We start from the raw sequence: 67,863 nt of genomic DNA on the forward strand, positions 1-67,863 counted from the left end.
TTCTGAAGACAGAGCAAAAAGGAATTCAACTCACCCCAGCAGGGAATGGCAGAAATTAAGAAAAACAAGGCAAAACAAAACAAAACACAAATGCAAAAAGCAGTGCAGAAAACTTAGCTTTTGAGGAGCAGGAATCAGACTGGTCTCCTAGAATCCCTCAGAGAGATCTCCAGCAAGGCAGAAGGGCGTCGGCTGCCTTATATCCAGTCAGCAATTCCCGTCACCCAGTCATCATCATCATACCCAGGTGCTTGGTAATCAGCCTCACTACCTTCCTTCACCAGAAGAGGGAGTTCATCAGACCTCAATGGTGAAGGGGAAAATGCACTCACAACAGAGATAACTCTAAAACTGGGAAATCTTTTCAACCTTAGGACCAAAAATTCATTCTAGCTGATTACATTGATAATTTAATAAAACACAAAATTTTACACAAAATCTAATGCAAAAGACTTGAGCAAAATAGACGTAAAGTTCATCCTGCTATAACTGCAAATTGATTCATTTGTGTCCCCAAACATTGGTATGTGAACTTTACCCCATGGCGCTGGTACAGCTGCAGAACAAATAAGATAAAAAATTGCAAATCATTTTCCTTTATCCCACTGTACACCATCACATTATAATAAACCTTGGCCGACGTTCAGCTGGATGAAATGTATAATGCTATGTATATAAAAACAAGATTGTGCAATCTAAGCCAAGATTGTCTGACGAAGCTAAATGGCAGTGAGCCAATCAGTTTATTATAGGTTATTTGTGCCCTAGTAAAGATTAACACATGTAGGAAAAATAAGGCCCAAGTGTATAAATATAAGGGCAGCAGCACAATCAGAACAGACTCCTACCAGTACTTCGCTATGGCTTTTATTGCCTACTTTTTGGCTAGAGCCGATGTGTTGGTATACTTTTCAATTTTCATTGCACTATTCATCTATTGGATAAATGGAATTAAGAAGAGCACAGCAAAGATGCCCCCTGGACCTATGCCTCTGCCGGTCATTGGAAATCTCAACCTGGTGGACCTGAATAGACCCCACGAATCTCTGATGAAGGTAGGATACTGTATGGTCAAGGAGAGTGCAACAGTTAGCTGCGAGCAAAGAAATTGGGGGTGATTTCTGAATAAAACAGGTATGAATGGATTCTTGGTGGGCATTACATGTTTGGAGGTCTTATTCTTTGCTGCATTATACACAAAGCATTGATGTAAATGGGCGCTGTGTAACTCTTCATTTCCTCTGTGGTGGCGAGGGAGAGAGATTGAATACTTACAGTCAGATTTCCCTGAAATAATAGCTGATCACTGGAGTTTCCTGCATCTGGACACTTTGTGATCAACCTATTGTCAAGGGACCATCTAATAAAATAGGAATGGTTCATTCAAATCAAGAACCTCTTGAAGAGCCTTAGACCTGTCATGTTGCTGGAGATCTATGCAACCATGTCCTGCTATCATGATTTTCACTGCGTTAATTTACTAAGTTAGTGCCTTGTTCCTTTATTTAAACAATAGAAGAAAAAATGGATTAATGAAAATACCATAGCATTTAATGTATGACAAAATGTAACTCCGATACCCTTGCCAAGAGCGTTGATCATTTCATTTGTAAACTTTGGCCAATATTTTATTATGGGGTTTATTGTCTCCCCTGCTGCTATAACAGTTTCCAATATCCTGGGGAGCATTTCTACCCAATATTACAATGGGTATAAAGATTTATGTCCATTGTATCAGATGAGCATTAGTAGAGTTGGGCATTGCTGTTGGACTTTCCTTGGGATTAACAGTTGATCACCATGGATAAGAAAAGCCAAATCTGATCTGTGCAATTGATCACTGCACCAGATTATTTTGGGCGATCATTCTCTTTAATAATATTCATTGAAGGGATCACAGTTTTGTTGGGTTCTTTTTCACGACACTTTGCAAAAAATCATTTTTATCAGTTCCTAGTAGCTTTGGGAAATATAATTTGTATCGATGGCGGAGGTCTTCATTGGTTGCAGAACCCTACCTTCTGCCCAGGTGTTATGTCTTCTGCTACTGGCAGGGCTTTAAAGTTCAGCTTTCTGAATGTTTATATGTCATTAGAGGCTACATCGGTGTAGGAATGTGTGCCAACCGGGGGTGGTCCCTTCCGCACACTCCACACCTTTGTGTTCCCAAAAGACTGGAGACTGGAGTCCGTAGATGTTCAAAGAGTTTTCCTTTATTAGGTTCCTTCTTCAACACCAGCAGTATCCGACAACTTCTGCACACCTGCCTGGGTACCCGTATACACGTCTCCTCCTTCCTCTTTCCCAGTGCGACGGCTCTTCAGTCTCTTTCATTGTGGCTGCCTTAGGCCCACGGCCACAGCGATCACCTTGGCAAGCCTGTCCACCCACTGCTACACCTACTTCCCCTTCGGTGGCAAGCCTTCTGGTACCCCAGGCTTCTCCTGTCTGCAGCTGTCCTTCTTCAAGGACCACCCCCATCTGCTGTCTCCCTCAATCTGGGGATCTCGTCCCTTTTATCCTTTCCTCCTGGAAATCCCCTTCTCTTGTTCCACTTACCCCGCCCACCATGACTTGGCTTTTCCTAGCCTTAGCTGTTGTTAAGGCCTTTCCTTTCCCTGCACTGTGTCTCCCCCTAGTGGCTAACTTCTGTACTCCACTGTCTCTAGCTAATCCCTTCTATGTCAAGCATATACACATATACTTGTAGTGGCTACCACAGAACGTGTCACACAGCACATATACATCTGTCCTATACACTCAGACAGGTCCACGTATTAGTCCACCCTCCTACATAGGTACATTTTAATGATTAATATATGAGAAAGTGCAAAATATGAAGACATGCAAAAATATTGAAGAACTAATGTTTTATGCACTTTTTATATATTGCACGCAATTTTCATGCCTGTAGATTGGTGGGTGGTTAAAGAAATGAAGCCCTCAAAAATCACTGAAAAGTTGGTGAAGAAGTGTGCAGAGAGGGAAGCAGGAATGCAAAGCCCCTGCCCAAGTGAGCACACGGAATGGAGTACAGTGCGCACTTCTCTGCCATATTTTGAACGATTGGTGAGGGTCTCAGGAGACAAGATCCAGGATCCCACCGTTAAGTGTCTACAAAATATAAAGAAATGCATAAAGATTATGATACTCTTTAAATAGTTGATTGCCAGGATTCATGCTTATAGTTATGACCCCAACTGAACTCCAACGAAATTGGTCTGAGTTCAACGAATGAGTTAATTAATCACAAGCTGTTAAACTGAGATTAATCAAATACACTCTTGAAGTCACCTCAATGAAGTGTGGTTTGTTCTGTATCAATGAATAAATATGTAAGTTGGCCAGTAGTTGTGATTGTCTTTGTCCTTAAACATGACTCCCAGGATGGTGCAATTAAGGACAAAGCAGGGTACCCTTACAAATTACTCAGTATGAGGCCGGCCAGTGTAACACTTACAGTCTCTGAGAGCACAAGCTGAACGGATACAACACAATAGGGCTATTGAGAGGGCATTGTTTGACCTATCCAGTCTTGTTACATACAGTTGTGTTCAAAAGTTTACATACCCTGGCAGAATTTTTGCTTTCATGTCCTTTTTTCAGAGGATATAAATGATAACACCAAAACTTTTTCTCCACTCATGGTTAGTAGTTGGGTGAAGCCATTTATTGTCAAACTACTGTGTTCAGAGGCAAATCTGGGGGGGGCAGCTGGGGCATGTGCCTCGGGCGCAGCCGGCAGGGGGGCGCAGTCGGGCCGCCTAATGCGGCAGTCCGCAGTGTCTGACCGCTGGGTCAGAGTGACACCAGCAGCATGATCAGGTCATGTGATCAGACTGCTGACATCACTCGCCGGCGCCCAGAAGGACTAACACTGGTTGTAAGTGTGCTCCACTCTGGAGCTGAAGAAACCACCAAAGATTGAGGGAGGGGGAAGGGGGGAACATAATGTGTGGGGGGATTTGGAGTGGGGATGGGGTTATTTAATGTGTGTGGGGGGGTTGGAGTAGGGATGGAGGTACTTAATGTGTGGGGGGATTTTGAGTTGGGATGGGGGATTATTTAATGTGTGTGAAGGATTTAGAGTGGGGATGGGGGGTCATTTAATTTGTGGGAGAATTTGGAGTGGGGATGAGGGTTTTTTTAATGTGTAGGGATATTTGGAGTGGGGATGGGGGTTATTTAATGTGTGGGGAGATTTGGAGTGGGAATGATGGGATGTGTGTTGAGCACCCCCAGGGCAGGTGTGAGGGGGTTACTCGGTACCGGGCCGGTGTCTTAAAGGGGAAGCGTCGCGGTGGCAGTGACCCGGTCCGTGTCCCTGGGTGTCCATGTAAAATAGGTGGAATGAGGCTGAATAAAGTTTATAGGCAGATAGTTTGTGACGCTATCTGTGGTATCTGGTCAGAAGGGGGACCAGCGCTGCAGTGCAGATCCTCTGGGACAGATGGTATGATGCAGCAGAGTTAGTAAAGCTCTCCACAGGCAGAGCTGTAGTCCCAGGGCAGTGGTAGTAGATGTTGAGGTAGATTATGTAGTGTTAGGCACAGAGAGGTAGCAGTGCTGAAGGGGGTTGCAGGAAGGATTCAAAGAACACGACAGAGTGCAGTTTCTTTTACCTTTTACTGTGTTTTGTAGGTCAAACGTGCATGAATACTCTGTTGTAAAATATGTAACAGTAAGCAGCAAGTGCTAGTAAAAGATGATAACAAAAAAAGGGTATTTAGTTGATACGTTTTTGCAAAAAATGTATACGAAGCCACTCCACCACGTCACGGTATACTCTTCTCGGAGCAGTCCTATCTAATGTATTTAAACCTGATCATGTGAACAGTACGCTGTGAAAAATGGCTCTTTATGTGCATGTCCCACCAGAGAGAGGCGAGGATCTCCCAAAGCTTCCATGAGCAAGAAATTAATAAATTAAAAACACTTGGGACATGCACAAAAAAGAACAGGTCAGTAAGACAATGTTCACACCACCCAAAGACTGAGACACAGAAAAAATACACAGTATGACAAACGTGCATGAATACTCTGTTGTAAAATATATGTAACAGTAAGCAGCAAGTGCTAGTAAAAGATGATAACAAAAACAGGGTATTTAGTTGATACGTTTTTTGCAAAAAATGTATACGAAGCCACTCCACCATGTCATGGTATACCCTTCTCGGAGCAGTCCTATCTAATGTATTTAATAAACATACTGAACCCATAGTTGTTAAACTGCAAGCACCTGTGGTGCGTAACACGCGTCGGGGTTTGGAGGAGCAGTTTGTCATTTGACATCACATTGTGCGGGGACTGCCATCTCAGGTATGAGGGTTGAATTGGGCCTCTCACTTTGCTCAGGTTAATGAGCTGCACTGACCGCCCCTGTTGGCTTCCATTCTGGGCAAGAGACTCATGGCACATTTTAGATAGTCCGTCATGGACATGTGTATGTGGACATGTGGATGTTATTTGTGCTTTTTGAATTATGCATTTGCATTTTATTACTTATCAATAATATAGAACTTTAATAACTCACCTCATGTTTTGAGGTCTTTTTAACCCAGTTAGCATATTTTTGTGCAATATTTTTGAGGTCAGTGTATTATGTGCATTAAGTGATAGCCTCTGCCTTCTGAGTATTTTGGCTGTCAGTATTTGTCCTCCTCTATATGACTCCTCCTTTTTGTCTGGTTTGAGGCACCAACGAATAATTATTTTTTCTTGTATGTATTTGTGTCATTTTGCAATAAAAATCTATTTATAGTATTCTCTTGTCTGACACTATTGATTGTGCTCATAGTTTAACAACTATGCATTCAGTATGTTTAGTGACTATGTGCAGTGTTACCCATCCTATGTTTTAGGAAATGGGTTGGGGTGGTATGTTCACTAATGTATTTAAACCTGATCATGTGATCTGTGTCTCAGTCTTTGGATGGTGTGAACATTGTCTTACTGACCTGTTCATTTTTGTGCATGTCCCATGTGTTTTTAATTTATTAATTTCTTGCTCATGCAAGCTTTGGGAGACCCCGCTTCTCTCTTCTGGGACATGCACATAAAGGGCCATTTTCCTAGCGTGCCCATACCGGGCAGTGGCTTTCTGAATCCTGCTCATGTAGGTATTGTTCACATGATCAGGTTTAAATACATTAGATAGGACTGCTCCGAGAAGGGTATACCGTGACGTGGTGGAGTGGCTTCGTATACATTTTTTGCAAAAAAAGTATCAACTAAATACCCTGTTGTTGTTATCATCTTTTACTAGCACTTGCTGCTTTCTGTTACTTATATTTTTCAGCAGAGTATTCATGCACGTTTGTCATACTGTGTGTTTTTTTTGTGTCTCAGTCTATTTGTGCTTTGTATGTGCAGTCCAGGATTCAGATCACAGATGGTACAGGAGTTGGTCGGCCTGGAAGCAACTTGGGAATCTCTCTATGCAGATGGGTTGTATAGTCTCCTTTCTAGCACTAATCTGAAGTACTTGCAGTTATGAATTACACTCAAGTTCCTCTGGCTTGCTCTTACTTAGAACTCCACCTGCATGGCAGGCAGCTGTAGCCCTCTCTCTCTCTCTGGCTCACACACATTGCTGCTGTGTCTTCGAGTGTTAGGTGGGAACAGAGCATTTACAGTCTCTTGTTCCTCCGGCTTCTGCTGTGGGACCTTTAGTATCCACACAGCCTCGGACACCGGGGTACAGTCAATGCGCTTCAGCTTAGGGGTGAGCTTGACTCCAGCTCTGTCCCCAGCTCATCTCCACACATCCACACTCTTCCCTCTCTCTGCACGAACTAACTAACTTTCTTCCTCCTGACCACAGAGCGCAGCTGCTCAGCAGTTTGGTTCAGAGCTCTGTTATGAATGAGTTACCGAGGAGGAAAAACAAAAACAAGCTAAGCCACAGAAAACCAGAGAGGTTGGTAACTAAGTGGATTGCAGACCCCTGATCCTATCCACACAACTAGCAGTAGCTGTGGAGCGTACCTACGATGATCCTAGATGCCTCGTCACAGCCGGAGAACTAAATAAACTTAAAGCAAGAAAAGGGGAAATCTAAACTGCCCCAGAGCAGACCCCAAAGCAAAAGACAGCCCCCAAACATGTATTGTCAGTGAGACAAGATGAAAACACAAACACAGGTAGAAAAATAGGCTGAGCAAATGATGGGGCCCACACTAACTAGAAAGGACAGGAAAGGAAAGATGCTGTCTGCAATCACGCACAAAACTCTGCCAAAAAATGTCCAACACTTTCTGATAACAAAAAACCCTGAAGTCACTAGACTTGAATTCCCTATATCAGCACTCTGGTATATTCTGAAGACAGAGCAAAAAGAGACCAATCTGATCAGGGACAAAAAGCAAACTGGCATAAACAGAGACATAAGAATGGAAATTCAGCACAGCCCCAGCAGGGGCTGGCTGACCACAAAAACTGAGAAAAAAAGACCAAATCTCATGTGAAAAAATAGCAGAGCACACTTAGCTTGTGAAGGCAGGAATAGAACTGGAAAACAGAACCTCAGGGCAGGAAAAAATCACCAGCACAAAATTAGGGAGTCGGCTGTCTTAAATCCAGTCAGAGACTCCTGATGTCCACTCACAGTCCTCCTCCTCAAGTGGCAGGTCTCTGCCATTTAGATCAGCTTCATTACCTACTGTTACCACTAGAGGGAACCCGGATGGAGAACTCACGATTCCTCTGTCAACACATCCAGCTCCACCACCCTCACCAGAAGCCAGAGGTAAACCAGAAAATGAGTTCACAACAGAGCTCCCTCTGCTGACCCGGAGTGGGAACTGTGCTGTGTGCTGGAACTACCTGATATTGCAAAAAAGGGGGGGAGACAAAAAGCGCAATAGGGTCTTATCCACGTTTCAAAAGACAGTATGTCATGAAATATGCTCACCTGGTTAGGATGAGATAAGAGCGTGTAGGTAGCGGCTTCTGCAGATCCACAGGTCTTCAGCGACCAGAAGAAATGATGAATCCAAAGGGAGTTTGTAGCTATATTCCGCGCTGCTGCTTTAGACAAAATCCAGGAGAATGCTGTATGATTGCAGTGGTTTTATTGGTGGTATTTCCTGATGAAGGGGGCATGAGACCCCTGAAACATGTAGAATAAAACCACTGCAATCATACAGCATTCTCCGGAACTACCTGATAGAGAGACCCTTTCATTGCTTCCAAGCATAACATCACACTTCCTAGGAGGGAGGTATTGCCACTGTGGCGACCGTACTCCTGGGGGCACCACATGTGCAGACACAGTATGGGGGAGTCAGGGGTGTGTGAGAGCAGACAGTATAGAGAGTGAGGGGGTAAATATATGAGGAGACAGTATGGTGAACAGGGGGGATGTTAGAGGAGACAGTATGAGTGAGGGGAATAGTGTGAGGCGGCAGTATGGGGGAAGAAAAGTGAATGGGCTCAGTGGGTTTTATCCTCTATAATCAGCTTATATCAACACCCACAAACAAAAAGGCTTATGCTAAGTATTATATTGCAGGCAAAAAGAACCATAAATATGGAACAATCTCACCCCATCCTTCACTGAAAGGGACAAGCGGATTCAAGAGGTAATGCATATGTTAGATCAGGTAACGCCACTCCTGACGCGTTTCTCCTCTTATCCAGGTTCTTCAGGAGAGTAAAAGGCAAAATCTTGGCGTTACCTGATCTAACATATGCATCATCTCTTGAATCCGTTTGTCCCTTTCAGTGAAGGATGGGGTGAGATTGTTCCATATTTATGGTTCTTTTTGCCTGCAATATAATACTTAGTATAGGCCTTTTTTTTGTGGGTGTTGATATAAGCTGATTATAGAGGATAAAACCAGCACTTTATTTGGCCTGTTATGCTAATGAGGTGTTTGAATGTGATATATAATCTCATACTAGATAAAACCAGGTTGATCTTTTATGCTAATTGAGTGCTGCAATAACCTATATAACCTTTTTATTACCTATGGCATAAAATCGCTCGCTGCAGTTGTGTGCATAGCACTATTTGATATTTTTTGCCCCTTTGGGGTACACTGTTGGTTTGATTTATTTGGTGATTTTTTCACGAAAATTTGAAAAAAGACTTTTTAAATTTTAAGATTAAGTCCTCCACTTATCCTTCCACAGTGACATACAGATAGCTTCACTGTGGCCGTGATAACAGCCGTTACACGGTACTGAGAGGAGCATGCACGTACACGGCTGTCCGGTGTACGTAGAATTGTCAAGCTCCGTGTTTTTTAAGTATATGGACTGACACACGCTGTCTCTCTATAGTTTTGAATGTGATCAAACAGCAAATATATTTAACTGTTTGAAAACTAGACAAAACTATAAGGTGCAGGTCTGTAAGAACGGAACATGTCCTCGACTTATTCTCACAGAGTGACACACAGATAGCTTCACTGTGGCCGTGATAACAGCCGTTACACGGTACTGAGAAGAGCGTGCACGTACACGGCTGTCCGGTGTACGTAGAATTGTCAAGCTCCGTGTTTTTTAAGTATACGGACTGACACACGCTGTCTCTCTATAGTTTTGAATGTGATCAAACAGCAAATATATTTAACTGTTTGAAAGCTAGACAAAACTAGAAGGTGCAGGTCTGTAAGAACGGAACATGTCCTCGACTTATTCTCACAGAGTGACACACAGATAGCTTCACTGTGGCCGTGATAACAGCCGTTACACGGTACTGAGAAGAGCGTGCACGTACACGGCTGTCCGGTGTACGTAGAATTGTCAAGCTCCGTGTTTTTTAAGTATACGGACTGACACACGCTGTCTCTCTATAGTTTTGAATGTGATCAAACAGCAAATATATTTAACTGTTTGAAAGCTAAACAAAACTAGTAGGTGCAGGTCTGTAAGAACGGAACATGTCCTCGACTTATTCTCACAGAGTGACACACAGATAGCTTCACTGTGGCTGTGATAACAGCCGTTACACGGTACTGTGTGAGGAGTGTGCACCGCTGTATGGTGTGAAAAAATGCACGCTCAGTACCTCAGCAGGACAAAAAAAAAAATTGGGATTGCTTTTAAAAAAGCAGTTTGCAGAGCAGTGGGTAAACAGCAATGCAGCCGTCAGGAAGCCTTAGAAGGCAGCCTAACAACCAACACCGCTGATCCAGCAAAATATAGCCTCCACTTGCACTGCACACACAGTGACTGGTGTGTTGTACAGGCAAAATCGCTAGCAGCAGAAGCAGTTTTTGGTGTCTTCTTCCCTGCCTAATGCTCTCCCTACAAAATCATCATCAGCAGCAGCTCTCCCTATTCTGAGATCAGCATGAGTAACATGGCGGTCGGCGTGCACGCCCTTTTATTCCCCCTGTGACGCCCACCAAAGCAAGCCAATCACTTGCATGCCCTTCTGAAAGATGGTGGTGACCCCTGCTTATGTCATCACGTTGCCCACAGTGTCCGTGGATCCTGATTGGCTGAAAAAGAGCACAAAACAAACTTTTGAAACGCGACTTTGGCGCGTAAGTCGCCGACCTCGTGGCCAACCTCATCCTAGGGTCGGGTTTCGTTTCATGAAACCCGACTTTGCCAAAAGTCGGCAACTTTTGAAATTTTTCGACCCGTTTCGCTCAACTCTAGTGGTAACCAAACAGTGTCTGATGACGCAGACAGGCTGTGACTGGAGAGCCAAAGAGCAGGGCCGATATTCTGACCGCTGGGGGCGGGGGAGGCCTAACATAGAGAGGAGGCCGTATGACAGATGGAGACGGTTCTCTCGACCTGTGGGACAAGGTGTAATGAGTGCCTGGTCTCGAGAGCCTGATGTAATGTTGTGTGCTCAACCCCACAAGTTTGAACAGAGGGGGGAGGTATGTGGTGTAGTGACCACGATGTCCACTAAGGGGCGCTGTATGGATGTCCCAGGAGAGTGGATGAATGGCAAGATACTGAATGACTGTTATGTATCTCAAGGTGGGTGGCCTTGAGATGGAGATTTATGTGTGTGTGTTAATCAGCAGTGATACTGCTGAGGTGCTGGTTCAATGTGTCAGGGACTAGTTACCTACAAACCCACCCAGGGGGTGTGTTTAATAACGCTATTGTAAAGTGTATATGTGTGTGTGTGAAGGACCTGTGATGAGGTCATAGACATGTGATCTGGTGGGCATGGCTACGGACCATATAAGGTGGCCAGGGTCGGTCACATGGGGTGAATGCTGGGACCTGGTTGGTCCAGTGTGGAAGGTCCCGTCTGAGTGAGATGGTTCGGCCTTCTGACAGCAAGTGAACGCTGTGTTAATGGCTGCACGTGCCTGGGAGTTCCCTGGAGGGAATGGACATCTGCAGTATGCTAAAGGAACCATGAGTGACCCTGACGTGGGTGAGATAACTGAGGCTAGATAGCCTGTGTATGTTTAACCTGTGTGACCACAGGGATTACAGAGCTGAACTCTGTCATGGATGCTATGCTGTTATGTTATGAACGAGTCACCGTAGGAGGCAGACACAAAAATAGAAGCTACGTCCAGAAAACCGGAGAAGTTGGCAACTATCAGATTGCAGACCCCTGAACCTATCAACACAACTAGCAGTAGCCGTGGGGGGTTCCTACGGTGCCCTAGACCCTTCGATCACAGCCAGAGAGCTAAATAGCCTAAAGACAGAAAAGGAAATCTAAACTGCCCCAGAGCAGACCCCAAAGTAAAAGGCAGCCTCCAACATATAATGACGGTGAAGCAAGATGAAAAAACACTCACACAGATAGAAAGATAGGCTGAGCAAACAATGGGGCCCAAACTAACTAAACAGGAAAGGAAAGGACGGTTGCTGTCTGCAATCTGCAAAAACCCTATGAAATACATAAGCCAACAGGCTGGTATGGAAAAAGGCCCTGAAGCAGCTAGGCTTCAAAAACTAAATCAGCACTCAGGTATTTTCTGAAGACACAGCTAAAGGAATTTAGCTCACCCCAGCAGGGAATGGCAGAAATCCAGCAAAACAAAAGTCAAAGCACAAATGCAAAAGGCAGAGCAGAAAACTTAGCTTTAGGAGAGCAGGAATTCAGACTGGTATCCAAGGATCCCACCGAGAAATCACCCGCAGGGCAGAAGGGCGTCGACAGCCTTATATCCAGTCAGTGACTCCACTCAGCCAGTCATCATCATTAGTCTCAGATGTTTGATAATCAGGCTCACTACCTTTCTTAACCAGCAGAGGGAGTTCATCTGGCCTGAGTGGTGAAGGGGAAAATGAACTCACAACACTGTTATATGAACTTTATGTTGCTTCTATGGGTTTATGCTGCTGAATAAACCACATGGACTGTTTTGGTTTTATGGAAAATCTGTGCCGGATCTCATTTTGTGGCTGCTGAGCGAGTATCCCCTACTTGAATGACAGCGCTACCTCACAGTACATTAAATCTCATTTGCCAAGCGGTTGCCCATTCGGTCATCTAATTCAGAACGTATTGCAATATTGTAATGTCAAGGTCAGATTTTAATATCCTACATAGTTGGGTGTCATCAGCAAAGACTGACACTTTACTCTCAACCCCATCCACATGGTCATTAATAAAGAGGTTAAAAAGAATCGGTCCTAGTACAAATATCTGTGGTACCCCACTGCTGACTACTGTATCTCTCATATAGAGTGTGTACTATTTATGAAGACACTTTGTTTCCTGTCATTTAGTCAATTTCTTACCCATCTGCACATAGTTTCCCCCAGTCTTTGCTTCTGTAGCTTCATTATAAGGCTGTTATGTGGAACTGTATCAAATGCCTTTGCAAAATCCAGATAAATCACATCAGCCTCATTACCTAAATCCAGATTTGCACTCATCTCCTCATAGAAACCTAACATGTTAGTTAGAGACAACTTGTTCTTCATTATTCCATGCTGCCTGTCAGTTATTATATTATTATCTACAATATATTTCTGCAGGCCATCTGCATAGTGCTTGACAAATGTGACCAACTTTTTACTATTGATGCTGCCTATGCAGCATCAATAGTGAAAGATAGAATGTTAAAAATAATTTAAAAAAATAAAAAATTGGTATATACTTACCCTCTAATTCTATTTTTTACAGGGATATGATACCCAGGGCATGGGGGAGAGTCTCCTCTCCTCCAGACCCTGGGTACCATCCGCACATGAAGCACTCACTTTACGCATGTTGGGCATAGCCACATGCGTAAAGTGAGCGTTTCAATGCAATCCTATGGCGGCGGAATCGCCACGATTCCGCAGAAATAATAGACATGCTGCGGATTTTACCGTTATGCAATTCCGCAGCGGAAAAATCTGCAACATGGGCACAGCAACTGTGGAATCCCATAGGATTGCATGGGGATGTGTTTTATTAGCATCTTTTAAGTGTTTCCGCTGCGGCAAAAACACGGCGGAAATGCATAAAAAACGCAACGAGGGCACACAGCCTAAAAGCTCCTCCCTCCGTCTTATCATTTTTCCCCGAGAACAGCTGCACCCTCCCCATTTACGTGCAGCTCGTTCCTACCGCAGAGCCTGTAGCCGACAGTCAAGTCAGCACAGTTCTCCATGAACCCAAACCCTTCCTTCCTGCACCAGTTTCTAAGCCACTTATTTATCTCCCTAAGCTCACGCTGCCTATCTAGTGACGATTGTGGCAGCAGCAGTAATTCCGAAAACTGGACATAACATTGGATATTCAAACCACTTGGGTCATTAAATATTTAGATAATTTGGGAACTTCAATGGTATTTTTTTACATTTAATTGTGAAAAATAAAGGTTTTCTTTTAATGGGGGGTGAGGAATTCTTTTGACTAGTCGGACCTTGCAAAGTAATGGGAATATATATTTTTTCAAGCATCTTCTTCCAGAGACACACGCTATCTGTTTGCTTAGTTCTCCTGGTGCAGGCCACAATTTCTCATCACTGTCTCTAGTCATACACTCCCTGTTCAGGTGACAACTCAACTCCTGCCATAGCTTCTCAAACTGTCTTAGACTATAGTACCATTTAGCATTCAGGACAGGAATTGAGGTGCTAAGCTTGGTGATTCAACTTTCAAATTGAGGCAGAGAGCATAGTGGTTGTAGAGTAACAGGAATATTCTTTTTCATTCTAACCTCAGAACACTTACAATCACAAGCAGTCTACTCTGGGGTTCCAGACAACTGTTACAGAATGCTTTGCACAATCTTACCCATGGACATACCCACCATGGGGCGGGGGGGGCAGCTGCCCCCCCTAGAAGCAGTGGCGCGCCACGCACCTATCCTGCTGCCGGCCCTTTAAATTTTCTGGCACTGCGCAGGCGGCTTTACAGGTGTGCGTAGTGGCCCGGGTTCCCTGTACATAGGGGGTTAATAAGAACGCCTGACGTTGAATGTCAGGACGTTCTTTGTGGCTGGAGAGAGAGCACTCTGCTCTCCCCATCTCCCGCCCCTGGCTGCAGAGCACCACTCGCTGAACCTGAACGTATCAGGTCAGTGACTCAGGCATCCAGAGGAGCATACCCGCGCGCTCCTGAGGCAATCTACAGTGTCAGACAGGACAGGTGCTGAGCTGGGGTTTGGGGCTGGGCTGATGCATACAGGGGCTGGCTGGGCCTGTTGTATACAGGGACTGGGGCTGATGTATACATGGGCTGGGGGCTGGCTGGGCTGATGTATACAGGGGCTGGGGGCTGGCTGGGCTGATTTATACAGGGGCTATCTGGATTGATGTATACAGGGGCTGGGGGCTGATGTATACAGGGGTTGGGGGCTGGCTGGGTTGATTTATACAGGGGCTGACTGGGCTGATGTATACAGGGGTTGGGGGCTGGCTGGGCTGATGTATACAGGGGCTGGGGGCTGATGTATACAAGGGCTGATGTATACAGGGGATGGGGGCTGGCTGGGCTGATGTATGCAGGGGCTGGGGGCTGATGTATACAGGGGCTGGGGGCTGATGTATACAGGGGCTGGCTGGGCTGGTGTATACAGGGGCTGGGGGCTGGCTGGGCTGATGTATACAGGGGCTGGGGGCTGGCTGGGCTGATGTATACAGGGTCTAGCTGTGGCTGGGCTGATGTATATACAGGTGCTGGGCTCAGTTGGCTGGGGCTGGTGATGATGTATATACAGGTGTATATACAGGAGGTGCTGGGCTCAGTGGGCTGGTGAAGATGTATATACAGGTGCTGGGCTCAGTTGGCTGGGGCTGGTGATGATGTATATACAGGTGTATATACAGGTGCTGGGCTCAGTGGGCTGGGGCTGGTGATGATGTATATACAGGTGCTGGGTTCAGTGGGCTGGACCTGGTGATGATGTATATACAGGTGGTGAGCTGGGCCTGGGGATGATGTATACAGGTGCTGGGCTCAGTGGACTGCACCTGGTGATGTATATACAGGTGGTGCTGGGCTCAGTGGGTTGGGGCTGGTGATGATGTATATACAGGTGCTTGGCTTAGTGGGCTGGGTCTGGTGATGATGTATATACTGGTATGGGGCTCATTATACTGTATGGAGCAGTTTCATTCAACTTCTTTGTTCTAAAATTTTACAACCTGAATGGCCATGGCTTGCCCCCCCCCCCAGTTTTGATCCTGGGTACGCCCATGGATCTTACCCATGCAGGGTTCAACTGCTTCTAGAGACATACACTGTCTCTTTGGTCACAACTCACATCCAGCCACAGTTCCTCACACTGTCTCTAACTATAGTACCACTTAGCGTCTAGGCCATGGCTCCTCTCTTATTGTCTAAGTAGCTGTGGCCATTTCAAGGCAGGCACACTGATGCTGTTAATCTCTCAAGGTCACCATTGAGCTTCTAAGTCCAGGTTCCATCTTTAGGACAGGGCATCACTCCAATTAGCTTAGATCCTTCACACTCTAGCTATTTCCAACTCTCTCCTGTCAGGCTTAATTTTTAAGCTGCTCCTATCAGCCTTTAGGCATCTTGTTCTCTGAGTTTAGTGTAAAGGCAACATACTTTGATCATGTCAAGATTTTTGCATATTTCCCCAGCTTCAAGGTCTCAACAACAACTGTCGCTTGTTGGAAGCCAATCTTTATTAGCTCTGTTTGAGTGACATTGTGGTTTGAAAATACAATTTTTGCCTTTAGAGAAGTAATATTCAAATTAATTTTTCATATGACTAAAAAATATGATATTTTACAGCTTTCTGAGAAGTATGGCGAAATATTTACTTTGCATTTTGGACCTAAGAAAATGGTGATACTTGCTGGATATAGGATTGTGAAAGAAGCCCTTGTTACACGAGCTGAGGATTTTGGTGAACGGGCGATTGCTCCAATTTTCGAAACTCTCTTCAAAGGACATGGTATTTATAGAATTATAATATTGTGCATTCTATAAATCGTAAATACACAATTATGACTTGCTATGGGAGCAAAATACTTGAAGTCCAATAACTATATCTGATTCTACTAATTGAAGATTCACTAAAAGCATCAATAAATGTAATTTCTGAGTACTTTTTTTGAATTGAAGAACACTTTAAACACTTACGCCAAATCTTTGCGATTGCGTAATGAAGGGGGATAGTCATGGCTAATGTTCTGCATTCTTCTTATTCCTTAAACATTTTTTGTGAATTTTAAACAAAATAATATACATTAAAATGAAGCTTGCTGATATTTATTGAACAAATCCAGGAAAACAAAAGAAGTGAACAATTTTTATCAGTCAAGGGTGAACATGAACAAGAAAGACACAAAAGAAAAAAGGAAGGGAGGGTGGTGCTCAGGTTATTCCTAGAAAATAATCAGCAGTCCTGTTTTCAACTTTTATCCACCTTCTCCTTCATCTCTTCCTATTTCATCTCCACCTTCTTCTATACACCATTCTTCTTCCGTTTCCGTCTTCTCATTCATCTTCCTCATCATCATGTTCAATCTTCTTCCTTTTTCATTTTCCTCTTTTCTTTGATTTTGTCTTCCTTCTGTTTTTTTCTTTATCTAGTTATTCATCTACTTCTTCATTCTCTTCATTTTTTATCTTATGTTCACCTTAACTCTTTCCTGGTTTATTTTTCCATCTCCTTCATCATCATTATCATTATAATAATCATCATCTTATTTATTTGTCTTTCGCCTTTTTTTCTCAGTCTTTACCTTTATCGTTTTCAGTCTACTTTTCTTCTTCTTTTTCTTTGTCCATCATCTTCTTCTTAAACTCTCTTCTTCGGCTTTATTATTATTTTCTTAATTCTTTCTTACTTTTCCTGTTTTTTTCTTATCTTTCGCGTTTTCTTTTTTGTCCTCACTTTTTCCATCTTTTCTACAACCATCAGTTTTTTCTTTTCTTTTTTTTCTCTTCTTCTTTTCTTTTACTTTTGGATCATTTTTTTCTTTTTTTCTTTCTCATTATTAGTAGAACTATTATTATGTATGCCAACCTCAGTTGTCATCTTACATGCATTTTCTTATTTGTGGGTTTTATTCATAAATCCAATTTTTAAATCACAATTTTAAGCTTCAACTTTTTAAAGAAACCACTTGTTGGATTGTTTAGATTACTAAAGGCTATTTTCTATTCAGTATGATTAATTAATACTTACCAAGGTTTTTCATATTTAACTATATTTTAGGTATAATATTTTCCAATGGAGAAACATGGAAATCCATGAGGAGATTCACGATATCAACACTTCGAGACTTTGGAATGGGAAAGAAAAGTGTGGAAGCCAGAATTCAGGATGAATTAATGCCCCTTATAGAAAGTTTTAGATCTCACAATGGTAAGAAACATCATTCACATTTATCTAATAGTTTTCATATACTCTAACTTCTTGTTTGTCGCTTTCTACAACCCGGTCTACATAATCCAAATTGTCAATCCGCAACACAGTTAAACTACAATGTTATTCAGAGGGGTTTCGCAAACCCATATTCACATATAGTAGAGGGTACACCACAAAGTGTGAAGTTTTTGCTCTATATTTGAATCACATTTTTCTGCACGTGGGAAACATCTACAGCATCTAAACATATCATTAGGATTTCAATTGTTATTCAGGCCGTAGGGTTGCTCCAATTATCACTTGGTTGTTTCAGTAATCTACAGTCATTACTGAAGATGACTTTACCTTGGGGTTACAAATAACCATTTACATTAAGCAATTTTTTATATTTTTCAGCTTTTTTACTGTTAATTTATTGTATTGTTTAGATATATTTTTTTATTCTTCTAGGCAAACCATTCAGTACTCACATGCTGATAAACAGTGCAGTTTCCAATGTAATCTGCTCTATTATCTTTGGGAAAAGGTTTGAGTATGATGACCCAACGTTTGAAAAATTAATCAAAATGTTAGATGAAAATGCCAAACTGGTCGGTACACCCGCAGTGCTGGTAAGAAAACCTTTAGATCTTAGATCTTACCGTTTTAGTGAATTCTCAGAAGAATAGTATCATTTTCACCTTTAGGACTTATTGTAGTGCAATCATGAGCTCAGACAAATGGACTCAAACTCATCTCTTGGTTCACACCCAATATCCTCCAGTTGCTTAAATAATAATATAAAAGTGCCCTGTATAATAGATGATGACTTTGTCCTAAATGGTTCCTTACAATTCATGTACAATGTCCGATTAGTATTCTGTTTCCCCTCTCTGTAATTCAATAGTTTACTGTACTGTAGCAGAATATACCTTCTCAGATGCTATTGAAATACAGTGGGTATAAGAAGAACATAATAGAGAATTTACAGGAGCTGTCTGCATTGCCCTATGGGGTCCAGATAATACTGCAGTTTTCTATACATTTATTATATACTGCTCACAAAAATTTAGGGATATTTGGCTTTTGAGTGAAGTTTCAGGATGATCCTAAAATGCACTCCAATCTTTTCAGGTGAACGTAATGTGACATTCTCTAAACCTTTGAATGCACATGTCCAACTGTTCATTGTCTCAGTACTTTTTGCACAACTTGCTGTTCTCTAACGAGTATCTTAATGACAAAATTCACAATAGGAGTTTGATCAATGTATCGCCCAATAAATTTCAGGGTTCAATCAGAATTGGTGTGTAAACAGTTTTCCTCATCATGCTGTTCACATTTTGACTATCATGTGACCAAGGCGACATCTAACAATTGATCAACAGTACCTCATCATTGCGAGGCTTCAAGCAGGATGTTCTCAGAAGGAAGTGGCTAAGGAGCTTACGGTGTCACAGAGTGTCTTCAACTGGTTGCAAAAGAGATACAGAGAGATTGCAAGAGTCACAGAAAGGCAGAGAAGTGGAAGTCCTTTCACAACAACCAGATAATGAATGCCACACAACTCCAGGCACATGTAAGGGAGGTGAGAGGCACCCAAGTGTCACGTCAGACCATTCAGAACCATTTACATCAGAGTCATCTGTGTGCTTGATGACCTGCTAGGGTATCTGATCACACCCACCAGACACAGGCATTATCGTCTTGCGTAAGCCATGGAGCGAGGGACCAGTGGTCCTCAGTGCTGTTCACTGATAAAAGTTCATTCATGCTGAGCAGAAATGATGACCGCCGATAATGTTGGAGATGTCAAAGAGAACACTATGCATCAGCCACTGTTGTCACCGAACGAGCCTTTGGTGGTGGTGGAGTTACAGTGTGGGCATGTGTGTCTAATCAATGCAGAACTGCCTTCCACTTTGTGAATAGTACAGTGACAAGTCCCTATTACTTGACTAACCTCATTATTTCAGTCATTGTGCCTCTTTATGAATGACACAGCTCTAATTTCATCTTCATGGACAACAATTCTCTAGTTCATCATGATCACATCATTAAGGAACGGCTGCTGGAGACTGGGTTACCTCAAATTGAGTGGCCTGCACTTCCTCCAGACATGAATCCAAAAGAAAACCCATGGGGTCAGCTGTGCCACCGTTTAGAGGCTCGTAACTCTGTACTCCAGAATCTCAAAGACATGATGACTGTCTTCAAGAAGAGTGAGATTCCATTTTTCAGCAGACAATATCTCAATTTGTGAACAGCATGATATGTCGCTGTCAAACTGTAATTAATACTCAAAGCCACCTAAGTTACTGATGCGTTGACATTTTGGGGGTATACCTACAACTGTTTTTGGCTTTTGTTTAAATAAATTGTTTGAAGTGAGAAAATCACCATTGCAACCTTCCACTTAAAGGGGGTTTCCCATGAACAAAATACATTTTAATCAACAGAACTTGGAATGATAATAAAAATAGCAACAATTGGATGTGTTAAACAAAAATGTTCCTGTGCTGAGATAATCTTATAAATGTGCCCCTGCTATGTACTGTGTAATGGCTGTGTCTGACTGTACAAGGGCATGGTCTGATCATACCACATCTCCTTGGCAGGGAAGGAAGCAAAAGAGAGTATACACTCCCTGTAGTGTGAACTTTTTACCGTTTCCATATATTTCACCTGAAAGCCAAATACCCCCAGCTTTCTATGAGTAGCGAATGCTCTGCTTTACACAGGGTGGACATTTATATGGATACACCTAAATTAAATTGAAAAGGTTGGTGATATCAACTTCCTGTTTGTGGCACATTAGTTTATGGGAGGGAGAAAACTTTTCAAGATGGGTGGTGACCATGGTGGCCATGGTGGCCAGGTGTTTTCATATAATTGGCCCACCCAGGTGTATCTATATAAATGGCCCACCCTGTATAATGAATATAAGGTATTCTCTCATAGCTGTTCTTCATATTTCATGTAACCGAATGAGGATTTTATTAGTATTCTTAGTGATGCATGCTACAGACCACCTTATATTACACAGATAGGTTGCTAGGTAGGAATGCAGAGTTTTTAATCAATTAAAGAAAAGAAAATGACCTATTGATTACATCAGGTTTTGTGTTAAATGTATTTTTGCATTTTGTGTAGAAGCATCTAATGAGCATATGCAAAGGTAATTGTGAAATGTGTAATCAGCTGTGTATAGAGGTGTTATTAGTCATTGTAATCCTGCCTCTGATGATATGGAGTCTGCAGCACACTCTTACTGAAAGCACAGGAAGTATGTGTCTAAAAAAAAGTCCCAGTGGCCAGTGTGAAAATTGCAAGGTTACTATTTTTTTTCCAAAAAATAAAGATTTTAATAGTAAAATGAAGAAAATACCGTATTTTTCAGATGATAAAACCCACTTTTTCCCAAAAATTTTTTTGGGAAATGGGGGTGCATCTTATAATGCAGATATACCTTATTGTTGCTGTGGCTGCGGGTGTCGGGTGCTGCCGCTGCGCTGTGTTCCCGATGCTGCTGCTGCTCTGTGTCCCCATTGTTGTGAGGTGCTCTGCCGACATTTTGTGAAAGGCCAGAGCCCCTGGCAGTTCTTTCATGGTTTCCTGTGTGCTAAAATCTCATCTCCCGAGATCTTGGTGTCATGATCCCAGTACAGGTTTTTGAGCTGCTCTTCAGGGGTTAATTTCTGGAGCTCAGTGCAGGTTTTGACCTGCACACCTGGGGTTAATGATTGTGGCCTCTCTTTGGTTCTGGGAGAGCTTCTTAAACCCCTGGGAAGCTCCAATCCCTGTCAGTTATACTTTTGCCTTTGGCCGAGTGTGCTGACCTCTGTGTGCCTGTGCCTGTTCTTTGCTATAGCTTGTTTATAAGGTTCTGACCCGGTTCTGTTCCCCGTTGTGAGTTTGCCTATTGATTCTGTACTTCGCTACCCTCCCTGTGTATGACTCATTGCCTGTGATCTGACTACAATCTGCTCGCCCCTCTTGTACCTTGCAGCTATCTCTGTGTGTGACTCATTGGCTACGTCCTGACTATTCTCACTGTCTATGCCCCTTGGTAACTTTGTCTCGCAGTTACCCTGCTAGGCGTTCTCTTGCAGCTCCTAGCTCTCTTGAGTTTAGGCCATGCCCCTAGCAGTCATGTGCTTCAGGTCCTGCTGCTCTGTAGTACGCATCTACTCGGCTGCTGCCCGCTCCACAGTTATCTTTGATCACAGTTCGCTTTACTCAGGATACACGCACTGGCTCAGTGAGCAAGTTCAGTGCGGTGTTCCTGACATTTGGTGCCGAGATCTCCATCTACGCATGCATGCCTCCCGGCGGCAATTTACCCAGAGTCCACTGCACATGAAACCATGGAAGAACTGCCGGGGGCTCTGGCCTTTCACAAAATGTCGGCAAAGCCCTCCGCAGCATCGGGGACAGAGCGCAGCAGCACAAGTTTTGTGTTTTTTTATTAGCTTAGTTTTTTTTTTTTGCAGATAGAACATGTACTTATTATAGTCTTATGGCCTTTTCACATACACAAAGTCCTGTCCGATTTTCATAGATTTTGCCAATTAAACTCATCCATTTCAGTAAATTTGTGAAGTGTCCGTTTTTCACTGACTGATGCTAGTAGAAGCTTAAGAAACCTCAATCTGTTTTTTTTTTTATCATATGAGAAATATGGACGACATGTATGAATGGTAAAAAAACATTCACATGGACCAAAAATGGATACAAATTGGGTCCACTACACTGACAAAAGTTACGTAGAAAAAAACTGAACCGGGCCCAAATTTTGAGAATACACATGACCGGATTCTAATCTAGGCTCCTAGTGATGTAGGGTGGCCGAGCTGCTCCAGATATACACCGTTGCTGAACTTGTCTGTACTTTTTGCTACAAGAAAATCTAAAGAGGAATTGTTGATTTCCACAGCTGTATAACTATTATCCCTTCCTCGGATCACTCCTTGGTCTACATAAGAAAGTAGAGCAGAACAATAACGATTTGAAGAGTTTTATTTCCCAATGTTCGAAGAATCGACGATTGGATTTAGATGCAAATGACATCACCGGATATATCGATGCCTATCTTCTGAAGCAGGAACAGGTGCGTTAATGGTGCACATGTTATCTTAATTTTCCTTTATGAGATCAAAAGGGTGTGATATCAATTATTCTGGGAACATCTGAGGATTCTACTGTCTAGTTGGTTGGTTTTAGGCCACATGTGACCCTGTGGCCGAAAGTAAAAGTGAGACGGTAAAAGTGAGCGGACGCCATGACATCATTACAGTGCGCCCACAGTACCGAGATGTGCAGAGGATCTGTAGACACTATGAAGAGACCGGAGCACCAGGGGAACGAGCAAGGTGAGTATTTTTACTTTTTTTAATGTGGGGACTATTTTACTGCACAAAGCATTATGTGGGCCTATATACTGTATGGAACACTACGTGGGGCTCATTATACTATATGGATCACTATGTGGGTCTCATTATACTGTATGTGTTAGGGTTGCGGATCGCAATATATATAATATATATGGAAGTGCGATCGCAAAAGAAAAGAAAACTGCTGCTCAGTAATGGCGGAGTACTAACAAAACACCGACGGGTTAACTGCTGACCCGGCGTATACGGGAGGGAACTCTGTTGCTTCACAGAACCGCTGTAACAAATGCCGGAGCCTGTTAACATCACAGGACTCAGTGGAGTGAGCGCTAGTGTACAGTCTCAGGACTGCCCCAAAGATGCAGGGTAAGTGTCCTTCTAGATGACTAGCACTCGGCGCCGCAACTGTGGTACCAGGTAGAAGCTAAACTAACAGAAAACCACACTGAAGTGCGTAGAGTGCCGTACTGGCGGATGCCACTAACCAGCCTAGACTCAGGACTGGAAAGCGCACTCTAAGGGTACAGAAGTACGTACGGCACCACTCTGACAGGCGCTGCAGTAGATGCAGTACAGTGGTGCCTTAAAGATTGGCGTACACTGGGGCTCGCATGTGTGAGGAGCAGGGAGCACTGCGGTGCTAGGCAGTGTCACAACTTGGCGCTGACTGTAAACTCTAATCCTACCAACATGTATATCAAAGGAAAGGGGTTTCATAATAAGTCAGTCAGTGTTTCACAAGCATCCATCAACCCACACACCTCTACCAAATACTCTGTATACTATCGCATGGCCGAGCGGCCATGCAAACCTTTTATAGCAGCGTCCTTCTGGGACCTTCCTGATGGTCCAATCTGAGCTGGAGAAGGACCTGAGCATGTGACCTCTGATCTCCAATGAGACATCGTCCCATGGGAATGTTCAGTAGACCGAAAGGAGGACTTAGTCCCTGGAATAGCTCGCTGCTGACCAGCATGCGTTGCTATAGCTGGACCAGAGGTGGCAGCAGCAATCAAACCCACAGTGCTAGTCTGAGCAGAGCGCTGGGATCGACGAGTCTGCTGAGCAGCCTCCTCTGTGGCCGAAAAGGAATGGGAGACCGCGGAAGGCAAGGCTCGGGATTCCTGCTGTGCAGCGACAGGAACCCGACACCTAACAGTATGGATCACTATGTGGGGCTCATTATACTGTATGGAGCTTGAGGTGGGGCCAATACACTGTAGGGAGCACTATGTGGGGCCTTCATCATACTTTATGGAGAACTATGTGGGGCATAATGCTGTTTGGGGAACTTTGTGAGGAATTATGTTGTATGGAACACAACGTGGGACCATTATACTGTATGGAAGAAAATGCTGGTACTCATTATACTATATGGAGGGCTGTGTGGGGATTATAGTTGGAGTATCATTCTGTGATGGGGGTCACCATTCTTTGTTGGGTTGTACAGTAGGGTCATCTTATCATGGGTGTGGAAGGTCCTGTGGAGGAATTCACTGTGGAGGCATCATACTGTATTTGGGGGAACTTTTGTTTGAATCATACTTTATTATCTGTACTATTCAATTTTTTTTCCTTTGTTATTACATATTTAAATTAGGTTATTGGGCTATATGCTTTTTACTGGTGTTACATATTGCATTATTCTAATATTTTATTCTAAGATCTATTAATTAAAATTTACTGTGTGAGTAGGACAACCCGTTGAAATTTGTTTCCATATGAAAAAGTTAATTGTTATATTTGATAAGGAAAAGCTTCCTCACTTGTAAACATTTTTTTTAATAAATATTAAGGTTGGTCTGGGACTTTTCCCAAGCTTTTAATTTTGGCATTCTGTGTATTTGAGTTTGACATCCCTGCTCTAAAGTAACTAATTTATATGTAAATTAGGCTTACAAGTTCAGTGGTAGACGTATTAGTGCACTTGCTTCTCTCTACCCCTGCTTCTTGATTGATTAACAGTAAAGACAGGCTCTGCTGCTCAATGTCACCTCTGCTCTGGACTTGAGTATAGCATTGGAAGAAAGAATCAAAGAGAAACGGAGAACTGAAAGTGCACTGACACGCCTACTGGTGCACTTGCAAGCATCATTTGCATATAATTAAAACATGAATTTTGGCAGAACAGGGCACCAGATAATGACATAGTAGGTAAAGTTGGAAATGTGTTTTCCTGCCTTCCAATGCTTCAGGTATTAAAGTCACATTCTTAGTGAAAAGTTCACATTAATTTTATGAATGACAGGATACCTGTGGTAATGCCACACACAATGCTAGAAACATCCAGTAAAGAGTAAATCTGGATGTTAACTTGTATGTTTAAAAATTGTGAGTAAATCAGTAACTTTAGTTAGTCAGTATTTGCTGTTTATGTCATATTTGCTGTTTTTATTTTTTAGCTCTGATCTATTATGGCACTGTATTGATCAGTGACTACTGCCAAGGAGAGTCTAAAAACCAGCGCCAACCTTGACAGGAACGTGGTGCTAGTTTGTCCTTCCACTTTCTTGGTTCTGGTTGATCTCTGGTTTTGATTGACCTCAGAGGATCAACAGAGTCCATGTTGTGGTGAAATTAGGTCACAGTCCCCTGCTGGTGAACGGCTTTGCTGACAGCTCTTTTAACAGCTCGCACATTCTATTCTCTTAATGAGTCATCTCTTCTGTAAAAACCCCGGTAAAATGACCTTTTCTTTTCCTTTCCTTTTTGGGTGGACCTCACGGACTCTTCATCTGCAGGGTCCTAGAACTGTCTGACTTTTCTACAGTTTATGCTATGTCACCTTTTTCCTATGTTTTGAAGGGGGACTGTCACTACATACTGGTCAGTGACTGTTACTTTTAGCGGCCACTGTGCTACCAAAATTGTGATGACTAGAGTTGAGCGACTTTTGGTTTTTTAGGGTCGAGTTTCGTTTCGTGAAACCCGACTTTTCCAAAAGTCGGGTCGAGCAAGATCGTCCGATTATAGGGAAAAGTCGGGGTCGTCCCGAAACACGAAACCCAATGTAAGTCAATGGGGAATAAAAGTCGGCAGTGAGAGGAGGACAGGAAACACACCTACAGTGCCCATTTGAATGCCAAAAGCATCAATTCTTCTTACTTAAGCTTGTCAACCTTAATTAACTTCATAATACAAGTTACGCACTGAAAAATGGGGGTTATTTGGCTAAAGTTGTGGGGGGGAGGGCTGGCTGCAGGTTTTCATGTGCCCTGGGCGAAAGAGCGCCCCTTTAACACATACCACAACTCATCATGCTCCGATACGGCAGATAAATAGCGGTATAGTACAATGAAAAATACTTCACTTTTTACATCTCATGACGAGGCCCATCTATTTCTCCATACAGAATCATTGGTCCCATATAATGTTTGAAACAGTATATGATGAGCTCCACATAATGCTACAGTATATGTTGGTCCCCATGGATGAAGCTCCACTGTGTTATGGGCCCAAATAATGCTCCAAACATAATGGGCCCCATTTCTAATGCTCTAGTGTATAATGGGCCCTGTAAATGCTGCTCCAGTGTCTGATGTCCACCTTTGGAATGTTCCAGTGTATGGTGGGTCCCATCTATCATTCTCCAGAGTATAGTGCTCCCCAAAAATTGCTGTCCCAACATTGAAAACAATCAAATAAGTCTCCTCGCTAGGGAATCCCTGTACTAGTCTGGACTCCTCGTCGTCCCCATCTTCCATCTCACTGCACAGTATTTCAACCTTGCAAGTGCTGTGATCCTGAGCAAGCAGGGGGGGCCCACTCGTTGGCGACGGCACTGGCACAGGGCCCCTGATAGTACAGTGGTGTGTCTGATGGCGGGTGGGCCGAACCTGCACTTTCATCTGCAGCTTCCTCTTTGTCACCGTGTAAGATGGAACTGTATATGGGAAGGGTAACCTGAGTTTCATCAGGGTCATATTCAGGCCGTGTAGCGTGCGAGGGGAATGTAGTGGTCTGGGTCAATGTACCAGCAGATTCATCGAGCAGTGGCTGGGCATCAGTGCACTTGTTTCGCCCCCAGGAGTACGGTCGCCACAGTGGCATTACCTTCCTCCTAGGGAGTGTGATGTCATACTTGGGAGCAACGAACGATCTCTCTAGCAGGTTAACTGATTGGGTGGCGTTATTCCCATGAGTCATGACCCTCCAAACAGCGTTCATGAAGGCAAAGTGTTTGTTTTACGTGGGCAGTATGGTTGCAAAGCTGAACCTTAAAGGAATGTCCAGAAGGGCACCACCAGGAGTGGAGCCTACGGCGTAATTTGACTCAACACGGGCAACCTCAACCATGCCAGCTACAGAAAAGATACACACATTGCAAGCTTAATTCCGTTAACGAACGAGACTCCGTCATGCCCCGCGGTCCGAGTCCGGCTTACTAGAGGGACACGTGAGGCTCTGGCACATGAGATTGGCCAATAACTGGTGTGTCATGCCCTTACATGTCCGTGGCTGCATGTGCGCTACACTGAAAAGGTCAGCGTTTGTCGCTTACAGGTGCAGATAACCCGCTGAACAACGTTAGTGATGGGGATCACTGATTACAATTTTTACCCGCGAACAATGATTTCCCAGTAAGTGCAGGTCAACCGCAGTTCCGGAATTAGGCCTAACCGTCATTCCTGAAAAAATGAAAAACTTACGTGTGCAAACCACAGGTGCTGTAGCTTGCTTAACAGCTCGCCAGCCGTTCTCACGCCCAGTATGGATTACACGTGATTGCACAAAGGTGAGAAAGGGTACCGTATCCCCAGATAACATGTATGGATAGCATAGTGTACACATTCAAAATATATGTCTATACATCAGGAGGCAGGCTCAGACGGTGTTAGGCCCAGTATGGATTGCACGTGATTGCACAAAGGTTAGAAAGGGTACCGTATCCCCGGATAACATGTATGGATAGCATAGTGTACACATTCAAAATATATGTCTATACATCAGGAGGCAGGCTCAGACGGTGTTAGGCCCAGTATAGATTGCACGTGATTGCACAAAGGTTAGAAAGGGTACCGTATCCCCGGATAACATGTATGGATAGCATAGTGTACACATTCAAAATATATGTCTATACATCAGGAGGTAGGCTCAGACGGTGTTAGGCCCAGTATGGATTGCACGTGATTGCACAAAGGTTAGAAAGGGTACCGTATCCCCTGATAACATGTATGGATAGCGTACACATTCAAAATATATGTCTATACATCAGGAGGCAGGCTCAAACGGTGTCAGGCACAGTATGGATTTGACGGCCCAGACTACACAGCGGAGGAGCAGGGAGAGGTAAAGATTGCAAATGCTGGGGCCCTGCCCAAGCAAGGGGGGCCCACTCGTGGGCGTCGGAACTGGCACTGGGCCCCTCATAGTACGGCGGTGTGTCTGACGGCGGGTGTGCACCACCACCGTCAGAGACAATTGATTGCAATATGAGGGACCCTGTGCCAGTGCCCGCACCCAAGAGTCGGCCTACCCACCTGTCCAGGGCAACGGCACTCGCACGGTGTCGTGCGCTAGGTGGTGACCCCGGCCATGGGGGGGGAGGCAGCACAGTTAGGGAGTTTTAGAAAGTGGCATATGTTGATGTTGGACATTCAGCTGATGCAAAAGGTGAAATAGGTCAAGTCCCAGGAAGAGGTGGACCAAAGCAAGCCATTTTTCTGTCACCCTATGTGTCATCAGTAGAGTTGAGCGAAACGGGTCGAAAAATTTCAAAAGTCGCCGACTTTTGGCAAAGTCGGGTTTCATGAAACGAAACCCGACCCTAGGATGAGGTCGGCCACGAGGTCGGCGACTTACGCGCCAAAGTCGCGTTTCAAAAGTTTGTTTTGCGCTCTTTTTCAGCCAATCAGGATCCACGGACACTGTGGGCAACGTGATGACATAGGCAGGGGTCACCACCATCTTTCAGAAGGGCATGCAAGTGATTGGCTTGCTTTGGTGGGCGTCACAGGGGGTATAAAAGGGCGTGCACGCCGACCGCCATCTTACTTCTGCCGATCTCAGTATAGGGAGAGATTGCTGCTGATTCTGTAGGGAGAGCGTTAGGCAGGGAAGAAGACAAAAAAACTGCTTCTGCTGCTAGCGATTTGGCCTGCACAACACACCAGTCACTGTGTGTGCAGTGCAAGGGGAGGCTATATAGTGGTGTATCAGTGGTGTGGGTTGTTGGGCTGCCTTCTAAGGCTTCCTGACATTCCTGCATTGCTGTTTACCCACTGCTCCGCAAACTGCTTTTTTAAAAGCAATCCCAATTTTTTTTTTTTGTCCTGCTGAGAAGAAAAAAAAACTGCTTCTGCTGCTAGCAATTTGGCCTGCACAACACACCAGTCACTGTGTGTGCAGTGCAAGGGGAGGCTATATTGTGGTGTATCAGTGGTGTTGGTTGTTGGGCTGCCTTCTAAGGCTTCCTGACAGGCTGGCATTGCTGTTTACCCACTGCTCTGCAAACTGCTTTTTTAAAAGCAATCCAATCTCCCTTATCCTCTAGTCACTTTTGTCACAGCTGTGCCATCGAGCCTGTGACATAGCGCTCAGATATCAGTGGGCCTCACACAATCCAAAAGTGTCCAGTGTCCAAAAGTGTGTGCAGAGATTCAAAATCTCCCTTATCCTCTAGTCACTTTGGTCACAGCTGTGCCATCGAGCCTGTCACATAGCGCTCAGATATTCGTTGGGCCTCACACAATCCAAAAGTGTCCAGTGTCCAAAAGTGTGTGCAGAGATTCAAAATCTCCCTTATCCTCTAGTCACTTTGGTCACAGCTGTGCCATCCAGCCTGTCACATAGCGCTCAGATATTCATTGGGCCTCACACAATCCAAAAGTGTCCAGTGTCCAAAAGTGTGTGCAGAGATTCAAAATCTCCCTTATCCTCTAGTCACTTTGGTCACAGCTGTGCCATCGAGCCTGTCACATAGCGCTCAGATATTCATTGGGCCTCACACAATCCAAAAGTGTCCAGTGTCCAAAAGTGTGTGCAGAGATTCAAAATCTCCCTTATCCTCTAGTCACTTTGGTCACAGCTGTGCCATCGAGCCTGTCACATAGCGCTCAGATATTCATTGGGCTTCACACAATCCAAAAGTGTCCAGTGTCCAAAAGTGTGTGCAGAGATTCAAAATCTCCCTTATCCTCTAGTCACTTTGGTCACAGCTGTGCCATCGAGCCTGTCACATAGCGCTCAGATATTCATTGGGCCTCACACAATCCAAAAGTGTCCAGTGTCCAAAAGTGTGTGCAGAGATTCAAAATCTCCCTTATCCTCTAGTCACTTTGGTTACAGCTGTGCCATCGAGCCTGTCACATAGCACTCAGATATTCAGTGGGCCTCACACAATCCAAAAGTGTCCATTGTCCAAAAGTTTGTGCAGAGATTCAAAATCTCCCTTATCCTCTAGTCACTTTGGTCACAGCTGTGCCATCCAGCCTGTCACATAGCGCTCAGATATTCATTGGGCCTCACACAATCCAAAAGTGTCCAGTGTCCAAAAGTGTGTGCAGAGATTCAAAATCTCCCTTATCCTCTAGTCACTTAGGTCACAGCTGTGCCATCGAGCCTGTCACATAGCGCTCAGATATTCATTGGGCCTCACACAATCCAAAAGTGTCCAGTGTCCAAAAGTGTCTGCAGAAATTCAAAATCTCCCTTATCCTCTAGTCACTTTGGTCACAGCTGTGCCATCGAGCCTGTCACATAGCGCTCAGATACCAGTGGGCCTCACACAATCCAAAAGTGTCCAGTGTCCACAAGTGTCTGCAGAAATTCAAAATCTCCCCTGTCCTATAGACACCTTTTACCTTGTTTTACATTACTATATAGTTTGTTGGATTTTGTCTACATTTCTACCAAAAATGAGGAAGGCTGGTGGAAGAGGCCGTGGAATTGGGCGGGGGTTGGCAGCTGGTAATGATGGTGTTGGTGGTGGATCTGATGGTAGTGGCAAGAGCAAAATAGGACCGAATGCAGGAGGTGTTGAGCCTGCGTCATCGTCTGGCTACATAAGGCCTCGAACGCTTAGTTTTCTAGGAGTTGGCAAACCGCTTTTAAAGCCAGAGCATCAGGAAAAAGTTTTGTCTTACATTGCTGACTCAGCCTCCAGCTCTATCGCCTCCTCTTCTTCAGTTGTAAAAAGTAAAAGCACTGAGTCGTCATTGGAGGCTCATGCTCATGAACCACACCTTTCCTTGTGTCCTTCACCCCAACCAAGATTGAAGGATGACGCAGGCCATACTACTGAATACTCCATGGAGCTGTTTTCACATACCATGCCTGGATTATCAAGTGAAATGGTGAATTACCCAGGCCAAGATGAATCTGACATGGAGTGCACTGATGCACAGCCGCTGATGGATGATTCTGCTGGTACATTCACTCAGAGCACTACATTGTCCTCGCAGTGTACAGAGTCAGATTCTGACCCTGATGAGACTCAGGTGCCCCTTCCCGCACACTATACCACCATACACGGTGACACAGAGGAAGGTGCACATGACATAGAAGAGGAGGTGATGGATGACCCAGTTGTTGACCCAGATTGGCATCCACTGGGGGAAGAGGGTGCTGCTTCCAATAGCTCAGATGAGGAGCATCCACAGCAGACATCGACATCGCAACAGCTGTTATCTGGCAGGCCCGGAGCACTCCAAAGACAGGTTCCAAACATCAAAAGAGTTGCTGGACAGCTTGTCCAGAGGGTCAAAAGATCACAGCGTGCTAGGCCGCAAACTGTCTGCCAAAGTAGGAAGAGTGCAGTGTGGCACTTTTTTGAACAAAATCCTCATGATCAGGCCAAGGTTATCTGTAAGAAGTGCGCAAAGACCTTTAGCCGAGGGAAAAATCTGAAAAATTTGAATACCAGTTGCATGCTTAGACATTTAACCAGCATGCACTTGCAAGCGTGGACACAACACCAAACCTCAAGTACCACATGTGCAACTGATCACAACGAAGGTAGTCAGCAAGGCTACATTGTTTCCCCCACTGTAAGCCCACCGGTTAGCACAGCAGCAAATGTTGAGGTGTCGTTGCAAGGCCACAGCAGTCAGGGAATCCCACTGTTATATCAACGAAAGACTGATTCTAGGCCATCAGAAAGAACACCAACTCCATCACCATCATCAACCCTCTCTCAGTCCGCCCTGTCCACTGCTACTTCCACCATATGCAGCTCTCAAGTCCAGCTCACCCTCCCAGACACTATGAGTAGGTCAAGAAAGTACTCAGTCTCTCATCCGCGTACACTGGGTTTGAACGCCCACATTGCCAAACTAATCTCGTTTGAGATGATGCCCTTTCGGTTGGTGGAAAGCACAGCTTTCCACGAACTCATGGCCTATGCAGTACCATGCTATGACCTACCCAGTCGCCACTTCTTCTCTCGCAAAGCCATCCCAGCCCTCCACCATCATGTGAAAGACCGCATTGTCCATGCACTCAAGCAGTCAGTGAGCGGAAAGGTGCACCTCACAACTGATGCATGGTCCAATCGGCATGGCCAGGGCCTTTACGTGTCCATCACTGCGCACTGGGTTAATGTGGCGGATGCAGGGTCCACAGGGGACAGCGGTAGTGGGACAGTGCTGCCTAGCCCACGGTATAGGAAACAGTTGGCTGTAGGCATTCGACCCTCCTCCTCCTCCTCCAGAAGCGAAAGCTCGTCCACAGAGCGCAGTCGTACGAGCACTCCATCTGCAGCTGCCACTGTTGCACACGATGTGTCCCCCTATCGAGCAGCTAGTGGAAAGCGTCAGCAGGCTGTGCTGCAGATGATGTGTTTGGGCGACAGACACACCGCCGAGGTGCTGGCCGAGTACTTGAAGCGACAAACTGAGTCATGGCTGGGCAGTGTACATCTTGAGGCAGGCAAGGTAGTTAGTGATAACGGCCGTAATTTTGTGGCAGCCATAGCCCTTTCAAAACTCAGCCATATACCTTGCTTGGCTCACACCTTGAACATGGTGGTGCAGTGCTTCCTCAAAAATTATCCGGAGTTAACAGCCCAGCTCCAGAAGGTGCGAAGACTGTGCGCGCACATCCGCCGGTCGCCTGTACACTCCGTTCGTATGCAGAAGCTGCAGCGATTGCTCCACCTTCCCAACCACCGCCTCATTATCGACATTGCAACAAGGTGGAACTCCACCCTGCACATGGTGGAGCGGCTGTGTGAGCAGAGGCAGGCCATAATGCATTTGTGGGAGGATACACGGCCAGGCACTTTGAGAGCAGACATGGAGTTGACAGGTGTGCAGTGGTCGAAGCTGAAAGACCTCTGTAAAGTCCTTCAGTGTTTTGAGGAATGCACACGGCTGGTAAGCGCAGACGACGCCATCCTAAGCATGAGCATCCCACTTATGCGTCTGCTCATGCAAACTTTGATGCACCTTAAGGAGCAGGCGTCTGCAGCCAATGTTGATGAGGAGGAAGAGGAGGAGGGAATCCTTGATGACATTCAGCCATTGTCTGCTCAGGGACCTCTCCTGGACGAGGTGGAGGAAGAAGAGGAGGAGGAGGAGGATGATGGGGATGATTACTTAGGGGAGGAGGATGCATCTCGTGGGGCAAGTGAAAATGTTGGCGTGGCAAGGTCTGGTACAGGGTTTGTGCGTGACTGGAGGGATGTGGATTTGCCAGAAAGTGCTCCTCCAACCAGCACTCGCAGTGCATCATTGACACCGGGAACATTGGCCCACATGTCAGATTATGCCTTGCAGATCCTAAAAAGGGACCCACGCATTGCCAAAATGATGAACGATGATGACTACTGGTTGGCCAGCATCCTGGATCCACACTATAAAGGCAAATTACAAAACATCATGCCACAGGAGAACCTTGACCTAATATTGGCTAATAAACAAGCAACTCTGGTAAATCGGTTGCTTGAGGCATTCCCAGCACACAGCAGCGGTGATGGTTCTCACACGAGCCGTACGGGCCGGGGGCAGCTTGGCAGAGGTGTTCGTGGTGCACACAGCAGAAGTGGCGTTGGAGACAGGGGTTTCATGACAATGTTGTGGACTGATTTTTCAAGTACCGCTCACACAACTGGTAATACTGCATCGATGGAAAGTGACAGGAGACAGCAGTTGTCAACTATGGTTACAAACTACTTTTCCTCCCATATCGATGTTCTCCCACACAGGTCATTCCCCTTTGACTATTGGGCCGCTAAACTGGACACCTGGCCTGAATTGGCACAATATGCCTTACAGGAGCTCGCTTGCCCAGCTGCAAGTGTGCTATCGGAAAGAGTCTTCAGTGCAGCTGGATCAATCCTGACAGAAAAAAGGACCCGTCTGTCAACCCAAAATGTGGATGATCTAACCTTCATTAAAATGAACCACGCATGGGTTTCCAAGGATTTTGTCCCACCTTCCTCTGATGACACATAGGGTGACAGAAAAATGGCTTGCTTTGGTCCACCTCTTCCTGGGACTTGACCTATTTCACCTTTTGCATCAGCTGAATGTCCAACATCAACATATGCCACTTTCTAAAACTCCCTAACTGTGCTGCCTCCCCGCCCCATGGCCGGGGTCACCACCTAGCGCACGACACCGTGCGAGTGCCGTTGCCCTGGACAGGTGGGTAGGCCGACTCTTGGGCGCGGGCACTGGCACAGGGTCCCTCATAGTGCAATCAAGTGTCTCTGATGGTGGTGGTGCACACCCGCCGTCAGACACACCGCCGTACTATGAGGGGCCCAGTGCCAGTTCCGACGCCCACGAGTGGGCCCCCCTTGCTTGGGCAGGGCCCCAGCATTTGCAATCTTTACCTCTCCCTGCTCCTCCACTGTGTAGTCTGGGCCGTCAAATCCATACTGTGCCTGACACCGTCTGAGCCTGCCTCCTGATGTATAGACATATATTTTGAATGTGTACGCTATCCATACATGTTATCCGGGGAAACGGTACCCTTTCAAACCTTTGTGCAATCACGTGCAATCCATACTGGGCCTAACACCGTCTGAGTCTGCCTCCTGAGACATATATTTTGAATGTGTACGCTATCCATACATGTTATCCGGGGAAACGGTACCCTTTCTAACCTTTGTGCAATCACGTGCAATCCATACTGGGCCTAACACCGTCTGAGCCTGCCTCCTGAGACATATATTTTGAATGTGTACGCTATCCATACATGTTATCCGGGGAAACGGTACCCTTTCTAACCTTTGTGCAATCACGTACAATCCATACTGGGCCTAACACCGTCTGAGCCTGCCTCCTGATGTATAGACATATATTTTGAATGTGTACGCTATCCATACATGTTATCCGGGGATACGGTACCCTTTCTAACCTTTGTGCAATCACGTGCAATCCATACTGGGCCTAGCACCGTCTGAGCCTGCCTCCTGAGACATATATTTTGAATGTGTACGCTATCCATACATGTTATCCGGGGAAACGGTACCCTTTCTAACCTTTGTGCAATCATGTGCAATCCATACTGGGCCTAACACCGTCTGAGCCTGCCTCCTGAGACATATATTTTGAATGTGAACGCTATCCATACATGTTATCCGGGGAAACGGTACCCTTTCTAACCTTTGTGCAATCACGTGCAATCCATACTGGGCCTAACACCGTCTGAGCTTGCCTCCTGATGTATAGACATATATTTTGAATGTGTACGCTATCCATACATGTTATCCGGGGATACGGTACCCTTTCTAACCTTTGTGCAATCACGTGCAATCCATACTGGGCCTAACACCGTCTGAGCCTGCCTCCTGAGACATATATTTTGAATGTGTACGCTATCCATACATGTTATCCGGGGATACGGTACCCTTTCTAACCTTTGTGCAATCACGTGCAATCCATACTGGGCCTAACACCGTCTGAGCCTGCCTCCTGAGACATATATTTTGAATGTGTACGCTATCCATACATGTTATCCGGGGATACGGTACCCTTTCTAACCTTTGTGCAATCACATGCAATCCATACTGGGCCTAACACCGTCTGAGCCTGCCTCCTGAGACATATATTTTGAATGTGTACGCTATCCATACATGTTATCCGAGGATACGGTACCCTTTCTAACCTTTGTGCAATCACGTGCAATCCATACTGGGCCTAACACCGTCTGAGCCTGCCTCCTGAGACATATATTTTGAATGTGTACGCTATCCATACATGTTATCCGGGGAAACGGTACCCTTTCTAACCTTTGTGCAATCACGTGCAATCCATACTGGGCCTAACACCGTCTGAGCCTGCCTCCTGATGTATAGACATATATTTTGAATGTGTACGCTATCCATACATGTTATCTGGGGATACGGTACCCTTTCTCATCTTTGTGCAATCACGTGTAATCCATACTGGGCGTGAGAACGGCTGGCGAGCTGTTAAGCAAGCTACAGCACCTGTGGTTTGCACACGTAAGTTTTTCATTTTTTCAGGAATGACGGTTAGGCCTAATTCCGGAACTGCGGTTGACCTGCACTTACTGGGAAATCATTGTTCGCGGGTAATAATTGTAATCAGTGATCCCCATCACTAACGTTGTTCAGCGGGATATCTGCACCTGTAAGCGACAAACGCTGTCCTTTTCAGTGTAGCGCACATGCAGCCACGGACATGTAAGGGCATGACACACCAGTTATTGGCCAATCTCATGTGCCAGAGCCTCACGTGTCCCTCTAGTAAGCCGGACTCGGACCGCGGGGCATGACGGAGTCTCGTTCGTTAACGGAATTAAGCTTGCAGTGTGTGCATCTGTTCTGTAGCTGGCATGGTTGAGGTTTCCCAGGTGGAGTCGAATTTAACCGTAGGCTCCACTCCTGGTGGTGCCCTTCTGGACATTCCTTTAAGGTTCAGCTTTGCAGCCATACTGCCCACGTAAAACAAACACTTTGCCTTCATGAACGCTGTTTGGAGGGTCATGACTCGTGGGAATAACGCCGCCCAATCAGTTAACCTGCTAGAGAGATCCTTCGTTGCTCCCAAGCATGACATCACACTCCCTAGGAAGAAGGTAATGCCACTGTGGCGACCGTACTCCTGGGGGCGACACAAGTGCACTGATGCCCAGCCACTGCTCGATGAATCTGCTGGTACATTGACTCAGACCACTACATTCCCCTCGCACGCTACACGGCCTGAATCTGACCCTGATGAAACTCAGGTTACCCTTCCCATATACAGTTCCATCTTACACGGTGACAAAGAGGAAGCTGCAGATGAAAGTGCAGGTTCGGCCCACCCGCCATCAGACACACCACCGTACTATCAGGGGCCCTGTGCCAGTGCCGTCGCCAACGTGTGGGCCCCCCCTGCTTGCCCAGGATCATAGCACTTGCAAAGTTGATATACTGTGCAGTGAGATGGAAGATGGGGACGACGAGGAATCCAGACAAGTACAGGGATTCCCTAGCGAGGAGACTTATTTGATTGTTTTCAATGTTGGGACAGCAATTTTTGGGGAGCACTATACTCTGGAGAATGATAGATGGGGCCCACCATACACTGGAACATTCCAAAGGTGGACATCAGACACTGGAGCAGCATTTACAGGGCCCATTATACACTAGAGCATTAGAAATGGGGCCCATTATGTTTGGAGCATTATTTGGGCCCATAAGACAGTGGAGCTTCATCCATGGGGACATATACTGTAGCATTATGTGGAGCTCATCATATACTGTTTCAAACATTATATGGGACCAATGATTCTGTATGGAGAAATAGATGGGCCTCGTCATGAGATGTAAAAAGTGAGGTATTTTTCATTGTACTATACCGCTATTTCTCTGCCGTATCGGAGCATGATGAGTTGTGGTATGTGTTAAAGGGGTGCTCTTTCGCCCAGGGCACATGAAAACCTGCAGCCAGCCCCCCCCCCCACAACTTTAGCCAAATAACCCCCATTTTTCAGTGCGTAACTTGCATTATGAAGTTAATTAAGGTTGACAAGCTTAAGTAAGAAGAATTTATGCTTTTGGCATTCAAATGGGCACTGTAGGTGTGTTTCCTGTCCTCCTCTCACTGCCGACTTTTATTCCCCATTGACTTACATTGGGTTTCGTGTTTCGGGACGACCCCGACTTTTCCCTATAATCGGACGATCTTGCTCGACCCGACTTTTGGAAAAGTCGGGTTTCACGAAACGAAACGCGACCCTAAAAAAACAAAAGTCGCTCAACTCTAGTCATCAGGGGAAGGTGGGACAAAATCCTTGGAAACCCATGCGTGGTTCATTTTAATGAAGGTTAGATCATCCACATTTTGGGTTGACAGACGGGTCCTTTTTTCTGTCAGGATTGATCCAGCTGCACTGAAGACTCTTTCCGATAGCACACTTGCAGCTGGGCAAGCGAGCTCCTGTAAGGCATATTGTGCCAATTCAGGCCAGGTGTCCAGTTTAGCGGCCCAATAGTCAAAGGGGAATGACCTGTGTGGGAGAACATCGATATGGGAGGAAAAGTAGTTTGTAACCATAGTTGACAACTGCTGTCTCCTGTCACTTTCCATCGATGCAGTATTACCAGTTGTGTGAGCGGTACTTGAAAAATCAGTCCACAACATTGTCATGAAAACCCTGTCTCCAACGCCACTTCTGCTGTGTGCACCACGAACACCTCTGCCAAGCTGACCCCGGCCCGTACGGCTCGTGTGAGAACCATCACCCCTGCTGTGTGCTGGGAATGCCTCAAGCAACCGATTTACCTGAGTTGCTTGTTTATTAGCCAATATTAGGTCAAGGTTCTCCTGTGGCATGATGCTTTGTAATTTGCCTTTATAGCGTGGATCCAGGATGCTGGCCAACCAGTAGTCATCGTTCATCATTTTGGCAATGCGGGGGTCCCTTTTTAGGGTCTGCAAGGCATAATCTGACATGTGGGCCAATGTTCCCGGTGTCAATGATGCACTGCGAGTGGTGGTTGGAGGAGCACTTTCTGGCAAATCCACATCCCTCCAGTCACGCACAAACCCTGTACCAGAACTTGCCACGCCAACATTTTCACTTGCCCCACGAGATGTATCCTCCTTCCCTAAGTAATCATCCCCATCATCCTCCTCCTCCTCCTCCTCTTCTTCCTCCACCTCGTCCAGGAGAGGTCCCTGAGCAGACAATGGCTGAATGTCATCAAGGATTCCCTCCTCCTCTTCCTCCTCATCAACATTGGCTGCAGAAGCCTGCTCCCTCCGTCAGGCGCAATAGATCTGACAGGCACACAGTAATTAGTTTCACTTCTCTCTCCTTGCCCACTTATCAGAAAACCCCACCCCTCCTAGTTATCTCCTGACTCTACAGGCTCTGTGAAACCTGATATCACAGTGACTCAGCAGACCTTCTAGTGAGCAGATATCAACACTTTGGCTTCTCAGGCACATTGCGCCTGATTTCAACACAAATTGAAAGGTTAGTATTTTCTTTTTTTATTCATCACGATTGTGTATTTAGCTTGTTTTATGAAGGATTAATGCTAAGTTAGTGTACATAAGTACTGTTTTCTTAGACAAAAGGAGGGTGGCTTCTAAGGCACATTGCGCCCTAACACATACTCTTTCTCTCTTGCTTCAGATTTTCTGCTGCAATGGCCAGAAAACAGTATGATTCATCTAAACCCCTTCATTTAGAAGAAATGAAGATTTTTTTGTTAGAAGATGATGAGGAAGAACCAGCAGTAACTGAGGATTTAGAGGAATCTAGTGACATTTCATCTGACGATGAGGTAGCAGAATGTAACACTGATTCTGGAACAGAGCAGGATGGTGATGACACTGATACAGAGGAAACAGACACAGATCTAGCTTATTATTTGGGCAAAGATAAAAATACAAAGGACGTCCCAAGGACGTTCCAGAACAAACACCGACTCTACCACCTTCTAAAAGACGCAGTTGTACTACCTGCTCATTTGTATCTGGTTTCAGAAGGCTTTCTAAATATGACTGCAAAATATGTAAAGAATCAATCTGCTTTTCCCATGCAACTTTCGTCTGCCAGCCTTGCTTTTCTAAGTGTACCTGTGCTGCTTCTGCTGCAATTGAAACCACTGAAGATGAGTAGAAAATAATTAAGTAACATCTAAGTGCAATATCCTTTAAGTTTTTTTCCATAATTTTATATTTAAGCAATAGTTAAGTAAAGATAACTGGAGCCTATTTGGCGGTACTACCGAAAAGTGGTACTTTTAGTTTTAATAAGTTTATGGTTAATAAATGTTTTTTTTTGCATCTGATTTGGTGTAATCTCTTTTAATACATTCCTATGAAGGTCACTGACTACTTCTATAGTCCTGAAATTGAAATATGTAGCTACTATAGGTGGTTTTCTGACCTGTGCTTGTCAGGCACATTGCGCATGAACTGAGGAGAATCTATATTGCGCCTGACGGAGGGTTAAGGTGCGTCAAAGTTTGCATGAGCAGACGCATAAGTGGGATGCTCATGCTTAGGATGGCGTCGTCTGCGCTTACCAGCCGTGTGCATTCCTCAAAACACTGAAGGACTTTACAGAGGTCTTTCAGCTTTGACCACTGCACACCTGTCAACTCCATGTCTGCTCTCAAAGTGCCTGGCCGTGTATCCTCCCACAAATGCATTATGGCCTGCCTCTGCTCGCACAGCCGCTCCACCATGTGCAGGGTGGAGTTCCACCTTGTTGCAATGTCGATAATGAGGCGGTGGTTGGGAAGGTGGAGCAATCGCTGCAGCTTCTGCATACGAACGGAGTGTACAGGCGACCGGCGGATGTGCGCGCACAGTCTTCGCACCTTCTGGAGCAGGGCTGTTAACTCCGGATAATTTTTGAGGAAGCACTGCACCACCAGGTTCAAGGTGTGAGCCAAGCAAGGTATGTGGCTGAGTTTTGAAAGGGCTACGGCTGCCACAAAATTACGGCCGTTATCACTAACTACCTTGCCTGCCTCAAGATGTACACTGCCCAGCCATGACTCAGTTTGTCGCTTCAAGTACTCGGCCAGCACCTCGGCGGTGTGTCTGTCGCCCAAACACATCATCTGCAACACAGCCTGCTGACGCTTTCCACTAGCTGCTCGATAGGGGGACACATCGTGTGCAACAGTGGCAGCTGCAGATGGAGTGCTCGTACGACTGCGCTCTGTGGACGAGCTTTCGCTTCTGGAGGAGGAGGAGGGTCGAACGCCTACAGCCAACTGTTTCCTATACCGTGGGCTAGGCAGCACTGTCCCACCACCGCTGTCCCCTGTGGACCCTGCATCCACCACATTAACCCAGTGCGCAGTGATGGACACGTAATGGCCCTGGCCATGCCGACTGGACCATGCATCAGTTGTGAGGTGCACCTTTCCGCTCACTGACTGCTTGAGTGCATGGACAATGCGGTCTTTCACATGATGGTGGAGGGCTGGGATGGCTTTGCGAGAGAAGAAGTGGCGACTGGGTAGGTCATAGCGTGGTACTGCATAGGCCATGAGTTCGCGGAAAGCTGTGCTTTCCACCAACCGAAAGGGCATCATCTCAAACGAGATTAGTTTGGCAATGTGGGTGTTCAAACCCAGTGTACACGGATGAGAGACTGAGTACTTTCTTGACCTACTCATAGTGTCTGGGAGGGTGAGCTGGACTTGAGAGCTGCATATGGTGGAAGTAGTGGTGGACAGGGCGGACTGAGAGAGGGTTGATGATGGTGATGGAGTTGTTGTTCTTTCTGATGGCCTAGAATCAGTCTTTCGTTGATATAACAGTGGGATTCCCTGACTGCTGTGGCCTTGCAACGACACCTCAACATTTGCTGCTGTGCTAACCGGTGGGCTTACAGTGGGGGAAACAATGTAGCGTTGCTGACCACCTTCTTTGTGATCAGTTGCACATGTGGCACTTGAGGTTTGGTGTTGTGTCCACGCTTGCAAGTGCATGCTGGTTAAATGTCTAAGCATGCAACTGGTATTCAAATTTTTCAGATTTTTCCCTCAGCTAAAGTTCTTTGCGCACTTCTTACAGATAACCTTGGCCTGATCATGAGGATTTTGTTCAAAAAAGTGCCACACTGCACTCTTCCTACTTTGGCAGACATTTTGCGGCCTAGCACGCTGTGATCTTTTGACCCTCTGGACAAGCTGTCCAGCAACTCTTTTGATGTTTGGAACCTGTCTTTGGAGTGCTCCGGGCCTGCCAGATAACAGCTGTTGCTATGTCGATGTCTGCTGTGGATGCTCCTCATCTGAGCTATTGGAAGCAGCACCCTCTTCCCCCAATGGATGCCAATCTGGGTCAACAACTGGGTCATCCATCACCTCCTCTTCTATGTCATGTGCACCTTCCTCTGTGTCACCGTGTATGGTGGTATAGTGTGCGGGAAGGGGCACCTGAGTCTCATCAGGGTCAGAATCTGGCTCTGTACACTGCGAGGACAATGTAGTGTTCTGAGTGAATGTACCAGCAGAATCATCCATCAGCGGCTGTGCATCAGTGCACTCCATGTCAGATTCATCTTGGCCTGGGTAATTCACCATTTCACTTGATAATCCAGGCATGGTATGTGAAAACAGCTCCATGGAGTAATCAGTAGTATGGCCTGCGTCATCCTTCAATCTTGGTTGTGGTGAAGGACACAAAGAAAGGTGTGGTTCATGAACATGAGCCTCCAATGACGACTCAGTGCTTTTACTTTTTACAACTGAAGAAGAGGAGGCGATAGAGCTGGAGGCTGAGTCAGGAATGTAAGACAAAACTTTTTCCTGATGCTCTGGCTTTAAAAGCGGTTTGCCAACTCCTAGAAAACTAAGCCTTCGAAGCCTTATGGAGCCAGACAATGACGCAGGCTCAACACCTCCTGCATTCGGTCCTATTTTGCTCTTGCCACTACCATCAGATCCACCACCAACACCATCATTACCAGCTGCCAACCCCCGCCCAATTCCACGGCCTCTTCCACCAGCCTTCCTCATTTTTGGTAGAAATGTAGACAAAATCCAACAAACTATATAGTAATGTAAAACAAGGTACAAGGTGTCTATAGGACAGGGGAGATTTTGAATTTCTGCACACACTAGTGGACACTGGACACTTTTGGATTGTGTGAGGCCCACTTAATATCTGAGCGCTATGTCACAGGCTCGATGGCACAGCTGTGACCAAAGTGACTAGAGGATAAGGGAGATTTTGATTTTCTGCTCACACTAGTGGACAATGGACACTTTTGGATTGTGTGAGGCCCACTGAATATCTGAGCGCTATGTCACAGGCTCGATGGCACAGCTGTGACCAAAGTGACTAGAGGATAAGTGAGATTTTGAATTTCTGCACACACTAGTGGACACTGGACACTTTTGGATTGTGTGAGGCCCACTTAATATCTGAGCGCTATGTCACAGGCTCGATGGCACAGCTGTGACCAAAGTGACTAGAGGATAAGGGAGATTTTGATTTTCTGCTCACACTAGTGGACAATGGACACTTTTGGATTGTGTGAGGCCCACTGAATATCTGAGCGCTATGTCACAGGCTCGATGGCACAGCTGTGACCAAAGTGACTAGAGGATAAGTGAGATTTTGAATTTCTGCACACACTAGTGGACACTGGACACTTTTGGATTGTGTGAGGCCCACTGAATATCTGAGCGCTATGTCACAGGCTCGATGGCACAGCTGTGACCAAAGTGACTAGAGGATAAGGGAGATTTTGATTTTCTGCTCACACTAGTGGACAATGGACACTTTTGGATTGTGTGAGGCCCACTGAATATCTGAGCGCTATGTCACAGGCTCGATGGCACAGCTGTGACAAAAGTGACTAGAGGATAAGGGAGGTTTTGAATTTCTGCAGACACTTGTGGACACTGGACACTTTTGGATTGTGTGAGGCCCACTGAATATCTGAGCGCTATGTCACAGGCTCGATGGCACAGCTGTGACCAAAGTGACTAGAGGATAAGGGAGATTTTGAATTTCTGCAGACACTTGTGGACACTGGACACTTTTGGATTGTGTGAGGCCCACTGAATATCTGAGCGCTATGTCACAGGCTCGATGGCACAGCTGTGACCAAAGTGACTAGAGGATAAGGGAGATTTTGAATTTCTGCTCACACTAGTGGACAATGGACACTTTTGGATTGTGTGAGGCCCACTGAATATCTGAGCGCTATGTCACAGGCTCGATGGCACAGCTGTGACCAAAGTGACTAGAGGATAAGGGAGATTTTGATTTTCTGCTCACACTAGTGGACAATGGACACTTTTGGATTGTGTGAGGCCCACTGAATATCTGAGCGCTATGTCACAGGCTCGATAGCACAGCTGTGACAAAAGTGACTAGAGGATAAGGGAGATTTTGAATTTCTGCAGACACTTGTGGACACTGATCACTTTTGGATTGTGTGAGGCCCACTGAATATCTGAGCGCTATGTCACAGGCTCGATGGCACAGCTGTGACCAAAGTGACTAAAGGATAAGGGAGATTTTGATTTTCTGCTCACACTAGTGGACAATGGACACTTTTGGATTGTGTGAGGCCCACTAAATATCTGAGCGCTATGTCACAGGCTCGATGGCACAGCTGTGACAAAAGTGACTAGAGGATAAGGGAGATTTTGAATTTCTGCAGACACTTGTGGACACTGGACACTTTTGGATTGTGTGAGGCCCACTGAATATCTGAGCGCTATGTCACAGGCTCGATGGCACAGCAGTGACCAAAGTGACTAGAGGATAAGGGAGATTTTGAATTTCTGCTCACACTAGTGGACAATGGACACTTTTGGATTGTGTGAGGCCCACTGAATATCTGAGCGCTATGTCACAGGCTCGATGGCACAGCAGTGACCAAAGTGACTAGAGGATAAGGGAGATTTTGAATTTCTGCTCACACTAGTGGACAATGGACACTTTTGGATTGTGTGAGGCCCACTGAATATCTGAGCGTTATGTCACAGGCTCGATGGCACAGCTGTGACAAAAGTGACTAGAGGATAAGGGAGATTTTGAATTTCTGCAGACACTTGTGGACACTGGACACTTTTGGATTGTGTGAGGCCCACTAAATATCACAGTACTATGTCACAGGCAGAAATTGGCTAGTGTATCACAAACTACAAGGTGTATGTAGAATTGGGCAGAATAGGAATCTCCCTAGAGTGCAGGTCTGTAAGAACGGAACATGTCCTCGACTTATTCTCACAGAGTGACACACTGATAGCTTCACTGTGGCTATGATAACAGCCGTTACACGGTACTGTGTGAGGAGCATACACCGCTGTATGGTGTGAAAAAATGCACGCTCAGTACCTCAGCAGGACAAAAAAAAAAAATTGGGATTGCTTTTAAAAAAGCAGTTTGCAGAGCAGTGGGTAAACAGCAATGCAGGAATGTCAGGAAGCCTTAGAAGGCAGCCCAACAACCAACACCACTGATACACCACAATATAGCCACCCCTTGCACTGCACACACAGTGACTGGTGTGTTGTACAGGCAAAATCGCTAGCAGCAGAAGCAGTTCTTTTTTCTTCTTGCCTGCCTAACGCTCTCCCTACAGAATCAGCAGCAACCTCTCCCTATGCTAAGATTGGCAGAAGTAAGATGTCACTGTGGCTATGATAACAGCCGTTACACGGTACTGTGTGAGGAGCGTACACCGCTGTATGGTGTGAAAAAATGCATGCTCAGTACCTCAGCAGGACAAAAAAAAAAATTGGGATTGCTTTTAAAAAAGCAGTTTGCAGAGCAGTGGGTAAACAGCAATGCAGGAATGTCAGGAAGCCTTAGAAGGCAGCCCAACAACCAACACCACTGATACACCACAATATAGCCTCCCCTTGCACTGCACACACAGTGACTGGTGTGTTGTACAGGCAAAATCGCTAGCAGCAGAAGCAGGTTTTTTTTCTTCTTCCCTGCCTAACGCTCTCCCTACAGAATCAGCAGCAACCTCTCCCTATGCTAAGATCGGCAGAAGTAAGATGGTGGTCGGCGTGCACGCCCTTTTATACCCCCTGTGACGCCCACCAAAGCAAGCCAATCACTTGCATGCCCTTCTGAAAGATGGTGGTGACCTGTGCCTATGTCATCACGTTGCCCACAGTGTCCGTGGATCCTGATTGGCTGAAAAAGAGCACAAAACAAACTTTTGAAACGTGACTTTGGCGCGTAAGTCGCCGACCTCGTGGCCGACCTCATCCTAGGGTCGGGTTTCGTTTCATGAAACCCGACTTTGCCAAAAGTCGGCGACTTTTGAAATTTTTCGACCCGTTTTGCTAAACTCTAGTGATGACTATACATTTTTGTTGAGTAAGGCACAGGATCTGCAAGATGTAATTGTAGGGAAGTGGACTGACCTATGGACCTCTCTGATGCAGGAAAGTGAATGTAAGATTTGCAGCAAATGTACTTGACGTGAACTGGTATATACATATGGGGAAACAGCTCGAATTAGGAAGAGATGGTGTAGGACTGGGTTTTGGCCACTAGGGGGAGACAAAGGACAGCAGGAAAAGGAGACGTTGCAGTACTAGGATTTGGACACAAGATGGAGAGAGAGAACAGTGAGGAAAGGGCTTAACAGCAGCTTAAGTCTAGGAGACCGCATAGTCATTTTGGGGTCTGAGTTATGGGGACTCGAGAGGGGAATTCCCTGGGAGAGGAAGGAAGAAGGAGGAAGAGACGGAAAGAGGAAAAACTCCAGAAAGGACTGGGAGGAGAGACGATCAGGGGGGTGGCCCTGACAGGATAGCTGCAGGACAGAGGATACCTGGGGGTACCAGACGGATGGACTCGGACAGGCGAAGCGCTGTGGTGGTAGGCCTAAGGCAGCCACAGCGATAGAACCACAAGGGATGTCACTACAAAGGAAAGGAAGGTGAAAGGTACCCAGGCCTATGTGTACGGAGGCTGTCGTGTTGCTGTGGTCATCGGGAGGATGACCAATAAAGAAGACCTGTAGAACGTACATTGGTTTCTGTCTCCAGTCTGTTCGCGGCGCAAAAAAACACCCCCAGTCAGCGCACGTACCTACATAATCAGAACAGGTGTTCTTTGAATATAAAGCATATCGCATAATGGTTACAGCTTCTTAATGAGGCTGCAATCTTGGTAGTTACATACAGTACTAAGGCACAGAGCTGCTTAGTTACATATCCCCTGACCAATGTTTATTCTAGAGCATGTTGATGTCTCTTCCATACTGATGCACTTAGTTGTCAAATATTGCTTGATTTAATGACATCACAAGTTTCCTGTGATGTTGAGTCACTTCTCATGGCCAAGTCATAAAACAGGATAATCAAGGATTCTGAGGTCAAAAGCAAGGAAGGTATGTTATAAACACAAGTAAAACACAGAACAAGGTCCATTGTCAGGCAATGAAAGGTATACAAACAGAACTCAAGGCACAGAGAGACAAATCACACTTAGCTGAATGGAAGTCTGGCAGGGGTCTAGGAGTAACAGCCCAGTTAAATAGCCTGGCAATTGCCTGGGGTAATGAATACCTGGAGACAGCCAGCGCCTCCCAGTCTCGGATTGGACAATCAAGCTGTCAATCAGCACACAAACAGCTCAGCACACCCCTGCACCAGACTGGATGACTGAGTTGTCAGTCAAAATACTGACAGGTGATAACATGGGGAATATTTTTATGTTATGTAATTTTAGGAAACAACGAAAGCTCAGACATATTTTAGTGAAGGAAATCTACTTGGTTCCGTCCTGGATCTCTTCGCTGCTGGAACTGAAACTACATCTACAACAATCCGCTGGGGAATTTTATTGATGATGAAGTATCCGGAGATTCAAAGTAACTCTTGATATTTTTTTTAAAAGTTATATAAGACCACCAAAACACCTCTTCCTGAAAGCTCTCACTTTACCCAGATTTCCTGTTATTTCTTCACTTTTGCATCATATTCCCTATACTGTATAATAGCCATCTATTTGATGACCAATCCCTGTAGAAGTCAATTTTTAAATGCAATTTTGCTATTTGTATAAACAAATAAATTAAGTTTAAGTAATTCTAATACAAATTTTTTTGCATTTATTGCATGTTTTATATTTTCTAATGTTTTAGCATGATCCTGCCACCCACCTTAGACAGGGACATGTGATTTTTGACAGAGTGTGACATTTAAATTTCACCAAAAATACCTTTGTTCATCGCCAATAAAAATCCACATTTTAGCCTCTTCAAGCTTTAGAACTTTGTTATATTAATGAGTATATCGGGAATTCTTGATGTAATCTCCAGCAGTCCAGTAGAGAATGAACGGAGCCGCAGTGCCCATGCTTGATCTCACTAAGGCTGGTTTCACATTTGCGTTAAAACAACGCTGCGCCCTGCGTCGTTAAGCCCCGCCCCGAGCCGGCTCCCTGCCCGCCCCATCCGGGATCACCGCCTACTTTCGCATTTGCACGCATGCGATCGGCGCACCCTATCTTTAGCATAGGGTGCGCAGATCATGCGCTGCCAGTGTGAAAGTAGCATGTTGCGCAGTTTTGACGGTGCGCCGTGCGCGCCGAAATGCAACATGCTGCATTTCGGCGCGCACGGCGCACCGTCAAAAGTGCGCAACACGCTACTTTCACACTGGCAGCGCATGATCTGCGCACCCTATGCTAAAGATAGGGTGCACCGATCGCATGAGTGCAAATGCGAAAATAGGCGGTGATCCCGGATGGGGCGGGCAGGGAGCCGGCTTGGGGCGGGGCTTAACGACGCAGGGCGCAGCGTTGTTTTAACGCAAATGTGAAACCAGCCTAAAAGAACCAAAGAGATAAAAGTAGAAAAACTTTATTCAAATGACAATAAAATTACAAGGTGTAAAGGCATAGTAGGGATCACAGAGGAATGACAAGGATCAGCCAAAAAAAGTACCGTTACACCATGGTAACAAGCAGGCAATCAAAACCAAAAACAGAGTAAAAGAGTACAAACCTAATAGTCAGCTCAGAAAGTGCATGTGTATTGTGCAGCAAATTGTATCAATATATGTCTAACAGATAGAAGGTAAGTCAAAAAGTAAAGATACACTGAACACATTTAAAGCTCACATAGCCGCTGTCAAACAGCATCGAGAATTAGCACAGAGCCAAACCAAAAAAAAGTAGCAAGAAATATCAAATAGATTAGCTGAGGGACTGTGGTGCCACCCACACCTACGTGTGTTTTGGCATAGTGCCTTCTTCCAGAAGAAGGCACTACACCGAAACGCGCGCTGCGGTGGGTGGCACCACGGTCCTTCAGGTAATCTATTTAATATTTCATGTTACTTGTTCTTTTTGGTTTGGCGCTGTAATCATTCTGATGCTGTTTGACAGCGACTATGTGAGCTTTCAATGTGTTCAGTGTATCTTTACTTTTTGACTTACCTTCTATCTGTTATCCATATATTGATACAATTTGCTGCACAATACACATGCACTTTCTGAGCTGACCATTAGGTTTGTACTCTTTTACTCTGTTTTGGTATTGATTGCCTGTTTGTTACCGTGTTGTTACTTTTTTTTTGGCTGATCCTTGTCATTTCTCTATTATCCCTACTATATCTTTACACCTTGTAATTTTATTGTCATTTGAATAAAGTTTTTCTACTTTTAACTCTTTGGTTCTTTTAGTGCTTTTTTCTATAGGATTTTCTACTCTTTTGCACTGAACTGGTGACATACATCCTTGCACACTTGAGATACTTTATTTGTGGCAGGTGTTGGTCTGGTGTATATGATTTTCATGTAAAGATAACCTGTCATGTTCCCAAATGCTATTAACCTGCAGATATAAGGTTAATCTGCAGGTTAATAGGATTCAAAATCTGCCTGGCCGCTGCACTGAAAGCTTGGCTACTGCAAGGAAATTAATTTTATTGCTCTTGGCAGCCTCTGGCTTTTAGTCATAGTGGTGCAGCTGGTGCAGCTTCAGTCACCAGTCAGTACATAGTGAGCGTCAGCTGTAACCAAGTCCTAGCACTGACTGACAGCCTGTACAAATCATAACAAAAGCCTATAATTAATTAATTAAATACATTGGTTTTGTTGTGCTTGTACAAAATGTAACAAAATATGTTTTCTTTTGCTTTTTAGAGAAGGTACAGGAGGAAATTAAAACACATATTAAACCTGGACAGTTGCCGACAGTTGAAGATCGGAAGAAAATGCCTTATACTGATGCAGTAATACATGAAATACAAAGGTTTGGCAATATTGTCCCATTGAACCTGTCACACACAACTCCAACTGATGTGTATTTTCGGGGTTACCTGATTCCAAAAGTGAGTTTTGTAAGAAAAAAATGTTGTTATGCTCAAATACTGTGTGTTTACCTATTAGTAAGAAGGACTGCTATGGGGTCCACAGCCATCCAAATAATCTTACATTTTTTATATGTATATACCGTAATAAAAAAGATATTTGGTGATTCATTGTTCACAGGGCATAGAGGTTATTCCATTCCTGACATCAGTTCTCTATGACAAAACTCAATGGAAAACTCCCTATGATTTCAATCCTAATCACTTCTTGGATGAAAATGGGAAATTTTTCCGACATGATGCATTTATGCCATTCTCACTAGGTAAGTAATGAGGAGCATTAAGATAAAAAATGAAATAATTTTACTTGTGCCTCACCTAAAAAAATGATTATATTGTAACAAGAAAAATATTCAGGATTGAGAGTCCTCAGTAGTTGATACCTTTTAATGGCTAACTGAAAAGATGGTAATACATTGCAAGCTTTCGAGACTACTCAGGTCTCTTCATCATGGCTTCATTAGCCATTAAAAGGTATCAACTACTGAGGACTCTCAATCCTGAATATTTTTCTATCTACTGGCTAACACGGTACAAAGATATACATCTTTCCTGTATATTGTAACAAATAATTATATATGTATTCTAAATCTCATATTTTTTCCTCGAAAAAGTTAAAAAAATTACTATTGTCTTATTAACATGCTTATCATATGCATGAGCAATTTATAATTTTTTTGCATTATAGCCTAGAATAATAATAATAATTTTATTTATTGAACGCCAACATATTCTGCAATACTTTACAATAAGGCTATGTGCCCACGATCTGGAACTATCAGCACTTTGGACGCAGCATACATTATATTCACGGCGTTCAAAGCGCTGCTTTCTATTGAACGCAGGTAAATCCGCTTGTGTTCACTGGACTATGCTGATTTACTACGTTCAATACATACCACTGATTTCATTTCTGTTGCATAGACTAGCATCTCCGCCAGAGAAAGTGACATGCAGGATTCTTGAAAGATTCGCCACATGTCAGCGTCCACGGTTGATCCGCAGGTGCACAAGAACGCATAGTGAAAATGGGATTTCTGGATATCTCATCCACTATGCTTCAACATCTGGTCGCTGCGGGCTTGACACTCCATAAATATGAAAAATCAAACCCGCAGCAATTCCTGATCGTGGGAACATACCCTTAAGTGGGCGCATGTACAGAAAATAAAAACAATACAAAGTAACACATAGTTCACCAGTTAGGTCCTACTCCCAAAACTTACTATCTATAAAGAAATGTTGGGACACAATAGGTAGAAAATGCTTATTATGTATGGTCCAGCCATCATTATAATAAATAAGGGTTTTATATAAAAGCTGCATTATCCGGTGGTCAGCCCGGGTCTGTCTAAGTGAAGTTACAGTGTGCTATTACGTGCACAGAGGATGTGGAGACAGATGAATAGGAAGGAGCAGATTATGATTAACATTTAGAAGGAAGGAACAGGGGAGATTTACAATAGTGAGTTGAGGTGATAGGTCTGTCTACAGAGATGTGTTTTTAAAGCACACTTAAAATCCTTAGAGCTAGGTTTTAGTTGGATCATCTGGCGGTAGTGCATTCCAGAACACTGGCGCAGCACAAGAGAAGTCTTGAAGACTGAGGTGCGAGGTTCATATTATAGAGGATGTTAGTTTTAGATCAGTTGCAGAACGGAGGGCATGGGTAAGGTGATAGCAGTGAGGAATGAGATATAGGGTGGTGCAAAACTGTGGAGAGCTTTGTAGATGAGAGAGATAAGTTTGTATTGTATTCTGTAGTGAATGGGCAACCAGTGCAATGACTGGCACAAGTTGGAAGCATCAGTGAAGCAACTGGATAGAAATATAACTCTGGCTGCCACATTTAGATGGATTGAAGAGTAGAAAGTTTGGTAAGAGGGAGACTGAACAGTAAAGAGTTGCAGTAGTCCAGAAGAGAATGAATAAGAGCAACAGTAAGTGTTTTTGCAGTTTCAAAGGTGAGAAAAGGTAAGATTTTGGAAATGCATTTAAGATGAAGGTAATGTGAGGGACAGACAGGGCTGAAGTCATGGCCACCAACATCTGCAGCAGTGTGCCCTGGCCTCCCATTACATAAACATAAACATGCTGCCCATCACTCAGCATATCTGCAGCGCCTTTCACAGCTCCATAAGGGTCCTCTGTGCGTTTCTGGAGGACTTCAGGATCCACTTTAGAAATAACAGAGTCACAGTCCAGTTCAACTATAAACGGAGCAACTTTACTGAGACTTGTACACAGCATATTCATATTCTTTCCAGCATTATCATCATCAGGGTTCACAACCTGTAACTCCTCTTCTGTTCCTTTCCTTCCTTCGCTGTCACTAAGCCCGCTTGCAGGGCGAACCGTGCCGAACGGTCCCACAGCATCTTCAGTGCCCAGCCACACTCCAGTTGGGTGTTCCCGCAGTCATTTTGCCCCAGCTTTTAGGGCATAAGCCCATGAGATAAGCTGCCACATGTTAAGTGATGTGCCCGTACTGCTTGGTCTTTACTAGCAACTGCAGACCCACTTATACTGCGCTGCCAGTACTGCTGCTGTAGATCCCTCTGTAACAATCCTGGTCACGGATACTATATGCTGGGCCTTTGGCTTGAGCTGAACGTTGTGTGACACGGTGTTGCCCAGGGCTAGCCAGCCCTCCTAAGCTATGGGCGCCCTCACCCCAACTGCCTCCTATCAGGAAGTCCTTCCTAACTTATCCCACTGTGCCCCTCCTATGTTTAGCTATCTACACACTGGTTCCCTGATGCCTACTATAACTATGGTCTCTCTGCCCCATTTAGTGGACAATCTGAGATGATACCCCCCTTTAGCATTGTACCCCCATCTAGTGGCTGACCCAGGGTAACTCACTTTCTCTAGCAGATATAGATAAATCCAATGCAGTGGCAACAGACAATACTTTACATATGTACATTTAGCAACAAAGACTATGCATCAATATTAAGATACCGCATATGTACTTCAGGACGAAACATTAAAGGGGTTAAAGGCAGATATCAACATTGCAACAACACACAGCAACTTGAGCGATTGAGTGATTGGACTGGACACGAAACATACTGGAGCAATGAACAAGAACCATTCAGTCAACTGTGCTTTCCAGGGGGTTCTACGACATTTTTGTAACTTTCTGGAGGTCTCTTTTTTTCTAGAAGACTCATAGTCATTTAAAGAGAGTCAGAAAGTATGCATTATATCCAATTTATTTAATTACTACACGTGTTACAGTCAAAATCTACTTTAAACATGACATTGGTAACTCTCTTATACAATTTCTACAGGTAGAAGAGCTTGTGCTGGGGAGGGCTTGGCCAAGATGGAACTTTTCCTGTTTTTTACTGGACTTCTTCAAGCATTTACTTTCTCTCCGCCTCCAGGAGTTTCCAGAGAAGACCTCAGTCTCAAGCCTGGCATTGGATTCACATTAGTGCCCACACCATACATGACATGTGCAAAGCTAAACTATTAGTTTGAGGTGAAAAACAGACAACACTGAGACTGATGTTTTTTGTTTGATTATATTTTAACATACCTAATGTTCTATTTTTTTAATCTAATTTTCAAATCTCTTTAGTTGAAAGCTGTGGAGTAAATCATGTGATCTTCAATTATTTTAATCGACTTTTAAACTATAGAAATCTTTTTTAGTATTAGTAAACACTGTTAGGCTATGTGCACACGTTGAGTAAAAGTTTCTGCACCATATCTGCATCTCTTGGCAGGAAAAGCGCAGCAGCAAAAACGCACGTTTTTGCTGCTTTTTTGGTACGATTTTGCCCTTCGTTTTTTATTGATTTTAGTGAAGTCAATGGTGAAAAACGCACAGAGAATTGTCATGCCACAGATTATTTTCTGAACCAAATCTGCAAGTCAAAAATACTCAACGTGTGCATGACACTTCAGGTTTCTCATTCACTTCACTGGCATCAGGTTTTGCCACAAATCCATGCAGAAAAAAATGAGACAAAAATTCACCAAATCTGCAACGTGTGCACACAGCTGGACCCTTTTGATTAGGGGTATTTTCTGGCATAAATGAAAATTTTAATGCGCTGTAACTGTGCATAGTTTATATTTTGTAATATATTTTTTTGTTTTCTCCTCACTTCTTGGGCATTTTATTTCTGAAACTGAAAATAAATAGAGCTTTCAGGACCCCCAAACACATTAGCTTTAAGTCGGACGAACATCTAATCTGTATAGGGGCCTCCTGACTAGACATGAGCGAAATTGTTTGAAAAACAATAACCAAACATAAAATCTGCACAAATATGGCACATTCAGATTCGTGATCGGAAACGCAAGCAAAATTTTATCAAGTCGGTAACATTCGGTAAAAAGTGCAGGAAAAAAATTTGAATTGCCACTAAAGTATTTTGAGTACTTTGGCTACAATATTGGTGGTGTATGATAAGCGTGGGGCACATGTTTGATGAGGGGAGGGGGTTAGCAGAGCTCATAGTAGCGGCGTGCTTGTAAACTTTTTTTTTCTAACTTTATGTGTTGTGAGGTAGCGCTGTCATTTAAGTAGGGGATCACTCGCTTGGCAGCCACAAAATCAGATCCGGCACAGGTTTTCCATAAATTCAGAATGGTCCATGAGGTTTATTAAACATCATAAACCATGACCAGCAATATATAAACGGCATAGCGTCCATGACAGAGCTTCACTCTGTTAGCAATGTCCAGTACGCAGGCTTTTCAGCCTCACAGTTATATCTCACCCCGTCAGGGTTCTCTCATGGCTGCTTCTCCATACTGCAGACATTCATTCCCTCCAGGGAACTCTCAGGCACTTGCAGTCTTTAAACACAGCACCCACACGTGCTGTCAGGCAGGAAGCTCCATCTCAGCGGGACCTTCCACACTGGACCAACCAGGTCCCAGCAATAACCCCCATGTGACCTACCCTGGCCACATTATATGGTCCATAGCCATGCCCACCGGGTCACATGACTCTGACCTCATCACAGGTCCTTGAAGCCTTTACACACTCTTTACAATAGTGCTTTAAACACACCCCCTGGGTGGGTTTGTAGGTAACCAAGTCTGCCCATCTCTCTAGTTACCTGGAAACTTCTCCCTAACACATTGAAACAACACCTCAGCAATATCACTGCTGATCAACACATAAGTCTCCATCCCAAAGCCACCCACTTTGAGATACATAACGGCCATTCCGTATTCTGCCATTCATCCTTTCTCCTGGGACATCCACACAGCACCCCCTAGCGGACTCAGTGGTTACTACACCACAGTGTGCACATTTCAACTAGCCAATCAAGGTGCAGGAAACATCCACAATGTTCTGACACAACGGCTTGTGTCATTGGCTGCTGAAATCACATGTCCCTCTCCATATAAAGAGCGGACATCTTGTTTTAGCGCCATTTTGACAATGTAACAGTGCAGAGACTGATGCTGGGACTGGTTGCTGATAGATTTTAGGTAGTTAGATAGACGATTGTGTCTAAGACAGATAGTTTAAGTAGCTAGTGTCCTGTGTGGCTGTGAAATCAACCTTCCGGCAGAATTTTTGGTGCCATTACTGAATTCCACAGATAAAGACAGCAGGGCACATTTCATAAAAGTGTGTTGTGCACTGCTTCTGTTGTGCTCCATGCACGAATAGTCCTTCCTAAATTTTATTTTTTCAGTTGCAAAATGTGATATAGCAATGCTTAAGTAGCCTTGTCATTTAATGGTGTGGTGACATTGTTCTGTGATTTGAGCTGCTGGCCAGGAAAATAATTATTGTTTTGGCAGATACTACCGTGATTCATCATGCTATATCTCAACTTGTTATTCAGTGGAGGTGAAATTCAACTCTCTGCATATCTCATGCAAATTAAAAAACAAAACTACAGGCCTCATACACACAAAAATAAAATTTATTCTGTTACTAACGTCATACAGTAGGGTACATCTCACTTTGAAACTGTTTAGGGCTGTTATACAGGCCTCATCCACAGCAAAAAAAAATTATTTGGCTACTAACATCATACAGTATGGTCAATCTCACTTTGAAATTATTTGGACCTTATCTTCTTTGTCATACAGGCCTCATCCACACTCAAGCAATTCTTTCTTCTGTTACTAATGTGATACATGTTACTAATGTGATACATCAGGGGAGATCTCAGCCTCAAATTGTAGCCTGTAGTCTCTGTTATACAGGCTTCATCCATACACATAAAAAAATTCTTCTGTTACTAACGTGATACAGTACAGGTGATCTGTCAAATTGTTTGGCGTATCTAGTCTATGTTATACAGGCCTCATCTACACAAAAAAATGTCTTCTGTTACTAACGTGATACAGTAGGAAAGATCTCAGTTTGAAATTGTTTGGAGCATATCTTCTTTATCATACAGGCCTCATCCACACTCAAACAATTCTTTCTTTTGTTTCTAATGATACAGTATTGGAGATCTCAGTTTCAAATTGTTTGTAGCATGTAGTTTAAGTTATACAGGCCTCATCAAGACAATAAAAACATTTTTTCTGTTACTTTTGTGATACAGTATAGGAGATCTCAGCTTGAAATTGTTAGGAACATATCTTCTTTGTCATATATGACTCATCCACACTCAAATAATTCTCTCTTCTGTTTCTAACGTGATACACTAGGAGAGATCTCAGTTTAAAATTGTTTGTAGCATTGTAAGGAGGTGGCAAAAACCCTCACTTGCTCCCTCTCTCCTTTATGTCAGGTCTGTGGCCCCCATTCGCTGTCCGGATAGTTTGGACTATGTATTAATGTCTTACTATTTTATTGTTGTGTGTGTACTGTGTGATGTCTCCTTTGTTTCCTGTCTTTGTATTATATTGCATTGTATTGAACATGACTAGTTCAGGGACAGTAAGGGTTAAGCAAGGTGGCTGGGTTAGCAGCCTCAGAGACGGAGGGAGTTCCGGTCTTCCAGTCAGTGACCGGGCAGGATTGCCCTGGGCAGGATTCTCTGCTCCGTTAGGATCCTGATATACCCCCGAAGGCCGAAGGGGAGAAAGGACTGCCACAGGAATGTCGGGCAGTAGGAACAGGCACAAGGACTGTGTGAGTGCCCACCAAGAGACTGTTAGCTCCTGGGAGCCAATTGGTAGCCGCAGCTTCTGCTGCTGCAACAGTTGCTGATGATGCAGCATCTTTGCCTAGGGATAGCTCAGGAATTATTATCTCTTCCTTTTCATCGTTATTAAAGTTTTTCCACTGTTGGAACCGAGGTGTGATGTGTGCTGAATCCAGAGGATGCCATTCCAGTATGGAGGACAGCCATGTATCAGAGGTAACCAAGTGTGCCATAGGGATGGGACTTGAACTGTCTTTTCATGTGCAAGGGGCTGGGGTGCTCACTGACTGTGACCTAGTTGATTCACCCATGAATACCACCCTGTGCCACCTTGTTGCTGCATGTAATCTATAAATGCTGTTCAAGAGAAATAGTGCAATACTGCATTATCTGATATATATGACGCAATTGAAAGTGATACACTCACTAAATGGAATTTGTAACAGGCAATGGAGGATTCGCTGCTGCAGAACCACAGATCCATGAGGGACAGGCGAAGAAGATACAGGATAGGAAAATGTGGTCAAACAATCCACGCTGCGAATCACTAAATCAAGGATTATTAATACAGTGGTCTTTATTCGACGCGTTTCAGAGTTTCACAGAACTCCTTCCTCAGGTTTTTTCCTGAATAATCCTTGATTTAGTGATTCGCAGCGTGGATTGTCTGACCACATTTTCCTATCCTGTAGCATGTAGTCTATGTTATACAGGCCTCATCCACATACAAATTTTTTTTTCTGTTACTGACGTGATACAGTAGGGGCTATCTCAGTTTTAAATTGTAACATGTAGTCTATGTTATGTCCACACAAAAAAATTATTCTATTACTAAGATCATACAATAGTGGAGATCTCATTTTGAAATTGTTTGGAGCATATTTTCTTTGTCATACAGGCCTCATCCACACAAACAATTCTTTCTTCTTTTACTAATGTGATACAGTAGGGTAGATCTCAGTTAGAAATTGTTTGGAGCATGTAGTCTCTGTTATACGGGCCTCATCAACACAAGAAAAACAATCTTCTGTTACTAAAGTCATACAGTAGGGGATATCTCATTTTGATATTGTTTAGAGCATGTCTTCTTTGTCATACAGGCCTCATCCACACTCACACAATTCTTTCTTCTGTTACTAACGTGTTATGGTAAGGGAGATCTCAGTTTGAAATTGTTTGTATCATGTAGTCTATGTTATACATGCCTCATCCACACACAAAAATATCTTCTGTTACTGATGTGATACAGTAGGGGAGATCTCAGTTTGAAATAGTTTGGAGCATCTAGTTTATGTTATACAGGCCTCATACACAGCCAAAATTAAATTTCTTTGGTTACTAACATCATACGTTAAGGTAGATCTCACTTTGAAACTGTTTGGATTATCTAGTCTATGTTATACAGGCCTCATCCACAGAAAAAAAAATATTCTGTTACTAACGTCATGTAGTAGAGGAGATCTCATTTTGAAATTGTTTGGAGCATATTTTTTTGTCATACAGGCCTCATCCACACTTAAACAATTCTTTCTTATGTGATTAACCTAATTGATCATGCCATATTTCACCTTCTCAATTATTGCAGTTGAAATTCAGCTGTAAGTAGAGGAGGTGCAGAGTAAAAAAACTAATTTTTTGTTGCTAATACAGTACTCTTACCACATTATGTGAGCAACCTGACTGGGAAAAAGCGATATCGTGGTGGAAGGGGGATTAGGATTGGTGTTCAAGGTGTACGCGGGGTAGGTGGTAATGTTTGTGAAAGCACTAGTGAACCAACAATGTCACATCCTATAGAAAGACAGTTGTCAACTTCTGTTACTGGACGGGATACTCCACTACCTTTCTTTGGCAGATGCACAGTGGCACGCCTTGTTGATGAGGCCCAGAAATCAACTGCAGGTTGTGGACAGGAGGCATCAGCGCTTCCTTCCTGGACAGCAGATTGGGAAGGGCGTAACACAGGGGAAGGACCAGTGGTTTCACTGTCAGACACAGATTTTGTACTCAGGCATTCCAACCACCTACTGGGGTGCTGCATATATGAGCATTATATGGCGTATGCTGACAGAGGTATTATGCCGAATTTCCCTTTATAATGGGATGTGTGGGTAAGATTTTCGAACTAGCAGCATATATATATATATATATAGAATATGTCTCAAAACTCATATTATTATTCTGTGTAAGGCTGAGACCTGAAGAATTGTGTGGAAAATATTAATGCACTGATGTTCCAAAATGTCCAAGTTCAGACCCAGAAATCAACCTCAGGCTACCAGATACATGCTTAAAGAGACCGTGAGAAGGGCAACACAATAAAAAAAATATAATAATAGAATATATAGAGATTGAGAGTAGAAATTTGACCTTTGCAAAATGTACAAAGGTTTCCAAAAATTACTCTAAGGGGTCTGTATCATACACGCTGAAAGAGGCAGTGGTGTGGACATCATAATACACTTAGCAGTTATTACAGGAGAAAGAGATAGGGAGTACAGCCCTTGTTCAATTTTAGAAGAGTAAGTCTGTCTGCATTTTCTGTTGACAGCCATGTGCACCTATCCGATATGATTTCACCAGCTGAACTAAAAACCCACTCAGACAACATACTTGCGGCAGGGCATGACAGCACCTCCAAGGCATACAAGGAGAGGTCAGGCCCAGTGTGCAGCTTGGACAACCAATAGTTAAGGGTAGAGATGAGCGACTTTGCCTTTTTTCGGGTCGAGTCGGGTTTCATGAAACCCGACTTTCTCAAAAGTCGGGTCGAACGAAATCGGCTGATTATCGTGAAAAGTCGAAAACGGACTGAAACACGAAACCCAATGCAAGTCATAGGGGAAGAAAAGTCGGCAGTGAGTGGAGGACAGGAAACATACCTACAGTGCCCATTTTAATGCCAAAAACATCAATTCTTATTACTTAAGCTTGTCAACCTTAATTTACTTTATAATAATAGTTAGGCATTGAAAACTGGGGGCTATTAGGGTGTGTGCACACGCTGCTGATTCTGCTGCAGATCCGCAGCGGATTAGGCCGCTGCGGATCCGCAGCAGTTTTTGCTGCGGTGTACAGTAGCATTTAAACCTATGGAAAAAAACCCACTTTGCAGACGCTGCGGAATTTTCCGCGCGGTTTTGCTGCGGTTTCAAAACCGTAGAAAGAATTGACATGTCAATTCTTTCTGCGGATTCCGCTGAGGTTTGCCATCTCCTCCATTGAGGAGATGAAAAACCGCAGGGCAAAACCGCAGGCTAATCCGCAGGTAAAACCGCAGGTCTTTTGACCTGAAGATTTACCAGCGGATTTTACAAAATCCGCGCGGCCAAATCCGCAGAGCATTCCGCAGCGTGTGCACATACCCTTAGGCTAAAGTTGTGGGGGGGGTGAGGCTGGCTCCAGATTTTCGTGGGCCCAGGGCCAAAGAGTGTCAATGGGCTCCTTTAACACATGCCACAATTCATGATCCTCTGATACGGTAGAAAAATAGCGGTATAGTGCAATGAAAAATACTTCACTTCTTACATCTCTTGACTGATATCCATTTTAAATTCTCCAATAGCTCCAAAAACGGACAGTATATTACTCCATACAGTATTATGGCCACCGCATAGTGCGCTATGCAAAGTAATGAGGCCCATATATTTCTCCATACAGAATCATTGGTCCCATATAATGTTTGAAACAGTATATGGTGAGCTCCACATAATGCTACAGTATATGTTGGTCCCCATGGATAAAGCTCCACTGTGTTATGGGTCCAAATAATGCTCCATATATAATGGGCCCCATTTCTAATGCTCCAGTGCATAATGGGCCCTGTAAATGCTGTTCCAGTGTCTGATGTCCACCTATGGAATGCTCCAGTGTATGGTGGGCCTCATATATCATTCTCCAGAGTATAGTGCTCCCAAAAATAGCTGTCCCAACAATGAATACAATTAAATAAGTCTCCTCGCTAGGGAATCCCTGTACTAGTCTGGACTCCTCGTCATCCCCATCTTCCATCTCACTGCACTTGGACTGTTTAGGCAGAGGGCGAACAGACGTGATGTCATCGCGCTCTCTGACCAGAATGTCACTGTCAGGAAACGCGGAAGATGTCACTGCGGTGGAGCAGGGAGAGGTAAGTAATTCAACTTTGCAAGTGCTGTGATCCTGAGCAAGCAGGGGGGCCCACTCGTTGGCAACGGCACTGGCACAGGGCCCCTCATTGTACGCTGGTGTGTCTGACGGCGGGTGTGCACCCCACACCGTCAGAGACACTTGATTGTACTATGAGGGACCTTGTGCCAGTGCCGTTGCCAAAGAGTGTGCCCACCCACCTGTCCAGGGCAACGGCACTCGCATGGGTGCATGCGCCAGGTGGTGACCCCAGCCCTGTGGGGGGAGGCAGCCCAGTTAGGGAGGTGGAAAAATTGGCATATGTTGATGTTGGATATTCAGCAGCTGCAAATGGAGTAATTGGAGAAATCCGCGGAAGAGGAGGACAAAAGCAAGACATTTTTCTGGCAACCTACGTGTCAGCAGGGGAGGGTGGGACAAAATCCTTTGAAACCCATGCATGGTTCATTTTAATGAAGGTTAGATCATCAACATTTTGGGTCAACAGACAGGTCCTTTTTTCTGTCAGGATTGATCCAGCAGCACTGAAGACTCGTTCAGATAACACACTAGCAGCAGGGCAAGCGAGCTCCAGTAAGGCATATTGTGCCAATTCAGGCCAGGTGTCAAGTTTACTGGCCCAATAGTCAAAGGGGAATGACCGGTGAGGGAGAACATTGATATGGGAGGAGAAGTAGTTTGTTACCATAGTTGACACCTGCTGTCTCCTGTCACCTTCGATCGATGCAGTATTACCAGTCGTGTGAGCGGTACTTGAGAAATCAGTCCACAACATGGTCATGAAACCCCTGTGTCCAATGCCACTTCGGCTGTGTGCACCATGAACACCTCTTTCATGTTGCCACCTAGGGCTTGTTGGAAAATCATCACCACTGCTGTGTGATGGGAATGCCTCAAACAAACGGTTTACCAGAGTTGCTTGTTTGTTAGCCAATATTAGCTCTAGGTTCTCCTGTGGCATGATGTTTTGGAATTTGCCTTTATAGCATGGATCCAGGATGCTGGCCAACCAGTAGTCATCATTGTTCATCACTTTGGCAATGCGGGGGTCGCTTTTTAGGATCTGCAAGGCATAATCAGACATGTGGGCCAATGTTCCAGGTGTCAATGATGCACTGCGAGTGCTGGGTGGAGGAGCACTTTCTGGCAAATCCACATCCCTCCAGTCACGCACAAACCCAGTACCTGACCTTGCCACGCCAACATTTTTTCTTGCCCCCTGAGAATCATCCTCCTACCCAAAATAATCATCCCCATCATCCTCCTCCTCTTCCTTTTCTTCCTCCACCTCATCCACGAGACTTCCCTGACCAGAAAATGGCTGACTGTCATCAAGGCTTCCCTCCTCCTCTTCCTCCTCGGCTGCAGACGCCTGCTCCTTAATGTGCGTCAAAGTTTGCATGAGCAGACGCATAAGTGGGATGCTCATGCTTATGATGGCGTCGTCTGCGCTTACCAGCCGTGTGCATTCCTCAAAACACTGAAGGACTTTACAGAGGTCTTTCAGCTTTGACCACTGCACACCCGACAACTCCATGTCTGCCTGCAAACTGCCTGCCCGTGTATCCTCCCACAAATGAATTACAGCCTGCCTCTGTTCGCATAGCCTCTGAACCATGTGCAGGGTGGAGTTCCACCTTGTTGCAACGTCGATAATTAGGTGGTGCTTGGGAAGGTGGAGCAATCGCTGCAGCTTCTGCAAATGACTGGTGGGTACGGGCGACCGGCGGATGTGCTAGCACAGTCTTTGCACCTTATGGAACAGGGGTATTAACTCAGGATATTTATTGAGGAAGAACTGCACCACCAGGTTCAAGGTGTGAGCCAGGCAAGGTATGTGTCTGAGTTTTGAAAGGGCTATGGCTGCCACAAAATTCTGGCCATTAATGCTAACTACCTTGCCTGCCTCAAGATGTAGACTGCCCAGCCTTGACTCAGTTTGTCGCTGCAAGTAGTCGGCCAGTACCTCCACAGTGTGTCTGTTGTCTCCCAAACACATCATTTTCAACACAGCCTGCTGACGCTTACCACTATGTTGTGAGTTCATTTTCCCCTTCACCACTCAGGCCCGATGAACTCCCTCTGCTGGTTAAGAAAGGTAGTGAGCCTGATTATCAAACATCTGAGACTAATGATGATGACTGGCTGAGTGGCGTTACTGACTGGATATAAGGCCGCAGACACCCTTCTGCCCTGCGGGTGATTTCTCTGTAGGATTCTTGGAGACCAGTCTGAATTCCTGCTCTTCTAAAGCTAAGTTTTCTGCTCTGCCTTTTGCATTTGTGCTTTGACTTTGTTTTGCTGGATTTCTGCCATTCCTTGCTGGGGTGAGCTGAATTCCTTTAGCTCTGTCTTCAGAAAATACCTGAGTGCTGATTTAGTTTTTGAAGCCTAGCTGCTTCAGGGCCTTTTTCCATATCAGCCTGTTGGCTTATGTTTTTCTTAGGGTTTTTGCAGATTGCAGACAGTAACTATCCTTTCCTGTCCTGTTTGGTTAGTTTGGGCCCCATTGTTTGCTCAGCCTATCTTTCTATCTGTGTGAGTGTTTTTTCATCTTGCTTCACCGTCATTATATGTTGGGGGCTGCCTTTTACTTTGGGTTCTGCTCTGGGGCAGTTTAGATTTCCTTTTCTGTCTTTAGGCTATTTAGTTCTCCGGCTGTGATCGAGGGGTCTAGGGCATCGTAGGAACCCCCCACGGCTACTGCTAGTTGTGTTGATAGGTTCAGGGGTCTGCAATCTGATAGTTGCCAACTTCTCCGGTTTTCTGGACGTCAGCCTCCTACGGTGACTCGTTCATAACACCACTAGCTGTTCGATAGTGGGACACCTCGTGTGCAACACTGGCAGCTGCGGATGGAGTGCTCATGCGACTGCGCTCTGTGGAAAAGCTTTCGCTTCTGGAGGAGGAGGAGGAGGGTCGAATGCCTACAGCCAACTGTTTCCTATACCGTGGGCTAGGCAGCACTGTCCCACCACCACTGTCCCCTGTGGACCCTGCATTCACCACATTAACCCAGTGCGCAGTGATGGACACATAACGGCCCTGGCCATGCCTACTGGACCATGCATCTGTTGTGAGGTGCACCTTTCCACTCACTGATTGCTTGAGTGCATGGACAATGCAGTCTTTCACATGCACGTGGAGGGCTGGGATGGCTTTTCGCGAAAAGAAGTGCCGACTGGGTAGGTCATAGCGTGGTACTGCGTAGGCTATGAGCTCGCGGAAAGCTTTGCTTTCAGCCAACTGGTAGGGCATCATCTCTAACGAGATTAGTTTGGCAATGTGGGGGTTCAAAGCCAGTACGCGGCTGAGAGGATGAGTACTTTCTTGTCCTACTCAAAGTCTCTGGTAGGGTGAGCTGGACTTGAGAGCTGCATATGGTGGAACTAGCGGTGGACATGGCAGACTGAGAGAGGGTTGGTGATGGTGATGGTGTTGGTGGTGTTGCTGATGGCCTAGATTCAGTCTTTCGTAGCAATAACATTGTGATTCCATGACTGCTTTGCCCTTGCGACGACACCTCGACATTTGCTGCTGGTGGTGTGCTAACCGGTGGGCTTACAGTGGGGGAAGCGATGTAGCGTTGCTGACTACCTTCATTCGGAGCAGGTGCACATGTGGTACGTGAGGTTTGGTAGTCCGTCCACGCTTGCAAGTGCATGGTGGTTAAATGTCTAAGCATGCAACTGGTATTCAAATTTCTCAGATTTTTCCCTAGGCTAAAGGTCTTTGCGCACTTTTTACAGATAACTTTTGCCTGATCATTAGGATTTTGTTAAAAAAAGTGCCACACTGCACTCTTCCTACTATGGACTATGGAAGACATTTTGAGACCTTGTACGCTGTGCTAATTTGACGTCTGGCCAAGCTGTCCTGCAACGCTTTTGTTTTTTGTAACACGTTTTTGGACTGCTCCGCTCCTGCCAGATAACAGCTGTTGCGATGTCGTTACCTGCTGCGGATCCTCCTCCTCCTCTTCTGAGCTATTGGCAGCGGCACCCTCTTCCCCCAATGGATGCCAATCTGGGTCAACAACTGGGTCATCCATAATCTCCTCTTCAATTTCATGTGCACCTTCCTCTGTGTCACCATGTAAGGTGGTATAGTATGTGGGAAGGGGCACCTGAGTTTCATCAGGGTCTGATTCTGCCTCAGTACACTGCGAGGACAATGTAGTGCTCTGAGTGAATGTACCAGCATACAAATCTAGCAGTGGCTGTGCATCAGTGCACTCCATGTCAGATTCATCTTGGACTGGGGAATTCATGATTTGACTTGCTAACCCAGGCATGATATGTGAAAAGAGCTTCATGGAGTAATCGGTAGTGTGGCCTGCCGCATCCTTCACTTTTGGTAGGGGTGAAGGACACAAGGAAAGGTGTTGTTCCTGACCAGGAGCCTCCAATGACGACTCAGTGCTTTTATTTTTTGAAACTTCAGAAAAGGAGGCGAGAGAGCTGGAGGCTGTGTCAGCAATGTAAGCCAAAACTTGTTCCTGAAGCTCCGGCTTTAAAATTGGTTTACCTACTCTCAGAAAAGAGAGCCTTCGAGACCTTGTGGAGCCAGACGATGACGCAGGCTCAACACCTCCTGCCTTAGGTGCTATTGTGCTTTTGCCACTACCAACAGATGTAACACCACCACCACCACCATCGGGACCAGCTGGCAACCCCCGCCCACTTCCATGGCGTCTTCCACCATACTTACTCATTTTTGTGAAAATGTACCCAAAATACCACCAGCTATATGGTACTGTAAAACAAGGTAGAAGGTGTATCTACTATTGGTGAGATTTTGATTCTCACTATAGATTTGAGGATGCAGAACTATTGTCTCTGGCCCAGTAGAGATTACACCTCAATGTAACAGACTGAAATTGGATGGTGTATGACAAGGTGTAGGGTGTCTATAGGATTGGTGAGATTTTGAATCTCACTATAGATTTGAGGACGCAGAGCTATTGTCTCTGGCCCAGTAGAGATTACACCTCAATGTAACAGGCTGAAATTGAATGGGGAATGACAAGGTGGAGGGTGTCTATAGGATTGGTGAGATTTTGAATCTCACTATAGATTTGAGGACACAGAACTATTGTCTCTGGCCCAGTAGAGATTACACCTCAATGTAACAGACTGAAATTGGATGGTGTATGACAAGGTGTAGAGTGTCTATAGGATTGGTGAGAATTTGAATCTCACTATAGATTTGAGGACTCTGAACTATTGTCTCAGGCCCAGTAGAGATTACACCTCAATGTAACAGGCTGAAATTGGATGGTGGATGACAAGGTGGAGGGTGTCTATAGGATTGGTGAGAATTTGGATCTCACTATAGATTTGAGGACCCAGACTATTGTCTCTGGCTCAGGAGATATTACAACTCAGTGTAACAGGCTGAAATTGGATGGTGTATGACAAGGTGGAGGGTGTCTATAGGATTGGTGAGATTTTGGATCTCACTAGAGATTTGAGGACGCTGACAATGATGCTCTCAGTCCAAGTATGGACGCAGGCAGCCTAATAAGCAAGACTGCTGCACAGTGCACACACGAAAGGGTGGAAAAATGAACCCTTGGTAACTGTGCAGAAAAGAGGAAGAAAAGTATTTTTGCTTTTAAAAAAGCAGTTTTCACAGCAGTGCGCAAACATCAATACAGCTATCAGGGAGCCTTATAAGGCAGCCTAATAACCAAGAGAGCTGATGCACAAAAATAGAGCCTCCCCTGTCACTGCACACAAAGTGTTGTGTTGTAAGTGGAAATCGCTAACAGCAGAAGCAGTTTTTTTGTTCTTCTTCCCTGCCTAACGCTCTCCCTACAGAATCAGCAGCAGCAGCAGCTCTCCCTATGCTAAGATCGGCATAAGTAAGATGGTGGTCGGCGTTCACGCCCTTTTATAGCCCCTGTGACGCCACACAAAGCCAACCAATCACTTGAATGCCCTTCTCAAAGATGGTGGTGACCGATGCCTATGTCATCGCGTTGCCCACAGTGTGCGTCCTCCATCATTGGCTGAAAAAGGGCGCTGGAAGCATCTTTTGAAACGCGACTTTGGCGCTCTGGTCGCCGACCTCGTGGCTGACCTCATGCTATAGTCGGGTTTCGTTTCATGAAACCCGACTTCAGCGACAGTCGGCGACTTTTGAATATGACCGACCCATTTCGCTCAACTCTAGTTAAGGGCACTGAAGAATCAGGAAGGATGCTGGTATGGTCACTTAAGTACTCCTTCAACTTCTTGGTCAACTTCTCCCTCCTCATCATAGTTACACCCACAGTTAGCCTTTGCTGATGTGATGGTCTTATGAAAATGGCC

General features: G+C 44.9%; 1 protein-coding gene across 1 annotated transcript; it reads left to right on the forward strand.

Annotated features, from left to right (window-relative positions):
• Window positions 1–817: 817 nt before the first annotated feature.
• Window positions 818–54,453, forward strand: LOC141047814 (cytochrome P450 2K1-like). The gene is made up of 9 exons (XM_073543134.1): window positions 818–1,055; window positions 16,139–16,301; window positions 17,571–17,720; window positions 18,174–18,334; window positions 22,639–22,812; window positions 47,686–47,827; window positions 50,107–50,294; window positions 50,455–50,596; window positions 53,630–54,453. Exons 1-9 carry the CDS (start codon window positions 861–863, stop codon window positions 53,815–53,817), a joined length of 1,503 nt encoding a protein of 500 aa, XP_073399235.1. The 5' UTR covers window positions 818–860; the 3' UTR covers window positions 53,818–54,453.
• The last annotated feature ends 13,410 nt before the right edge of the window (window positions 54,454–67,863 follow it).

Source organism: Dendrobates tinctorius, unplaced genomic scaffold (assembly GCF_039654945.1).
Source record: "Dendrobates tinctorius isolate UK_male_01 unplaced genomic scaffold, ASM3965494v1 ptg000129l, whole genome shotgun sequence".
Lineage (NCBI taxonomy): Eukaryota > Metazoa > Chordata > Amphibia > Anura > Dendrobatidae > Dendrobates > Dendrobates tinctorius.

Bases quoted from the DNA above. Each gene is read 5' to 3' on its own strand.
- LOC141047814 (XM_073543134.1), top strand. From the start codon at position 861: ATGGCTTTTATTGCCTACTTTTTGGCTAGAGCCGATGTGTTGGTATAC. The intron at 22,813-47,685 runs GTGCGTTAATGG...ATGTAATTTTAG, and splicing joins ATCTTCTGAAGCAGGAACAG to GAAACAACGAAAGCTCAGAC. The intron at 47,828-50,106 runs GTAACTCTTGAT...TTTGCTTTTTAG, and splicing joins GAAGTATCCGGAGATTCAAA to AGAAGGTACAGGAGGAAATT.